We start from the raw sequence: 72,089 nt of genomic DNA, 5'->3' as shown, positions 1-72,089 counted from the left end.
TCTAAAAATTTTTACGCATTTGGATTCCGTGAGGGGTATGGTGAGTTCATGTGAGATTTTATTTTTTGACACAAGTTAGTGGAATATGAGACTTTGTAAGAAAAAAAAAAAATAATTCCGCTAACTTGGGCCAAAAAAATGTCTGAATGGAGCCTTATAGAGGGGTGATCAATGACAGGGGGGGTGATCAATGACAGGGGTGTGATCAATGACAGGGGGGTGATCAATGACAGGGGGGTGATCAATGACAGGGGGGTGATCAGGGAGTCTATATGGGGTGATAACCACAGTCATTGATCATGCCCCTGTAAGGCTTCATTCAGACGTCCGGATGCGTTTTGCGGATCCGATCCATCTATCAGTGCATCCGTAAAAATCATGCGGACATCTGAATGGAGCTTTACAGGGGGGTAATCAATGACAGGGGGGTGATCAGGGAGTCTATATGGGGTGATAACCACAGTCATTGATCACGCCCGTGTAAGGCTTCATTCAGACGTCCGGATGCGGTTTGCGGATCCGATCCATCTATCAGTGGATCCGTAAAAATCATGCGGACGTCTGAATGGAGCTTTACAGGGGGGTAATCAATGACAGGGGGGTAATCAGTGACAGGGGGGTGATCAGGGAGTCTATATGGGGTGATCACCACAGTCATTGATCACGCCCCTGTAAGGCCTCATTCAGACGTCCGGATGCGTTTTGCGGATCCGATCCATCTATCAGTGCATCCGTAAAAATCATGCGGACATCTGAATGGAGCTTTACAGGGGGTTGATCAATGACAGGGGTGTAATCAATGACAGGGGGGTGATCAGGGAGTCTATATGGGGTGATCACCACAGTCATTGATCACGCCCCTGTAAGGCTTTATTCAGACGTCCGGATGCGTTTTGCGGATCCGATACATCTATCAGTGCATCCGTAAAAATCATGCGGACATCTGAATGGAGCTTTACAGGGGGTTGATCAATGACAGGGGTGTAATCAATGACAGGGGGGTGATCAGGGAGTCTATATGGGGTGATAACCACAGTCATTGATCATGCCCCTGTAAGGCTTCATTCAGACGTCCGTATGCGTTTTGCGGATCCGATCCATCTATCAGTGCATCCGTAAAAATCATGCGGACATCTGAATGGAGCTTTACAGGGGGGTGATCAATGACAGGGGTGTAATCAATGACAGGGGGGTGATCAGGGAGTCTATATGGGGTGATCAGCACAGTCATTGATCACGCCCCTGTAAGGCTTCATTCAGACGTCCGGATGCGTTTTGCGGATCCGATCCATCTATCAGTGCATCCGTAAAAATCATGCGGACATCTGAATGGAGCTTTACAGGGGGTTGATCAATGACAGGGGTGTAATCAATGACAGGGGGGTGATCAGGGAGTCTATATGGGGTGATAACCACAGTCATTGATCATGCCCCTGTAAGGCTTCATTCAGACGTCCGTATGCGTTTTGCGGATCCGATCCATCTATCAGTGCATCCGTAAAAATCATGCGGACATCTGAATGGAGCTTTACAAGGGGGTGATCAATGACAGGGGTGTAATCAATGACAGGGGGGTGATCAGGGAGTCTATATGGGTTGATCACCACAGTCATTGATCACGCCCCTGTAAGGCTTCATTCAGACGTCCGGATGCGTTTTGCGGATCCGATCCATCTATCAGTGCATCCGTAAAAATCATGCGGACATCTGAATGGAGCTTTACAGGGGATTGATCAATGACAGGGGTGTAATCAATGACAGGGGGGTGATCAGGGAGTCTATATGGGGTGATAACGACAGTCATTGATCATGCCCCTGTAAGGCTTCATTCAGTCGTCCGTATGCGTTTTGCGGATCCGATCCATCTATCAGTGCATCCGTAAAAATCATGCGGACATCTGAATGGAGCTTTACAGGGGGGTGATCAATGACAGGGGTGTAATCAATGACAGGGGGGTGATCAGGGAGTCTATATGGGGTGATCACCACAGTCATTGATCATGCCCCTGTAAGGCTTCATTCAGACGTCCGGATGCGATTTTGCGGATCCGATCCATCTATCAGTGGATCCGTAAAAATCATGCGGACGTCTGAATGGAGCTTTACAGGGGGGTGATCAATGACAGGGGGGTAATCAATGACAGGGGGGTGATCAGGGAGTCTATATGGGGTGATCACCACAGTCATTGATCATGCCCCTGTAAGGCTTCATTCAGACGTCCGGATGCGTTTTGCGGATCCGATCCATCTATCAGTGCATCCGTAAAAATCATGCGGACATCTGAATGGAGCTTTACAGGGGGGTGATCAGGGAGTCTATATGGGGTGATCACCACAGTCATTGATCATGCCCCTGTAAGGCTTCATTCAGAAGTCCGGATGCGTTTTGCGGATCCGATCCATCTATCAGTGGATCCGTAAAAATCATGCGGACGTCTGAATTGAGCTTTACAGGGGGGTGATCAATGACAGGGGGGTAATCAATGACAGGGGGGTGATCAGGGAGTCTATATGGGGTGATCACCACAGTCATTGATCACGCCCCTGTAAGGCTTCATTCAGACGTCCGGATGCGTTTTGCGGATCCGATCCATCTATCAGTGGATCCGTAAAAATCATGCGGACGTCTGAATGGAGCTTTACAGGGGGGTGATCAATGACAGGGGGGTGATCAATGACAGGGGGGTAATCAATGACAGGGGGGTGATCAGGGAGTCTATATGGGGTGATCAGGGGCTAATAAGGGGTTAATAAGTGACCGGGGGGGGGTGTAGTGTAGTGGTGCTTGGTGCTACTTTACTGAGCTACCTGTGTCCTCTGGTGGTCGATCCAAACAAAGGGGACCACCAGAGGACCAGGTAGCAGGTATATTAGACGCTGTTATCAAAACAGCATCTAATATACCTGTTAGGGGTTAAAAAAAACACATCTCCAGCCTGCCAGCGAACGATCGCCGCTGGCAGGCTGGAGATCAACTCTCTTACCTTCCGTTCCTGTGAGCGCGCGCGCCTGTGTGCGCGCGTTCACAGGAAATCTCGCGTCTCGCGAGAGGACGCGCCGGCGCGTCCAGGAGGAATGAATCAACCACCTCCAGGACGCGTCTGTGCGTACAGCGGTCCGGAGGTGGTTAAAGGGGTTCTCCGGGAATTAAGAAAATGAAAATACTTAAATATTACTTTATTATAAATATATTCCCAAATACCTTTCATTAGTTATAATGGCTTGTTTTGTCTAGGGAGCAATCATTAGGAGAAATAAAATGACCGCTTTCCTATTAGTACACCAAAAACCTGTCCTAATCACACAGGAGGACGAGTTACTTCACAACACTGAGGTCAAGAGCTGCCTCATCCTCCTCTCTGCTCTGCCTGTCAGGGATTATGACCCTGAATACAGATGATAAGATCTTCATCTGAATGTCTGTAGGAATGGAGATCATGATGAAACATGAAGTAGAGAGAGAACGGACAGGACGGACTGTGGGTATGGAGACTGCATACAAGAGCTGCTGCTCATTACCCCCACCTTCTCTCTGTACTTCATGTCTTCTCATAAAATCCATCCCTACAGAGATTCAGCTGAAGAACTTATCATCTGTATTCAGGACCGTAATCCCTGACAAGCAGAGCAGAGAGGAGGATGAGGCAACTCTTTAGCTCAGTGTGGTGAAGTAACGTGTACCCCTGTGTAATTAGGACAGGTTTTGTGCATACTAATAGGACGGCGGCCATTTTATTTCCTCTGATGATTGCTCCCAAGACAAAATGAACCGTTATAACTAAAGAAAGGTATTTGGGAATATATTTATAATAAAGTAATATTTAAGCATTTTCATTTTCTTAATTCCCAGAGAACCCCTTTAAGTAGATAGTATAGACAGATCACATATGTAGATGTGGCCTAAAGTTAACCAATCAGTGTTGGCCCCAAAATTTTTTTTTGTAGTTTACAATACATGTTAACCCCTTAGATACTGGAAGTTTTTTTATTTTTGTTCCCAGTCTTCACAGAGCCATAACATAATTTTAATTTTTCCATTCACATAGCCGTATGAGGGCTTGTTTTTTACAGGACAAGTGGTACTTTCTAATGCCATCATTTAGTATGGCATACAGTGTAGTGGGAATCGGGGAAAAAATTCGAAATTCCAAAATTTTGCCACAGTGTTATGGGTTTTGTCCCATTCCCTGGGTCAGTACAATTAAAACAATACCACATATGTATAGGTATTTTTGTGTTTTAATACTGAAAAAAAATATATATTTTTTTTATTTCTACATCGCCATATTCTGACCCCCATAGCTTTTTTTTATAGTTATGTCTATGGAGCTGTATGGGGCTTATTTTTATCTGTAGTTTTTATTGATACCCTATTGGAGTATGTGTGACTTTTTACATTTTTTGGTAAAGCAATGAAAAAATTGTGAATCGCCCATTTTTCTTTTTTTTTTTCATTCTGTTTGATTTACATGTTTTGCTCATTCTTTTCTGTTCCCTAGCTGCTGCAGAACACCATAACACACAACTGTAGGCTGGCTTCATGCGCCCTTGCGTACTGGCTGCTCTTGACTTTCCCATGCATGCTGGTTGCTTGTGTGGTTCATGCTGGCTGCGGTCTTCTATAGCATGTGAACTGTGCCCTGTGAAATGAATATTCCTCTCCTACAAGTGTGGAATGGGAATACACATAAACTGACAATTTAGGCATCAGTGGCATGATGCAGGCCTCAGCATGCAGCCGTACAAAACTTAATGGTAGCCAGACAGAAATAGTGGCAATATGGGGCACTGCCAGTGAAACAAGGTATATTCAGAATCAGCCTAGGCGGTGAGAAATGTTGGTATTGATGCAGTAATCATGTATTTATGCTGCCTAAAGAAATTTAACCCTCTAAAAAAAAAAAAAAAATGTAACTGCGTGGAAAGTGAATACACGTAAACTGAGGATTTAGAGGCATTAATAGAAGGATACAGGCCGCAGCAGCCATACAGAACGTGATGGTAGGCAGACAGACAGAGAGAAGATGGTGCACTGCCAGTAAGGTGAGGTCTATTCATGAGAATCAGGAGTGCAAAAATCCTCCTGAATCCAAGCTTGGTCCATTTTGACAAAAGTGATGTTTTTGACACTGGCGGAGGACAACTTGGTCCGCTTGGGTGTCACCATGCCCCCCACAGCACTGAAAACCCTCTCCAAGATAACATTGGAGGCTGGGCAAGAAAGAAGATAGACAGCATGCTGGCACTTGGAAAAACTGCTCCATCATGTTGAGGAAATAGCTACTGCTGCTACAGCTGCTGAGGCTTCTGATGCTCGTGGCAGCAGGAAGGGGTGACTCTGCGGGGAGTGGAGAGGGGCCTCCCTTTAAGACATGCCGGCGGCAGGCGTCTGCTCACTGTAAACTGTGGCAAGCTGCGTAAACAGTGTTTCCTGATAATAATGTGATTTGTCTTCCCTTTCTGCGAGAAGAAAACATTCCCCCAATTTGCCCTGTTAGAGAGGGTCTAGAACAGTGATGGCGAACCTTTTAGAGACCGAGTACCCAAACTGCAACCCAAAACCCCCAATTTAACCTGAACACTACAGTCCAATGTAGTATATCTTTCATGTACTATAATAGCCTGCCTACATTCAATGCGCTGTGCCGTTCATAGCTGGGTGCCCAAAGAGAGGGCTCTGAGTGCCCCCTTGGGCACCCGTGCCATAGGTTCACCACCACTGGTCTAGAAGCATGGCTATCCAGTAATCATCAGACTGCTTTATGTCAGCGATACTCCTGTCACTGTGTAAAAAAGCAAGTCTGGAGCCAGTTCTTTCCACCTCCGCCCCCCACTGAGATGATTGGGTGTCATCTCCAATGTGACCATCATCATTATCATCCTCTTTTTCCTCCAACTCCGACACCTCTTCCTCCTCCTCAAGTGGAAGCACCTTGTCCTCCACCAAGGGAGTTTCTCATTGTGGGTCCCCAACAGCTACAGGGCCACCTGTTGCATGAATGTCAGTGTTTCTTCAAAAATACATATGAGGGGGATGAGGGATAACTGCAGTATGAATGGCATAAGCTGCCACTGCCCTACCTGGAAATAACACATGCTCCCTGCTGAGGAGATCTGGTGCATGACCAAATCTTTCAAGGCTTTCCGCTGCTAGTACAGACATTCAAGCATGTGCAATGTTGAATTCCAGCGAGTTAGAATGTTGCACATTAAGTGGTGTAGCTGCAGGCCATTCTGGCATTGCAAGTTCAGGAAAGTGTTCCTTACCACATGAGAAGAGGGACAGTTTCCTGGACATTGCCAGCACCTTGCGCATTTGTTTAAAAAGCCATACAGGAAGAATGTGTCCCTACTATTACTACTGCTGTCCAGATAGTTGGCGCTGCTACTACCACCATTCTGGCTCTGGGTCTTTCGTTTGGAAACCTTTGGCTTTAGACCTATGTTTGAGCCTCTCAGATGTTGTGCAATACCCTGTGTATCAGTGTAGTAAACACGTATCTATGCTGCTTAATTAAATGCAACTGTGTGGAGAAATAAATGAACATTAACTGGTAATTAAGATCCAGGCCTCACACTCAATTTCACATTATCACTCACAGGTAGATTGCTGCTATACCTTGCATTGCTGCAGTAATCATGTATATATGCAGCTTAATTAAATTGAACCCCTCCCCCCAAAAAAAATTATAAAAAAATTGAGCCCTTGTGGAAACTGAATATACATAAACGGACGATTGAGGCTTGACACTCTATTTCTCATTAATAAACACAGGTAGATTGCTGCTATACATTGTGTCTTGTAGTAACTACATATATTTGCTGGTTTAATTAAATTTAACAGTCCCCAAATTTTTTTTTTATTCCAACCGCGTGGAAACTGACTATACGTAAAACAGACGATTGAGGCTTGACACTAAATTTCATCTTCCTCCACCCTGGTAAATTGCTGCCACACCAGGGTTATTGTTTGCAGTAATCAGGTATATATGCAGCTTAATTAAATTGAACCAGCCCCAAAAAATTTTTTATTGCGACCGTGTGGAAACTGAATATACGTAAACGGGCGATTGGCGCTTGATGCTAGGTTCCACATCAATACACACTGTTAAATTGCTGCCACACCATGGGTATTGCTGCAGTAATCATGTATATATGCAGCTTAATTAAATTTAATCCAAATTGACATGTAAATTTTATTCCTTGATTCTATACAATTATGGCTATACCAAATGTATTGTACTGTATATAGTTTTTCTTTATGTTTTGCTACTTTTGCACAATAAAAATTAATTTGTTTTTGTAATATGTTTTAAGTGCCATAGCTTTTTTACTTTTACATTTATGGAGTTGCATGAGGGTTTTTTTTTTTGCAGGACCAAATTGGTACCATTTGGGGTACATATTTCATTTGATCACTTTTTTTGAGACGAATGAATAGCAACAATTCTGAAATTTTTTTTTTCTTAGCATTCACTGTGCAGTATAAATGACACATTAACTTTATAAAATTAGCATCACTGTAATTGTACTGAATAAAGTAATTATACATTTTCATACAGTGAACACTGTAAAAAAAAAAGAATAAAATGTCAGAATTGCTTTTTTGCTCATCTTGCCGCCAAAAAAAGGAATAAAAAATGATCTAATTGTCCCAAAATGGTATCAAAGAAAACTACTGCTCATTCTGCAAAAAACAAGCCCTCACACAGCTTTTTCAGCGGAAAAGTTTCAAAAGTTATGCTTCTCTGAATATAGTGATACAAAAGCAAATTGTTTTTTAAAGAAATTTATTGTGTAAAAAAAACTACAGAAAACTTTTACAGAATAGGAGTTTTTTTGGGTGTTTTACTGCCTTTTCAGAACAAAACACTTTGTCCTTTCATTCAAGGACCCATAACATTTACTGTATTTTTTGCTCCATAAGACACACTGTTTTTACCCCCAAAAGTGTGGGAGAAACAGCAGTGTGTCTTATGGAATGAATAGTAGTGAGTGCTCACTAGTACACAGTAGGACCAGCACTTCTGGTGCTGGCTGTACTCACCACTTCGTGGTCTTCTCCGGCAACGCACTGCACTGTCCAGACTGCATACAGTGTCAAGAAGTTTGATGGGAGTCTGATGAGGAATGGGGTTGTGATGGAGGTCTTATCTGAGGTATGATGAGAAATGGGGTCTGATTTGGGGGTCTGATGAAGATTGGGGGGTTTGATCTGAGGTCTGATGAAAAATATATATTTTTTTCTTATTTTCCTTTCCCAAATCCTAGGTGTATCTTATGGAATGTAAAATATGGTATATTTTGTCTGTAGACTAAGGTGTGTGAAGGCTTGTATTTTTTGTGGGATGAGGTATAGTTTTATTGGTGTAAGGCGACTCACTACTGTGGGAGCACAAAGTAGACACCATTCGGGACCTGATAAATTTCAGAATTGGAGCAGTGGAGGTGAGGTGAGTATTGATTTTTTATTATTTTTGTCACACATTTCCAAAAAATGTTGTCCTGCTAGACAACCTCTTAATGTTGTGCATTCTATCCTAGATATCGTACAGATGTCGTACTGCCCTAGAAGATTGTTTCATTTGAATCGTTTCATATATTGTGTATTGTTTTATCTTCAGAAATAAATGGAAATTGCAGACACATATTCTTGTCCTTTCCTTAAGTTCTTATTTTAAAGAATATTATCAGTAACAGAACATGGTAGAACAGACTGCTGTCCTGTGAAGAGCCCGCGTGCACATTGCACATCCAACGTCTGCCTTTAAGGCATAAAATGTCAGCTTGTAAATAATGATCTTTTAGTGACATGCATTTGATCATTTGTTAAATGCAGCTATATAAAATATGGAATTTTATGTGTAAAGCTACAAATCCCCAATCTGCCTGGAAAGGTCATTTAAAGCCTAAAAGAACTTGACATTTTATCTTTAAACATCTGACTCGTTGGCCCAGAATTAACAAAGGCTCAGTGTAAATGACCTTCACAGTTCACACAAAAGAAATTCCTGTAGAATACATAAAACACTGAGATATCAGTCCACAGAAGCGTACAAGAAAAATATTCTTTGTCAGTTTTTTTTAACTTGTTTTAAAATAAAAAAAAATTTGAAATCAGTTCACAATTTTATTATATTAATACACCTAGTAAGAAGCTTCACACATGGCATCAGATATCCTAATTATTAGCTGTCTTAAAGCGTACCTGAGTTTAAAAAAAAAGTTTTTGTAATGGCTGTACTTCTTTGTACAATCATAACTGTGAAAAAACAGTTATGTTTGGGCTTCCCTAATGTTTAGCCATATTATCTCCTTTTTCAGCTGCACAGCTAGATGTATTTCACTTAGAAGCAGGGGGCATCTCCCTTCTATTAGAGTCTCCCAGCACTTACTGCTGTGACGTCGTTTCCCTTTCTTCCAACTGCAAATTAGGTGGAAGTGAGACCCCTAGTGTCCATGGCTTTAAAACTTTTCTTTAGGTGGATGCAGTCAGACTTTTAAATGAAGTGATTCATAAATTTGATAGTTACACCATTCTCTATTAATCAAAATGAAATTGTGTTGAAGTACAATGACTCTTTAACCAGGGAAAATACATACATACAAACAGTGATGGCCAGTTCACATTGTTCGCCTGCGAAAAGATGCGTGCTGCCATCTTTTCTCACAAGTTCGGCGAGGCACAGGTAATCGGGGGCCTTCATCGGGCTGTTCTCGGAACTACCTGCTCCCGGTGACCGCATTTGTTTCAGACCGGCTCGCGGCGCAGGCACAGGTAAGGGCTTACCTATGCCTCGCCGGACTTGTGAGAAAAGATGGCAGCCCGCATGTGTTCGCGGGCGAACAATGTGAACTGGCCATCACTGCATGCAAATATGTTATAGAAAAGTATCCAAAGGGGATCCTAAGTACCACAAACTATATCCATTTGGCATCACTTTATAAATTAATGGGATCTTTTCCGTGCATTCAGAAAGTCTTCAGACCCTTCAGAGTTGTAATAATATAAAAAAGATCAACCTGCTATCCCATAATGAGAAACTGAAAACATAATCTTCGAAATGTTTGCTAATTTAATAAAAAGGAAAATCTAAAATCTTGCATTGACATAAGTATTTGGACCCTTTACTCAGGGCTTAGTTGAAACACCTTTGGTATAGATACAGCCTGCGGTCTTCATGGGTATGATGACACAAGGTTAGCACACCTTGATTTGGGGATTTTCTGCTTTTCTTCTCTGCAGATCCTCTCAAGATCTGTCAGGTTCAATGTTGACAGACAGCCATGTCTCTCCAGAGATATTCAATTGGGTTCATCTCAGGCTTTGGCTGGGCCATTCAAGTACATTTACAGAGTTGTCCCCAAGCCACTGTTATGTTGTCTTGGCTGTGTGCTTAGGGTCATTGTCTTGTGAGGTCCAGAACATTCTGGGTCAGATTTTCATTAAGAATATCTCTATACTTTGCTCCACTCGGCTTTCTCTCTACCTGAACCAGTCTCCTTGACCCAGCCACTGGAAAGCACCACCACAGCATAACACTTCCACCAGCATGCTTCACTGCAGGGATGGTAATGGGCAGGTGATAAGGAGTGCCTGGTTGCCTCCAGACATGGTGCTTAGAATTGAGACCAAAAAGTTCAATCTTGGCTTTATCTTGTTTCTCATAGTCTCAGTCTTTTGCAAACTCCAGCGCTTCTTTTGCAAACTCCAAGTGGGTTTTCATTTGTCTTTTACTGAGGAGAGACTTCTTTCTGGCCACTCTGCCATAAAGCTGAAATTGGTGGAGGCTATAGTGATGGTTGACCTTCTGGAAGATTCTTCCATCTTCGCACAGGATATTTGGAGCCCAGCTGGAGTGACCATTAGGACCTTAGTCCCCTTTCTTACCAAGACCCATTTCCACAAATTACTTAGTAGGGCAGCCAGCTCTAGGAAAAGTTGCGTTTGTTCCAAACTTCTTTCATTTAAGAAATATGGAGGCCACTGTGCTCTTGGGAACTTGCAGCAGAAATTTTTTGTACCCTTCTCCTAATCACGACAAAGAAAAAAGGGGTCAGTCAACACATCTCAATGCGCATTGCCATGGCTAGAAACACAAAGAAAAAAAAAACAATGCAACATGCCCACTCAGATTTTTATCAACTTAGACCTTATATCAACTGAATGTCCCACATGTAGACTCCAATCAAAGTGTAGAAATATCTCAAAGAGGATCATGAGAAGTAGGAGATTTCCAGATCTAAATTTCAAGAGACCTTACAAGGACTTTGGGACTATGGTCTGGTGAGGTGTGCACCCTCTAATCATTGGAACTAATGCTGCTATATGTTTCATCTGAAAGGGTCTGAAGACTTTCCAAATGCATTTTATCTATCTATCTATTGATCATCTATCTCTGTTTAGAGTTTTATGCATATGACTCTACTTACAAGTCATGTGCACCATTTTTCTAAGTGCAAACTAAATAACTTCATATTTAATATGTTTATAATTAAATGTGGTTCCTGGACCGCAGATAATAAATGAAGGAATAAATTAACATTTTAATGCTTGGTACATTGATTTCAATTAATGTCAGAATGCAAAAGGCAGGGATATTAAAAAATAATCTTTTCACCTTTATAACTTTGCATATTCTACCCATTTGTAGCTTTCATGGACAGGAAGTAATAAATTGGTCTATTCCCCAAGTAGATTCTTTGATTGTTTTGCTGTTATCTTAGGAACTAGTCTTAATCAAATGAACACTTTGCTCCTTGTACTAATTTCTGCAGAATGAAGTTCAAAGCTCTGCAATACGTGAGGATTCATATAAAATGAAGGCGTAGATGATCTTAGGAGAATATATTAAAGCAATTGTCCTGATCACATATAGGGGTATCCCACAAGAAATATTTAACATTTTTTTAAACCAGCAACTGGATCTGAAAACGTTTGCAGTTGCATGTAATTAGAAATTTTGTGTTAGCGTCACATGCTGTTTGTTATTTTCCTTATTTCTCTGTCCACCTGGCCGAAGTGGTCGCACATTCTTAGTTCCATTCTTCAACTGCCACCAGTCCTATCTACTGTTAGACTGTTAGACACTGTGTGGCAGCTATGGGGGACAGCTGCAACAGAAAGGACACAGCCCTGAGCTACAGCAGAAAGGACTCATCCCCTGAGAAAGAACACACCCCGTGAGTTGCAGAGGAAAGAACAAACCACCTGAATTTTTAGCTTCAAATAAATCTTGCAATGAATGGGCAGTTCTCTGGATCCATGTGAGGTACAGGGCTGGTTCTATGTTTTTTAAAAAGAGGTTGTCATGTACTATATGATGTCTGATTTTCATTGTATTACATTAATCATGGGATAACCCCTTAGGCCTCATGCACACGACCATTGTTGTGTTCCGTTCCGCAAAATGGGGTTCCGTTGTTCCGTGATCCGTTTCAGTTTTTGTTTCCGTGTGTCTTCCTTTATTTTTGGAGGATCACCAGACATGAAGGAAAGTAAAAAAAAGTCTAAGTCAAGTTTGCCATGCAAATGATAGGAAAAAAACGGACACGGACGCGGATGATAATCTTGTGTGCCTCCGCGTTTTTTCACGGTCCCATTGACTTGAATGGGTCCGCAAACCGTTTTCCGTGAAAAAAATAGGACAGGTTATATTTTTTTGATGGACTGGAACCACGGATCACGGACGCGGATGACAAACGGTGCATTAGCCGAGTTTTCAACTGACCCATTGAAAGTCAATGGGTCCGCAGAAAATCACGAAAAACGGAACAACGGACACGGAATAAAAAAACGGTCGTGTGCATGAGGCCTTAAGCTGATTTCAGATTGAGGTTCCCTGGAATAAAATTATTTTGTGGAGGTTGCTGGCCTCCTCTCAACCTCTTGGGGACATAAGACGTACCGGCACATCATGTGTAGTTCTGATCACCGCCGCCCGGCAGGCGGTGATCGGAACTGGGTGCCTGCTGAGATTAATCATTAGGCACCCTGGGACAATGCACGGGGTCCCGTGACCCCCCCGTATCGGCAATCGCCGCAAACCGCAGGTTAATTAAGACCTCTGGTTTGCGGCATTTAGGCCTCTTTCACACGGGCATTGCGGGAAAATGTGCGGGTGCGTTACGGGAACACCCGCAATTTTTTCGCGCGAGTGCAAAACATTGTAATGCGTTTTGCACTCGCGTGAGAAAAATCGCACATGTTTGGTACCCAAACCCGAACTTCTTCACAGAAGTTCGGGCTTGGGTTAGGTGTTCTGTAAATTGTATTATTTCCCCTTATAACATAGTTATAAGGGAAAATAATAGCATTCTGAATACAGACTGCATAGTAAAATAGCGCTGGAGGGGTTAAAAAAATAAAATAAAATAATTTAACTCACCTTAGTCCACTTGATCGCGATGCCCGGCATCTCCTTCTGTCTCCTTTACTGAACAGGACCTGTGGTGAGCATTCATTACAGGTCAAGGACCTGTGGTGACATCACTCCGGTCATCACATGATCCATCACCATGGTAAAATATCATGTGATGGATTATGTGATGACCGGAGTGACGTCACCACAGGCCCTTTAGGGCTGTTTCACATGAGCGAGTCCATTGCGGGAATCGCGCTCCGTCTGTGAGTGTGATCCTCTGCTCTGGACTTGCAGGAGCACGGCATTATCATGATTTATAATGCTATGTGTCTCTGCATGGCCTTTTATCCACAGAATCATAGAGACATAAAGCTGTCAGTATGATTCTGTAGAAATAAGGCCAAGCCGAGGCACATAGCATTATAAATCATGATGATGCCGTGCGCTCCTGCAAGTCCAGAGCAGAGGATCACACTCTCACACGGAGCATGATTCCCGCAATGGACTCGCTCGTGTGAAACAGCCCTTACCTGTAATTAATGCTCACCACAGGTCCTGTTCAGCAAAGGAGACAGAAGGAGATTCCGGCATCGCGAACAAGTGGACAGAGGTGAGTTAAATTTTTTTTATTATTTTTTTAACCCCTCCAGCGCTATTTTACTATGCATTCTGTATTCAGAATGCTATTATTTTCCCTTATAACCATGTTATAAGGGAAAATAATAATGATCGGGTCTCCATCCCGATCATCTCCTAGCAACCGTGCGCGAAAATCGCACCGCATCCGCACTTGCTTGCGGATGCTTGCGATTTTCACGCAACCCCATTCACTTCTATGGGGCCTGCGTTGCGTGAAAAACGCAGAATATAGAGCATGCTGCGATTTTCAGCGTGAAAATCACCGCTCATCTGAACAGTCCCATAGAAATGAATGGGTCAGTATTCAGTGCGGGTGCAATGCGTTCACCTCACGCATCGCATCCGCGCGGAATACTCGCCCGTGTGAAAGGGGCCTTACGGGTCATTGCTGCGGGGATCGGCGGTGCCATCGCGTCCCCATACTGCTGTCATGGGGACCCGATGGCATGGAAGGCATCCGGTGAAGAGCCTGTGAGATCCAGCCCCTTGGATCTCGAAGGCAGGAAGCTGTATCAGTAATACACATTTTATTACTCATACAGCCGATGCATTCCAATACAGAAGTATTGTAATGCATTGTAAAGGGGATCAGACCCCCCAAAGTTGAAGTCCCAAAGTGGGACAAAATATAAAGTGAAAAAAAAGTTGAAAAAATAAAGTCCCCCCCAAAAAAATTTAAAGTTTCAAGTAAAAAAAAAAAAGTCATTTTCCCCAAATAAAGTAATAAAAAATTGGTAAAAAATAGGGAAAAATAAAGTTTACATATTAGGTATCGCTGCGTCCATATCGACCGGCTCTATAAACATATCACATGACCTAACCCCTCAGATGAACACCGTAAAAAATAAAAACTATGTTAAATAAACCATTTTTTTGTCACCTTACATCATTAAAAGTACAATAGCAAGCGATCAAAAAGGTGTATGCCCACCAAAATAGTACCAATCTAACCGTCATCTCATCCCGCAAAAAATAAGCCCCTAACTAAGACAATCGCCGCCCAAAAAAAAATATGGATCAGAATATGGAGACACTAAAACATAATTTTTTTTGTCTTAAAAAAGCTGTTATTGTGTAAATCGTAAGTAAATTTTTTTGTTTTAAAAAAGCTGCCATTGATTAAATCGTAAGTAAATTTTAAAAAAGTATACATATTAGTGTCCGTAATAACCTGCTCTATAAATATATCACATGAACTAACCCCTCAGGTGAATACCGTAAAAAATTAAAACGGTGTAAAAAAAGCTATTTTTTGTCACATTACATCACAAAAAGTGTAATAACAAGCGATCAAAAAGTCATATGCACCCCAAAATAGTGCCAATCAAACCGTCATCTCATCTCGCAAAAAATGAGACCCTATCTAAGATAATTGCCCAAAAACTGAAAAAACTATGGCTCTCAGAATATGAGACACTAAAACATGATTTATTTATTTTTTTCAAAAAATAAGCTCCTCCTACTGGTAAGTGACATGACCTGTCACTTACCAGTAGGAGGAGCTCCCGGCCGGACCTGTCACTTACCAGTAGGAGGAGCTCCCGGCCGGACGCAGAGATCGCAGCTCGCAGGTAAGTATATTGGTTCTACAAATTGCTAAGTAACCATGGCAACCGGGACTGCAGTAGCGTCCTGGTTGCCATGGTTACCGATCGGAGCCCCAGCGATTAAACTGGGACTCCGATCGGTACACTCCGCTGCCACCAATGATAGGGGGGAGATTTTAATTAGGAGGGGGAGGGAGGGGAGAAGGCCCACTGGCCACCAACGAGTTAACTACAGGGGAGGGAGGGGGGGGGCCCACTGGCCACCAACGAGTTAACTACAGGGGAGGGAGGGGGGCCGGCCGCACTGGCCACCAATGAGTTAACTACAGGGGAGGGGGGGGCCCGACTGGCCACCAATGAGTTAACTACAGGGGAGGGGGGGGCGGCCGCACTGGCCACCAATGAGTTAACTACAGGGGGGGGCGGGGGGGGGGGGCACTGCCCCCTGCTGCCTGGCAGCACCTGCCAGGCAGCAGGGGGCAGTCATGTACACAGTTATTTTAGTATAGTCTAACCTGAAGCGTCCCCATCACCATGGGAACGCCTCTGTGTTAGAATATACTGTCGGATTTGAGTTTCATGATGTAACTCAAATCCGACGGTATATTATAACATAGAGGCGTTCCCATGGTGATGGGGACGCTTCAAGTTAAAATATACCATCGGATTGGAGAAAACTCTGATCCGATGGTATATTAACTCCTGACTTTACATTGAAAGTCAATGGGGGATGGATCCGTTTGAAATTGCACCATATTGTGTCAACGTCAAACGGATCCGTCCCCATTGACTTCCATTGTAATTCAGGACGGATCCGTTTGGCTCTGCACGGCCAGGCGGACACCAAAACGACTTTTTTTTCATGTCTGTGGATCCTCCAAAAATCAAGGAAGACCCACGGACGAAAAAACGGTCACGGATCACGGAAAAATGGGACCCGTTTTTGCGGACCGCAAAAAAATACGTTTGTGTGCAATAAGCCTTACATAAATAAAAAAAAGTATACATATTAGGTATCGCCACGTCCGTAATAGCATGCTCTATAAAAATATCACATGACATAACCCCTCAGGTGAATACCATGAAAGAAAACAAAAAAAAAGGTGTAGAAAAAGCAATTTTTTGTCACCTTACACCACAGAAAGTGTAATTCCAAGCGATCAAAAAGTCATACGCACCCCAGCATAGTGCTAATCAAACTCTCATCTCCTCCCGCAAAAATAATACCCTACTCAAGATAATCGGCCAAAAACTGAAAAAACTATGGCTCTCAGACTATGGAGACACTAAAACATGATTTTTTTTTTGTTTCAAAAACGAAATCATTGTGTAAACTTACATAAATAAAAAAATTGTATACATATATTAGGTATCTCCGCATCCGTGACAACCTGCTCTATAAAAATACCACATGATCTAACCTGTCAGATGAATGTTGTAAATAACAAAAAATTTAAACGGTGCCAAAACAGCTATTTCTTGTTACCTTGCCTCACAAAAAGTGTAATATAGAGCAACCAAAAATCATATGTACCCTAAAATAGTACCAACAAAACTGCCATTCTATCCCGTAGTTTCTAAAATGGGGTCACATTTTTGTAGTTTCTACTTTAGGAGTGCATCAGGGGGTCTTCAAATGGGACATGGTGTAAAAAAACAGTCCAGCAAAATCTGCCTTCCAAAAACCGTATGGCATTTGTTTCCTTTTGCGTCCTGCCATTTGCCCGTACAGCAGTTTATGACCACATATTGGGAGTTTCTGTAAACTACAGTCAGATCCATAAATATTGAGTTTTTTTTTGGGCTGTTAACCCTTGCTTTGTAACTGGAAAAAAATTATTAAAATTGAAAGTCTGCCAAAAAAGTTAAATTTTGACATTTTATCTCTATTTTCCATTAATTCTTGTGGAACACCTAAAGGGTTAACAAAGTTTGTAAAATCAGTTTTAAAAACCTTGAAGGGTGTAGTTTCTAAAATGGGGTCACCTTTTTGGAAATTCTACTCTAGGGGTGCATCAGGGGGGCTTCAAATGGGACATGTTGTCAAAAAACCAGTCCAGCAAAATCTGCCTTCCAAAAACCGTATCGCATTCCTTTCCTTCTGCCCCCTTCCTTGTACCCGTACAGCAGTTTGCGACTACATATTGGGTGTTTCTGTAAACTACAGAATCAGATCCATAAATATTGAGTTTTGTTTGGTTGTTAACCCTTGCTTTGTAACTGGAAAAAAATTATTAAAATGGAAAATCTGCCAAAAAAGTGAAATTTTGAAATTTTATCCAAATTTTCCATTAATTCTTGTGGAACAGCTAAAGGGTTAACAAAGTTTGTAAAATCCGTTTTGAATACCTTGAGGGGTGTAGTATCTAGAATGGGGTCATTTTTGGGTGGTTTCTATTATGTGGTTTCTCACAAAGTGACTTCAGACCTGAACCGGTCCTTAAAAAGTGGGTTTTTGAAAATCTCTTAAACATTTCAAGATTTGCTTCTAAACTTATAAACCTTGTAACATCCCCAAAAAATAAAATTACATTCCCAAAATGATCCAAACATGAAGTAGACATATGGGGAATGTAAAGTAATAACTATTTCTGTAGGTATTACTATGTATTATAGAAGTAGAGAAATTGAATCTTGGAAATTACCAGTGTCATTAATTACAATATGTGACGAAAAAACAATCTCAGAATGGCCTGGATAAGGGCTCATGCACACGACAGTATGGCTTTTTCAGTGTTTTGCGGTCCATTTTTTACGGATTGTTCCGTTTTTTGTTTCCGTTGTGTTTCCGTTTCCTTTCCGTTTTTTCCGTTCCGTTTTTCCGTATGCCATATACAGTATACAGTAATTACATAGAAAAAATTGGGCTGGGCATAACATTTTCAATAGATGGTTCAGCAAAAACGGAACGGATACGGAAGACATACGGATGCATTTCCGTATGTGTTCAGTTTTTTTTGCGGACCCATTGACTTGAATGGAGCCAAGCACCGTGATTTGCGGACAAGAATAGGACATGTTCTATCTTTTCACGGTATGGAAATACGGAAATACTGAAACGGAATGCACACGGAGACACTTCAGTATTTTTTGCTGAACCATTGAAATGAATGGTTCAGTATATGTTCCGCATACTGAACTAAAAAAACGTCCAGTATACTGAATGCAAAATACTGTCATGTGCATGAGCCCTAAGTCAAAGCGTTTAAAAGTTATCACCACATAAAGTGACACTGGTCAGATTTGCAAAAAATGGCCTGGTCCTTAAGGTGAAAATGAGCCCAGTCCCTAAGCGGTTAATCAAAGTTAATTGGAACCTTTTGAATTGAACTTGGTGTCTGATTTGCAGGCAAAATGTTATAGAGCCGGAGGAGATGAGGAGATCAATGAAATTATTCAGTATAAGGCCTCATGCACACTGCTGTGGAATCCCGGGCTGGCATCCTGCTGACAGCAGGAGCGCACGGCGTCATTGATTGCTATGCCGCCGTGCGCTTCATGCCGCCGCTGCACTACAGTAATGCACTCATATAGATCATACGAGTGTATTACTGTAGTGCAGCGCGGCATGAAGAGCACGGCGTCATAGCAACCAATGACGCCGTGTGCTCCTGCTGTCAGCAGGATGCCAGGCCGGGATACCACGGACTGCTCACGGCCGTGTTCCACGGCCGTGTGCATGAGGCCTAACATGTATTTTATTCATTTACATCCCTCCTCATTCTATGCTTAGGAGTCCAGTGGGTGTTCCTATTCAGTGACAGCCTCCCTTCTATGACATATGTGCATATACAAATTGCTGTCAGTCACTGAGCAGGACCATGCACTGAGCTCCTAAGCATAGGAAGGGATTTAATAACCTGCAAGTTAGGGCTCGGGCCGCATGGGGATCGTGGACCCATTCACTTGAATGGGTCCGCCATCCCTCCATTCCACAAAAAGATAGAGCATGTTCTATCTTTTTGTGGTGCGGAGGCACGGAATCGAACCCCAGGATGCACTCCGTAGAGCTTCTGTAGTGTTCCGTTCCGTGCTTCCGTTCCGCATCTCTGGATTTACGGACCCATTGAAGTGAATAGGTCCGCATCCATGATGCGGAATGCACACGGAACGGTGCCAGTGTATTGCGGATCCGCAAATACGGTCCGCAATACGGCAACGGGCAGCACCCGTTCGTGTGAATGAGCCCTTATACTGATTATTATTTTTTGATGCAAAACTATATATCAATCTGAACCACCAAAACTACTTCTCATAGAAATATAACCGACCCATATATGGCTAAATTGCAATACCAATAAAAATATATGGATACTCACTAGATCACCTAGAAATATATACCAAGACAGGATATAATCATGTAATAGAAATATTGATTAGAAACAAATGGGCGGCACTGTGCTTCCTTCAGGGTCCAGGTGCACGGTCAATAGGTTGAATCCCCAGGTACTTGTAATAGAAAGACCAGCACTCCGTAATTCCAATGGTGAAAGAAAATCTCTTTATTCGTCACCCATATGTGACGCGCGTTTCAACACCAGTCTGTGTCTTTGTCAAATTACAGGTGATAACAGCTCAATTCCACATATACAATGCACCATTTAAATACAATTCAAATAACCCGCCTCCTAGTCACGTAAGTAGTCACGTGACCGGGACCGGATTAATCCGCCCTCAGACACATGACCAGTCACGTGACTGCAGCATCATATTGCTACGTAACTAGCCCAAACAAGGTTGAATCTATCCAAAGACAGAGTATGGAAAAGTATGTATCTAGGTCCATAAACTACTAGGCATCTAAGTAATCCGTGATCAGTTGCAAGTCAAAGATGAACATTTTTATAGTACACCATTCAGATACACTTAAACTAAACCGCCTCCTAATCATGCAAGTGGTCACGTGACTCGGATCGGAACCCAGTCACATGGCCAGTCACGTGATCATGACATCATATTGCTACGCAACCCGTCCAAACAAAGTTAAATCTATCAGAAGACAGAATACGGCAGAGTATGTATCTAGATCTATACTTTGTTGGACATCTGAGTGATCCGTGATCAATTACAAAACCAAAAAGAAACATTTTTATAAAAAATATACTTAATTATTATGCGTTCCACATATTGATTCAGATAAAACTGCTCAATGAGTATTCCTTATTGAGGCCTTTGGGGGCAAGCGTCTCAAGCCGATGGATCCAATATGCTTCACGTTGGTGGAGCATCTGGATCCGATTTCCTCCACGTCGAGGTAGGGTCATTTCCTCTATAATTTGAAAACGCAGTTGTGAGATGCAGTGATTTTTTTCTTTAAAATGCTGAGGAATAGGTAACAAAGTGTTTTCCTTCCTGATCGTAGATTTGTGTTTCCCTACTCGGTCTTTTATGCACATTGTTGTCTCTCCAACATAACACAACCCACAGGGACATTTGAGTAAATAGATCACAAAGCTACTGTCACATGTAAAGTGACCCCGAATGGGAATTTGTTGTCCTGTATGTGGGTGTGAGATGTTGGAGCCTTTAAAGACATTTGAACAGTGGACGCAGTTCAGACAGGGAAATGTTCCCTTCTTGACTGAAGAGAGAGTGAGCTGTCGCAGGGACGTCCTGTCACTACCTATATCCGCCCGAATGATCATGTCTCTGATATTTTTGTTACGCTTGTAGCACATCATGGGTAATTCCCTGAACTCCTGAATTGTAGGGTATGATTTTTGTAAAATATTCCAGTGTTTATTAATGACCGCCTTTACGCGATCCATCCAGAGATGATATTTTACAATTAGTGGTATTCTCTGTCCTTTATCTCTCTTTTTTTGTAGTTCTATGGGACTTTCTATATTATCTCTCTGTTCATGTAACAATTGAGAGGGATAACCTCTATCCACAAATTTCTGGGTCATTTCCTGCATCCTATAAGGATATAATCATGTCATGCAAAATTTTATTATAATGATTGTTGGAAATAGTGATGGACGAACATCTGCCGGGACGGTGCGCGAACGCGATCAAATGTTCGCGAACCGCAAGTTCGCGGCGGGTCCAGTTCATTTTAATGGCAGGCGAACCTAAAAAACCTTCAGCTCATATTTGCAGCCAAGAAATAATTACTAGAAGTGCACAAATAGTCCCACAACATGGACAGTGACATACCAGATGTATTATTCGAATTTGCGATCTCCATTTATTATTTTTTTCAATGCAAAATATCGGCAATGTAATTTTCACGTACGCGCATACGCAAATGCACTATACAGTCCCCAAATGCACTATAAAGAAAGTATATTGGTATATAACACCCCGCTTCAATCAGTTTTTTTGGGGGGCGACTGGTATATCACACCAGTAGAAATGATTTGTTCCAAAAACGCTTGTCCCTCTATATAGCTGCAGTATCGCAGCAGAACCGCACACAACTACCGAAAATACAAATGCACTATAATATACTTTAAAACATAGTATATTATAACATTGTACAAGGAAGGCAATCCATTAGAATATACATGAAAATAAAACGTAACCTTTAATAATTTTACTATGAGGGTCCATTCACACGTCCGTAAGTGTTTTGCTTATCCGCAAAACACGGACACCGGCAATATGCATTCCGCAATTTGTGGACCGCACATCGCCGGCACTATAATAGAAAATGCCTAATCTTGTCTGCAATTGCGGACAAGAATAGAACATGTTCTATTTTTTTGCAGAAACGGAAGCACAGATGCGGAAGTGCGGATCCGCAAATGCTGATGCGGACAGCACATTCCGGCCCCATTGAACATGAATTTGTCTTCACCTGTTCCGCAAAATTGCGGGAACGGATGCGGACCCATTTTGCAGACGTGTGAATGGAAAAGATATCCCTCAAAATAAAAAAAAATGTAATTATGAAAGTTAAAGGGGTTCTGCACTTTGTTTTAACTGATGTATCCTCTGGATAGATCATCAGCATCTGATCGGCAGGGGTCCGACACCCGGGACCCCCGCCGACCAGCTGTTTTGAGAAGGCAGTGGCGCTCCAGCAGCGGCGCGGCCTTCTCGCTGTTTACCGCTGGCCGAGTGACGTCACGACTAGTATCAACTAGCGTGGGCAGGGCTAAGCTCCATTCAAGTTAATAGAGCTTAGCCCCGCCCACGCTAGTTGATACTAGTCGTGACGTCACTGGGCCAGCGGTAAACAGCGAGAAGGCCGCACCGCTGCTGGAGCGCCGCTGCCTTCTCAAACAGCTGGTCGGCGGGGGTCCCGGGTGTCGGACCCCTGCCGATCAGATGCTGATGATCTATCCAGAGGATACATCATCAGTTAAAACAAAGTGCAGAACCCCTTTAAGCAAAAAGCAGAGATGTGGTAGGCAATAACAAGTGCTCGTTGGCACCAAATCAGAAACCATATGTCCTACCACAATCCGGGGGGTTCCAGTGCACATCCATGAATCCCCGAGGGAAAGCAAACACCATCCATCCCTGGGCTAGATGATAATGTGGTATTGAAGGACAAGGTGGGCAAAGAACTGTCCCTGATATTGCCCTACAGGGGGTGCTATTCTGGCCCTGATAGCCTAACCACAGACCACCCGCCCTGATAAGAGCGACCCCGTCCGGAACCTTACCCTATATAAAAATGGCCCTAGTAAGACCCTAGCCCCTAGGCCCCTGACTTCCAGGTGATCACTATATAGATCTATGTGTTTTTGACTCATTATAAAAGTATAAGTATATCGCACCCCTCTGTGTATCACCTATCGATAGCACACCTATACTAGTGCTCAAAAGGACTTTTGTGGCCCTATTAGCTAGCGTTTGTTGTCCCTAACAGCCTGTCCCTGCTCCACACAGCAACCTCTCCCTACACTGGCAAAACACTGAATGTAAAATGGCGGCCAGATCGGGTTTATTTATAAGGTAGGGGGTATGTCCATGTGCTGAAATGTCTCAATTGGCTGTCCTGTACCGCCTGATGGATGTGTCATGGGTCAAAGTTCTTCATAATGTAAAAGAATATGGCGGGCGCAAATTTCTCCATATGTTCGCATGTTCGGCGAATTGCGAACACGCAAAGTTCACCGCGAAACGACCGCCGGGCGAACCGCAAGGCCATCTCTAGTAGGAAATACCAATGCAAATATACTGACCGCGGTCAATATATTTGCATTGGTATTTCATTTGTATATTCTGGTAGATTATTAAGTTGTACCGGTTTTGTATTTATTTAATGCTGAGCTTCTCTGCGCCTTGTATGTGTCGCAACAGTGACGCCGGTGATGTTTTGTATGATTTATCTTGGTTAACTTATATGGTAGTCGGCCACTATTGGACTCCAGCATTTGTTCATCTACCTCTTTAATTATTGCTGCTGACCACACATTTGCACTTTGCACTTTATTACCTTATTATATATTTTTGTCGTCCACTAATAATGCACCACCAGCTCCAGTGTTTTTAACTTTGTTTTAGGCCTCATGCACACGACCGTTGTTGTGGTCCGCCATGCACACTTCAATGGGGTCGCAAAAGATGCGGACAGCACTCCATGTGCTGTCCGCATCCGTTGCACCGTTCCGTGGCCCCGTAAAAAAAAATATAGCATGTCCTATTCTTGTCCGTTTTGCGGACAAGAATAGGCATTTCCACAATGGGTCGCCCGTTCCGTAAATTGCGGAAGGCACACAGGCGGCTTCAGTTTTTGCAGATCCGTGGTTTGCGGACCGCAAAAAACGTCACGGTCGTGTGCATGAGGCCTTAATTGTGTGTCTTGTCAATCATGTGTACTACAATCATTATAATAAAATTTTGCCTGACATGATTATATCCTGTCTTGGTATATATTTCTAGGTGATCTAGTGAGTATCCATATATTTTTATATATCAATCTGTCCAGCTACTTTTCCTCTCTAATATTATATCCACAGATAGGACTTCATGTACAATGGGACCGGTTCCCTTTAAGAAAACCCACTGAACTCTATTTCAAAAACCCATAATACTAAACTGAAAATACACATATATCCTCACAGAAACGGATAGTAATTTGTGTTCAGTTCAGAAGAATTTTATGAGGTCCATATGTCATGGTTTTAATAAGGATACTAAAATGCAACTGCACTAGGGCCATCTCAAGTGGACCTAAGACCAGGTTCAGACATGGCCCAGCATGGGAAGTAGCAGTTCAGTAGTTTGGGAAAACACCAAACCTAGATTATGCTGCAGATTGTAAAATCTCATAAAAAAAAAAATACAAATTTCACCTTTTTACATAAATCTGACAGGTGCCTTGCAGTAGTTCTGCCCTAATATATTTAAATATTCTATCATTTTCGAACCAGCACGTGGATCTGAATACTTTTTCAATTACATGTAAGTAAAAATGCATTATAGCTACTGAGTTATTCAATGAAATCTGTGTATATTGCACCACCTTCTGTTTGCTCTTCTCCTAATTTCTCTGTCCTGCCCACTGAGATGTAAGGACACGCTCAGTTCCATCCTTCAACTGCCACCAGCTGCAGCAGAAAGGACGCACTCCCTGAGAAAGAACATTCACCCTAAGCAGGTAACAAGTTTGAAATAAATCTAGCAGAGCAATTGGTGCAATGAATGGGGAGATCTCTGGATCCATGTGAGGTACAGGGCTGGTTGTAGTTTTGTTAAAAAGAAGTAGTCATTTTAATTGAGGTCTATAAGCATTGATGTACCTGGCTATATTACAGCTCTGTAGACAATAAAATAAAATACATATACATGGTATCATAATCCAAACCCACTGGAGGAGGATGCATACAAAGTGGTCATATTAAAAGTATAATAACAGATAAAGAAAGCAAGTGTTGACAGTGGCGTCGCCAGGGGGGGGGGGGAGAGGGGGCCACGGCCCCCCCTACATCATGCTGTGCCCCCCCAACTAAAATGACCCCCCCCCCCCCCCAAGTGAGCAGCCGCCGCCGCCGGGCACAGGGAGATGAGCGCTTCCATTGCGCTCATCTCCATTGTAAACTGCCTGTGCCAGCGGAGCGGAGGTGCAGGGGAGGGAGAGGCGTGTCCCTTCCCCTTCCTCTGATAGGCTGCAGGCAGGCCCGAAGTGGAGGAGAGGCCCCGTCCCCTAATTGCTCCTGTTTATCTTTCTAAAGCTAAAGGACCTTTGATGATGTCATCACAGGTCCTGTAAGGGAACTGCACAGTGTAAAGTGTAGTTCCTAGGTTAGAACAGTGCATCTGCCAGGACCTGTGATGACATCATCTTCAACATCACAGGTCCTGCAGAATCTAGCAAAGGAACTGCACCAAAAATGGTGTAGTTCCTAGGTTTCAAAGGTATATCTGCCAGGACCTGTGATGACATCATCACAGGTCCTTCAACCCCTAACAGCAAGTATTAGAAGTTCACAAGCAGCTCTGCATTGATCCATACAGACTGGAATGGAGAGGTAAGAGGAGGTCCTCCACTTCTCATCATTTACCCCCCCCCCCCCTCCATGCCCTGTTTTTACTCATTGTTCACTCATGTATAATACTTCAGACAGTTACAGTGACCACTACCTCATGTACCTCACACACAGTGACCATAGTGTATAACTGACCACATATTTCTATAAACACTGCATCTACAGTATTATACCTTGTATGCCTCACATCTATATATACACACACACACACACACACACACACACACTGCATATATTAAACAGTATTATAGATGCAATATGTACAGATATATAGTATATACCGCAGTGCACTGATATGTGAGGTATGAGGTATAATAGATGCTGTGGGTACAGATATCAGTACACTTCTGTATATACTATATATGTGAGGTACGAGGTATAATAGATGCAGTGTGTACAGATATATAGTATATACAGCAGTGTACTGATATCTGAGGTACGAGGTGTCAGTACACTGCTGTATTTACTATATACCTGTACACACTGCATCTATTATACCTCCTACCTCACATATTACACTACTGTATATACTGTATATACTGTATACACTGCATATATTATACCCCGTACCTCACATATCAGTACACTGCTGTATATACTATATACCTGTACACACTGCATCTATTATACCCTGTACCTCACATATCAGAACACTAGGGAATATACTATATACCTGTACACACTGCATCTATTATACCGCGTACCTCACATAACTGTACACTGCTGTATATAATATACATCTGCATCTATTATACCTCTTTTGTGTGCCAGGGCTGTTTTGTAATCCCAATCCGGCCCTGATGGCATAAATTATAAAACGCAGCAGCAAGAATAGTTCATAGAACAAAGGGAGGGGCTATAAAAGGGGAATGGGGGCCCAATTTAGATTCCTGCTATGGGGCCCAGTGATTTTTATGTACGCCCCTGGCTGCAGGCACTAGGCCGGCAGCCTATCAGAGGCCGGCGCAATGACGTCATCGTGCCGCCTGAGCCTTACATTACAGCGTGGGACACAGGAAGAGGCTGCATCGCATCGCTGACACTTAGGTAAGTATAAGTGTTTTTTTTTTTTGTTTTTTTTACAATAGTGGTACTGGCACATTGGGGGGGCTTATTACAATACTGGCACATGATGATGGGGGGGACTTAATACTGGTACATGATGATGAGGGGGGACTTAATACTGGTACATGATGATGAGGGGGGACTTAATACTGGCACATGATGATGGGGGGGACTTAATACTGGCACATGATGATGGGGGGGACTTAATACTGGCACATGATGATGGGGGGGACTTAATACTGACACATGATGATGGGGGGACTTAATACTGGCACATGATGATGGGGGGACTTAATACTGGAACATGGGGGGCTTAATACTGGCACGTGATGGGGGGCTTATTACTGGCACGTGATGGGGGGCTTATTACTAGCACGTGATGGGGGCTTATTACTGGCACGTGATGGGGGCTTATTACTGGCACGTGATGGGGGCTTATTACTGGCACGTGATGGGGGGCTTATTACTGGCACGTGATGGGGGCTTATTACTGGCACATGATGGGGGGCTTATTACTGGCACGTGATGGGGGCTTATTACTGGCACGTGATGGGGGGCTTATTACTGGCACGTGATTGGGGCTCTTGTTACTGGCACGTTATTGAGGGCACTTATTACTGGCACATTATTGGTGGGCACTATAGGGGCATCTACTGAGGCCACAAAGAAGGGGTGTTTTATATGGGAGGCTCTGTACAGTAGCATTTTATACTGGGACACATTATGGTTGGTACTATGGAGAAGGGGACTGAGGAGTACTATGGAGTCATCTACAGGGGCACTAAGAAGGGGTATTTTATACTTGCAAATTATGGGGGACACTGAGGGCATCTACTGGGGCACGATATATGGGACATTTTATACTGGTACATTATGGGGGGCACTAGCAGGAAGGGGGGAGAGGAGCACTATGGAGGCATTTACTGGTGCACTATATAGGGGTATTTTATACTGGCACATTATGGGGGACATTAGCTCAACTGGGGGCATAAGGGGGTATGTTTTGCACATTATAAGGAGAATTATTTCTACTGGGGGGCATTATGGTGGGTTTTATTACTCCCCCATGGTATGACCCCCTAGTAGCAGCACCAGCCTCTCCCTGCTCTGCTATCCCTCTGCCCCTTCTCCAAATCCTTATTATGAAATCTTTCTCATTAGGATAAATCACAACATCAGCTCCGCAGAGCCCCCGGCCAAAGTGTGGAAGTGGCGTCTGAGATCCCCAAGGGCCAAGCCAAGTAATTGTAAGTGTTCATGTGAAATATGTTTATTTTATATATGTACACTCCTGTGAGAGGCGGGGAGGGAGATCTGTGGATGACACTGTTATAGGGAGGGAGATCTGTGGATGACACTGTTATGGAGGGGGAAATGGGGATGACACTGTCATGGGGTGGATCTGTGGGTGACACATATAGCATAAGATGCTATATACGGTATGTGGCATCCACAGATCCCCCCATAGCAGTGTCATCCACAGATCCCCCTCTCTATAAAAGTGTCATCCACAGACAGCTGGACTTTTCTTCCCTGTTGCGGTTTTAGGTATTGGGTAAAGTATTGCAGCATTTCTAAGCGTACTTGTGTAAATGTATCGTTGTTATAGCTGCCCCCCCTACTTTTGTCCTGGCCCCCAGTGTGCCCCCCCAAAATTTGAAAGCTAGAGACGCCACTGAGTGTTGAAAAAAGTATAAAACAGGCCACAATAATGTACAGTGCTAAAAAAAAATAGTATACGGACCAAAATAATCACCTCCACAGGACACCCCAACAAGTGTTTTGCATGTCCCCTGAGGAAGCTGACGCGAAACACGTGTTGGGGTGTCCTGTGGAGGTGATTATTTTGGTCTGTATACTTTTTTAGCACTGTACATTATTGTGGCCTGTTTTATACTTTTTTCAACACTTGCTTTCTTTATCTGTTATTATACTTTTAAAATGACCACTTTGTATGCATCCTCCTCCAGTGGTTTTGGATTATGATACCATGTATATGTATTTTATTCTATTATCTATTCAATAAAGATCATTTCATATATTGTAGGCTACTTTCACACTCGCGTTTGGTGCGGATCCGTCATGATCTGCACAGACGGATCCTTTCAGATAATACAACCGTCTGCATACGTTCAGAACGGATCCGTTTGTATTATCTTTAACATAGCCAAGACGGATCCGTCTTGAACACCATTGAAAGTCAATTAAGGACGGATCAGATTGTGTCATAGAAAACGGATCCGTCCCCATTGACTTACATTGTGTGTCAGGACGGATCCGTTTGGCTGCTAGCAGTGTTTTGGTGTCCACCTCCAGAGCGGAATGGAGACTGATCGGAGGTAAACTGATGCATTCTGAGCGGATCCTTTTCTATTTAGAATGCATTAGGGAAAAACGGATCCGTTTTGGACCGCATGTGAGAGCCCTGAACGGATCTCACAAACAGAAAGCCAAAACGCCAGCGTGAAAGTAGCCTTATATTGATTGGGTGGAGCGGTGTGCTTTTTTGTTGGAGCTTTCAGCTCTGTGCATGAGGCCATATAGTTACAACCAAGGTTGGGATCAAGAAATCCTTTTCCTAAAGCGATCTATGGACCAGATCAATGTTGGTGGCCCCTCATATTTCCTGAATTTTGTTGAAAAAAAAATAAGTAAAAATTGGCAGCATTACTTTGTGAATTAATAAAATATTTTTTGGACAACATTCAATTTTCTAAATGAATTTTAAATGTGAAAATGTTGGCGTTCTGACCATTTTCAGTTTCCCTATAGATATTTATATAGTGCCATATCCGATTAGGTAGTGGTGAATTATTCTTCTAGTCATACCAGTACTCTTAGCAACCAGCGATGCTATTTGCAGACCAAAAGAATATATAACTCCGTCTGTACATTATAATTGGTGAATATTGTATAAATCCTTATCACCTGCATATTAAATAAGTGTAAATTGCAGAATCCTATTATGTACAGAATGGTAATTACATTTACGAGAGAATGGACACTGAAGTCACCTGGCAGACTCTGTACCTTTAAGCCTCTCTCAAAAAATATCAGCGCCTCGAAAGTAAAACATCTACCAATTAAAACAATGCGCACTTGCGATTATGTGCCTCTGCCGCCCATCATGAGTTTTGAACAACTAATGCATTTAACAGAAACATGCTGGGGCCGTGAAAGAAATAATTAGTTGCCATCTTTGGATAATAGAGTATTTTAAAATCAATTAACCTTAATGGGCAGACTTCTCTAATTTTCTCCTTATTTCACTGTTTGACACAATGTGTTGTTGAATTGAAGCCTCACTGACAAATAGTAGACCAGAATCGCGCACAAAATGCAATCTTCTCCGAAAGGATGAAAATAGCATTTTGTGAGGTTTTGTTTGTAATTATTTCTAGACACTGACTATAATGAACGGTATTAAAACTAAAACAACAAATCTTTATTAGCGTTTGAATTAAAAATGATAAATCCCTTTAAACGGATGTAGTGGGTGCATTGCGTGTAAATCCATAAAAGTGGGTAAAACTTTCACAAGTAGTGTCACTTCCCAACAATATGATATAAGAACATTGATCGACTGCAGAACAGCAGGAGTAATATATCTGATCACCTGCTCCTGCGGTCTGCAATATGTGGGGAAGACAATCCGCGAATTTAGACGCCGCATCGGGGAACATCTCGGTGGCATCCAAAATAAAAGACACCACCCTGGCGAGACATGTTGTAGAGTCGCATGGTGGTAACATAAACACGATCAGTTTCCAGTGTATTGATCAAATCAGGCAATCAGTGAGGGGGGGGGGGTGATCTGGATAATAAACTGTTACGTAAGGAACTTGAATGGATATTTCGCCTACGTACAGAAAAGTCGAATGGGTTAAATGAACGGAGCAGTTATACATGCTTTATATAGCCCCATATAAACTGTCCCACTAGGTCTTTCACTAAGGCCTCATGCACACGACCGTTGTTGTGTTCCGTGTTCGTTGTTCCGTTTTCCGTGATTTTCTGCGGACCCATTGACTTTCAATGGGTCTGTTGAAAACTCGGATAATGCACCGTTTGTCATCCGCGTCCGTGATCCGTGTTTCCAGTCCGTCAAAAAAATATGACCTGTCCTATTTTTTTCACGGACAACGGTTCGCGGACCCATTCAAGTCAATGGGTCCGTGAAAAAACACGGAGGCACACAAGATTGTCATCCGCGTCCGTGATCCGTGTCCGTTTTTTTCCTATCATTTTCAAGGCAAACTTGACTTAGATTTTTTTTTCACTTTTCATGTCGGGTGATCCTCCAAAAATCAAGGAAGACACACGGAAAAAAAAAACGGAAACGGATCACGGAACAACGGAACCCCGTTTTGCGGACTGTGAAGAAATACTGTCGTGTGCATGAGGCCTATCTGTGATAAAACCTATTGATATGTATATCCATTCATTCTGAGGTCCGTAGATCACCTATTTAAAAATATCCCGATTCATCTATATTTCTAAAATTAATTTCTCCACCCTCGGTCTTCATTGCCATATTATTGTAAGGTACACCACACTTGAGAGTATATATGAGTGCATGGGTTTATGCAGGTTATTCCCTGTCTGCAATGCCCCACTTGCTGAGTTTAATTGAATTTCCCCATCCCTATCCGGTGTTTGTGTACTATAAGTCGCCTAAATATCCCCCCATTTATCTTTCTCAATTGTCTGGGATGCAATATGGTACATTACGAGGCGGTATCTCGGCTTTCGGGATGCTTCATGGTGGTGAACTATGCCCCCTCTATGCTGATTGGCCGTCTCAGCCAAACCTCCCTCCTGACCCTTGTTCCTATTTAAACAGCAGAGAAGCGTGGGCGCGTACCGCCATACCAGTGCTGGTACCGCCGCACGCTCCACATGCAAACGCTTTCTCTGACTGCTTGGGTACAATGTTATTACTATAACTACACGTTAATACTTCTGATGAAAAGCCTGCAACAGGGTCTTTGAAATGCGTAGAGTTAGGGTAGCAGTTACCTGCCTGACTTGAGCTTAGCGGTAGTTAGGGTCCTAATTGATCAGTTACGGTAGTTAACAGATCATAGTGAAACAATAGAACAGGGACCCTATTGTTAATTTTCATCTGTGGTGTACTACAGTGGGGCAGAACCTAGACTGGTGATATCACTTCTGAAGTGGGAGAGGTTAGTGTACTATGATGAAGGTGCACACACAGCAATAGCGTTGATTACATACATACCATACGCACGCTGCATACCTACCCACCTCAGCATTGAGTTGGCCTGTCCGTATAAAGGGATTTATCATTTTTAATTCAAACGCTAATAAAGATTTGTTGTTTTAGTTTTAATACCGTCCATTATAGTCAGTGACTGCGTATCTAACTTAGACGGTAGACATCCCTATCAGTATTTTCCGTGATTTATTATTTCTAGAGACTTTTTTTAAAGAGCAGAAACTTAAGATCTTGTTAGTAGTTTAGTACTTGTTTTCTGTTTGTTTTCCACTTGGGTAATAATTATGAAAACGAAGAAGCAATGGCTGTACTGGTGCTTTAAAGTGGTCATGGGCCAAAATCAGGTCAACCTATTAGAATATTTATATTATCAACTATACTAGGCTTTGTTCTCACTGGAGTCATGGATTCCATCCATAACCAAGCCATGTGAGCCATGCTTAATTTTCAAACAGATACGATGAATTCAGATCACATATACTTTTATGTACATATTTAATTTAGGCACCAATGGAGGCCCTAAAAGCAAGTGTGAGCAGAGCATTACCGTGGATGAAGACCACTAGAGTGGAGGAATGCCACTGGAGGAAGACTGCCATAGAGCCCAGGAGAGGGAGGGAGGCAGCTGAACTTCTATTTTTTGGACTTGGATTAGATGAAGAGGCAGAATAACTGTCATAGAGTATGATATAACATATATAGTACTATTTATCTATAGTATAGATATAGCACCAGAGAGAGGATTAGACAGGATGCCGAATCTTCTTAAAGAGAAAAGGCCTGTATGAAGACTTACTGGAAGTACTCTATGGTATGGAGACTTATTGGCAGTGCTCCGTGGGAAATGAATATTCAAAGAGGTATCTCCCACGAAAGAGAACCATGTTGCTAGTGCCATCTCTTGGAAGTGGTTCTCTATGAGTTAAGATCCGACTTTCAAACAAGCCTTGGAATATGGCTAGGCCAGATATTCATCCGTTGACAGCTGGGTGGTTGCTAATTCTTTATTTGTTTATCAGACCCAGAACAACTCTGCAGTGAGGTTGGAGGTCTCTCTGGGGGCTGTATTTCCCCTGTAACTGGGGCTGATATGTCAGCCCCAGTTACTGGAGAAATCAGCAATAAAAAATTAAATGTCTCAAAAGGTCTTGGATGAGGGCACTAAGTGTAAGGGCTTGTTCACACGACTATGCTGTTTTTTTTGGCGGTCTGCAAATTGCGGATCCGCAAAAAACAGATGCCGCCCGTGTGCCTTCTGCAATTTGCGGAACGGAACAGGAGGCCCATTATAGAAATGCCTATTCTTGTCCGCAAAACGGACAAGAATAGGACAGGACTTATAATTTTTGCAGGGCCACGGAACAGAGCAACGGATGCGGACAGCACACAGAGTGCTGTCCGCATCTTTTGCGGACCCATTGAAATGAATGGTTCCGTATACGGACCGTATGCGGAACGGAGAAAACGGCCCGTATACGGAACGCAAAATACGTTCGTGTGAACGAGCCCTAATAGTGTAAAATTAAAAAATATTAAAAATAAAGACAAAAATAATGCCACCACACACCACAGATTCTAGCCTTGCCCCCAGTGAACATAACCCATATATCAAAACAATTGTTATGGAAAGAAGACATAATAAAATATTTTAGTTGCACGTTATACTATTTAAAAGAAATATTTTCAAAAGCATGAAAAAATTATAATTTTTTCCCCTTTTTTTTACATTTCCTTCTATAAAAATTAACCCCTTAAGGACATAGGACGTACCGGTACGCCCTATTTCCCGAGTCCTCAAGGACGTACCGGTACGTCCTGACTTAAAATCGGAATTCCGGCGCCGCGGGGGTTAATCGGAACGGGACGCCGGCTGAAATCATTCAGCCGGCATCCCGTAACAATGCAGGGGGGGGGTCATTTGACCCCCCCGTATCGGCGATCGCAGAAAACCGCAGGTCAATTCAGACCTGCGTTTTTTTTGCGTTTCCGGTCCATTCGGGTGTCCTGTGACCCAATGAATCGGAAAAAGACTGCGATCGGTGGCGTAATTATACACCACCTATCGCAGTCCGAGGATTTGGAGAGGCAGTGCTGGCCCTGGTGCTGAACGCCGCTGTCCAGGGTGCTGATTGGTGCAGGGGAGAGAGGCGCGAGATTCAAACTTCCTGCGCTCCTCTCTCCCCTCCTCTTCCTGTCCAGCACCCTGACCGTGCAGCACCGTCCAGCACCAGCTCCTGTGTCCCCCTAATCGGCATGCATCACCCTCCTGCACCCATCGCCACCCAGGTAGGTTAGGGTCAGTGAGGGAGAGGCACCGTTAGGCAGGGAAAGAAGGGAAAAGTAAGTTAGAAAAAAAAAAAGAAAAAGTACTTTTATTCCAAACTTCCATCTATCCATCTAACCCTAACCCAGACCCCCCCCTGCCACTTGCCCCCCCCCCCACCATGCTAGGGATCCTGTGGCCTACCCTAGTACGAGCCGCCCTGGGGTTCGTACTGGTTTCCCGGCCCACCAAATAAGTCCACCGGAGCCCCCTGCCGATGAACTTAGTTGGTGTCCCCCAGTGGACTTTGAGCCTGAGATTCCGGATTTTGCTGGCAATCCTGGAATCCAGATTCCCACAGTGGGGTTTACTGAAATAGACTATTTTAGTTTTTTTTTCAGTAACCCACTGGTAAATTTGATGGTGGAGCAGACAAATCTGTATGCCCAACAGTTCGTCGCTCAAAACCCAGGCTCAGTTTTGGCTAGACCCGGTGGCTGGACGCCGGTCAGTGCAGCCGAAATGAGTACATTTTGGGGCCTCGTGCTGCATATGGGTCTAGTCCAAAAACCCAGTGTCAGGCAATACTGGAGTGGGGACGTCCTATACCAGACCCCACTGTACAGTATGGTCATGACACGTACACGGTTTGAGGCCATCCGGAAATGTCTGCATTATTCCGATAATGCAGCATGTCCACCCCGAGGTGATCCTGCCTATGACCGGCTGTATAAGATACGGCCGGTCATCGATCACTTTGGGGCCAAATTCATGGAGGCCTACGTACCTGGAAGGGAGGTCGCGGTTGATGAGTCTCTCGTTGCGTTCAAGGGGAGACTCAGTTTCCGCCAATACATTCCCACAAAGCGGGCGAGGTATGGCGTGAAGCTATACAAAATTTGTGAGAGTACCTCAGGGTACACTTACAAATTTCGTGTGTACGAGGGGCGAGATTCCCGTATTCAACCCCCAGAATGTCCCCCCACTCTGGGTGTTAGCGGGAAACTCGTGTGGGACCTTATGTACCCACTGCTGGATAATGGTTACCACTTGTACGTGGATAACTTTTATACCAGCATTCCCTTGTTCAGGTCCCTTGCCGCCAGATCCACGTTCGCTTGTGGGACCGTGCGGAAAAATCAACGCGGCCTCCCTGCCTACCTCCTCCAGGTACCTATCCCCAGGGGTGAGACCCGTGCCCTTACCAGTGGAAACCTGTTGCTGGTCAGGTATAAGGACAAGAGGGATGTCCTTATGCTGTCCACAATCCACGGTAACGGCACCACCCCTGTCCCTGTGCGAGGTACCGCGGCAACGGTCCTCAAGCCCGATTGTATCGTCGACTACAATCGGTATATGGGAGGAGTTGATCTCTCTGATCAAGTCCTCACGCCATATAACGCCATGTGCAAAACCCGGGCATGGTACAAAAAAGTTGCGGTCTACTTGGTACAGGTTGCCATGTACAACTCATTTGTACTATCCCGAAGCGCTGGCAGCACAGGGACATTCCTCCAGTTCTATGAGGCAGTCCTCAAGGCCCTGATCTTTTTGGACCGGGAAAGAGCAGGCCGGAGTACCTCGGGAACTGGAGGCGCCCGGATCGTCCCTGGCCAACACTTTCCAGGTGTGGTCCCCCATACTGGAAAGAAGGGACGAACCCAAAAAAAGTGCAGAGTGTGTCACAAGAGGGGGATACGGAAGGACACCACTACTCAATGTGACACGTGCCCCGATCATCCGGGCCTCTGCATTATCAATTGCTTCAGGGAGTATCACACTTCCATGGAGTACTAAATTTTTATAATCCCCAACAGTCCACTAGAGAACATAAAACACTATGGCTCTCAGACTTTGGAGACACGGAAACAATTTTTCTTTGCCCAAAAAATATTAGTTTTAGTGCAGGCATCCTCAAACTGCGGCCCTCCAGATGTTGTAAAACTATAACTCCCAGCATGCCCAGACAACCTACAGCCATCAGCAGGACATGGTGGGAATTGTAGTTTTACAACATCTGGAGGGCCACAGTTTTAGGATGCCTGCTTAGTGTTTTCAAAGTCTGAGAGCCATACATATTGGGCATCGTCGCGTGCGTAAAAGTCGTCGCTATAAAAATAACTTTTGACCAAACGCCTCGGATGAACGGTGTTAAAAATATAAAATAAAAACTGTGCCAAAACACCCATTTTTGGGCAAAATTTCAATTTGAATCCATTTTGCTGGTAATAAAGCAAGGGTTAACAGCCAAACAAAACTAAATATTTATTGCCCCGATTCTGTAGTTTGCAGAAACACCCTATATGTGGTCGTAAATGGCTATATAGCCGCACGGCAGGGCATAGAACGAAGGGAACTCCATACGGTTTCTGGAAGGCAGATTTTGAAGGACAGTTTTTTTTTTTACACCATGTCCCATTAGAAGCCCCCCCTGATGTAGCCTAGACTAGAAACTCCAAAAAAGTGACCCTATCTAAGAAACTACAACCCTCAAGGTATTCAAAAGTCACTTTACAAACTATGTTAACCCTTTAGGTGTTCCACAAAACTAAATCGCGAATGTAGAAACAATTTTAGAATTTAATTTTTTTGTTACATTGCCTCAAAAAAGAGTAAAATAGAGCAACCAAAAATCAAATTTACCCCAAAAATAGTCCCAAAACAACAACCACCTTATCCCGTAGTTTCCTAGATGGGGTCACTTTTATGGAGTTTCTACTCTAGGAGTGCATCAGGGGGCTTGAAAGGGTACATGGTGTAAATAAACCAGTCCAGCAAAATCTGCCTTCCAAAAACCATATGGTGTTCCCCTTCTTCTATGTCCTGCCGTTTAGCCAAATAGTAGTTTACAACCACATATGGGGTGTTTCTGCAAACTACAGAATCAGGGCAACCCATTTTGAGTGTTGTTTGGCAGTTAACCCTTGTTTTACTCCTGGAAAAAATTGATTATATTGGAAAATTTTCCAAAAAATAGAAATTTCTAAATTGTTTCTCCATCTGCCATTAACTCTTGTGCAAAAAAATTAACTTTTTTGACCCAATTTTAGCAGTGACATGAAGTACAATATGTGACGAAAAAACAATCTCAGAACGGCCTGGGTAAGTCAAAGCGTTTTAAAGTTATGAGCACTTAAAGTGACACTGGTCAGATTTGCAAAAAATGGCCTGGTCCTTAAGGTGAAAATGAGCCCGGTCCTTAAGGGGTTAAAACATAAAATACTAAAAAAATTACATAAAAATAAAGCCATGTATAAACGAAAAAAGCAGCAAAAATTATTTATATAATCTAACCGAAAAAAAGGATATGGCTTTCAAAGATGCTTGTACTACAATAACAGAAAATGTGCCTGGTCAGAAAGGGGGGTAAATCGCCCAGTCTTGAACTGGTTAATAAATAACATGTGCAATTTACTACACTGACGAGAACTTTTTATTGCTTTACTGGCAACAACTTTTATTTTTGATAACAGCAAAACATCTGAAATGCAGAGATAGTGCTAGGCCTTGAAAAGTAAAAAATGCTTAGAACTGCAATGGAGATTCGCTGATCATCATGCATCAGGCATTCAGCACCCCTTGCAAACAGCTGATTTTTGCAGAGTAAATATCATTCATTCACCCCTACTTCTAAATTGATATAAATATATAGCTATATCTCTCTTTAGACAGTGGAGAAGGAAATTGGGTTAAGGTGTTACATACCATAGTGTTATTTATTAGTGGAATCACTAGGGCTGTGTGTGAGTAAAGGGTTAAAGAAAACTGACTGCAATGCACTCATGGGAGATGCAGGTGCTTGAAGGAAAAATTCCATTCGCACCGAATCCGAATTTCCTCACGCTTTGTGTAACTAATCGCATTTTTTCTTTTTTCTAAAATGGCTGCTGCAAGTGTGAGAACATGGAGCAAGGAACACTGGGAACGCGGGGTCACCCATAATGCCATGCATGCAGCCAATCAGCAGCCAGCCAGCCCTGTGATGTCGCAACTCTATAAATGGCCTCAACCATCTTGGATTCTGCCATTTTCCAGTGTACTTAGTGCAGGAAGGAACGTTAGCAGGCGCAAGGGACATTGGTAGAAAAGACTTCATTGTGCTAAAAAAAAAACGATTTACAAGTTCAGGGAAAGATTATTCAAGGTGTAGGGAAAGGATAGGAAGGAATCACACAGCATTTATATAGAACAGGGTTCAGTAGGGGAGGTTACATGAGCAATCCTATTACATCTTGCTGCACTGACTGGGGATCCAAATTGCCATTATACAGCTCTGTAATTCCAGCAACCGTTCTTATTATTGGGGTGCAAGTGCTGTTAGCCATTAACAGGGTTTATTACAAGGAAATGTTTCTATGTCTGATTTGCCCTTGTGCGGTGCAGTTTTCTGTTCTAAAGCATTTTTTGGCCTGTATTAATGGGGAAAAAAAGGGCTGATTATCCGTTATGTGGTGAAGTGTGAAAATTACAGTCCTTTTTGGCGTGTATTAGTGGCACAATTTTTTTTTTTATTTGCCGTACAGTGGTGCAGTTACCGTATTTTTCGCCCCATAAGATGCACCGGCCCATAAGATTAGGTTTTGTAGGAGGAAAACAAGAAAAATATATTTTTCATTACACCTCAGGTCAGACCACCAATCAGACCCCCAATATTAATCAGACTTCAGCTCAGAGCCCCAATCAGACCCCCAATGTTAATAAGACCCTCAATCAGACCTCAGATCAGACTCCAATGTTAATAAGACCCCAATCAGATCTCAGATCAGAGGCCAATATAAAGAAGACCCCCCCATTCAGACTTTAGATGAGACCCCATGCCTCATATCAGCCCCTGCTATATCTTATAACCCCCACCCATATTTCTTTGCCACTAGCCATGTTTGATCAGCCCCCAGCCATGTGTCAGATCACAAAAAAATACGCTGCTCACTGCCTGCGCTCTGTCTTCCTCCTCCGTCGGCTGGCACAGCGTGAGGTCACAGAGCACCCTCACGCTGTACGCAGCCCTGCACAGCTGACAGCCGAGGACCAGGAAGCGGTGAGCACAAAGGATTCACCGCTTCCTGGTCCTACGGTACTAATAAGCGCTTCCATAATACAAACGCTCATTAGTTTTCACCCCATAAGACACAGGGGCATTGTTGTGCGTCTTATGGGGCGAAAAATACAGTATATGTTCTAAAGCCCTTTTTGTCGTACATTAGTGGCAAAAGAAAAATATATCTACCGTTCAGCGGTGCAGTTATATGTTCTAAAGCCTTTTGTGAAGTGTATAAGTGGAAAAAAGAAAAATATATTTGCCGTTCAGCGGTGCAGTTATATATTCTAAAGCCTTTTGTGTCGTGTATAAGTGGAAAAATATAAGGGTCTATTTGCCGTTCAGCGGGGCAGTTAGATGTTCTAAAGCCCTTTTTGTCGTGTATTAGTGCAAAAGAAAAATATATTTGCTGTTCAGTGGTGCAGTTATATGTTCTAAAGCCTTTTGTGGAGTGTATAAGTGGAAAAAATAAGGGCCTATTTGCCGTTCAGCGGTGCCGTAATATGTTCTAAAGCGCTTTTTGTTGTGTATTAGTGCAAAAGAAAAATATATTTTGCATTCAGCGGTGCAGTAATGTGTTCTAAAGCCCTTTTTGTTGTGTATTAGTGGCAAAAGAAAAATATATTTGCCATTCAGCGGTGCAGTTATATGTTCTAAAGTCTTTTGTGGAGTGTATAAGAGGAAAAAAGAAACTATATTTCCATTTAGCGGTGCAGTTATATGTTCTAAAGCCTTTTGTGGAGTGTATAAGAAGTGATGAGCGGCAGGGGCAATATTCGAATTTGCAATATTTCACGAATATTTTGTAGAATATTAGTCATATATTCGCAAATTCAAGAATTTGCTATTATTTTCTTGATTGCGAAAATCGGTAATGTAATATTCGCGTCAAGCGCGCGCAATAAAGGCGTGGGTCACTTTTGCTACATTTTCCAAGCTGCTAGAAGTTTCTTGAGACTGGAGAAAATTGTTGGCACGGCATAACATTAAAAAGGGCTTTATATGCAGATAGAGTGCTCAATAAATTAGCGATTGCGCTAATCGGCAATTAATGATGCTCATATTTTGGCGCAATACTTGAAACTTCACATTTTAGCAGGTCTGACTACATATTACTGATTGGTGCACTATGTATCACACTACCTAACACACTGCACTGCAACAGCTACACTATATCAAGATATAACCTACACTGACTATATCCCACTATCTATATTAGCTTTTATATATATATATATATATATATATATATATATAAGCTATCTAACTAGCTAATGTAATGAGTGGAAAGCACAGAGCACAGCAATGACACTGCTGTCTCTCTCAGAACTTTAAAAAACTGTAGAAAATGGCAGCTGGGGAGGTTCTTAAATAGTAAGGGGTAGGCAACTTTCCTATTGGTTGCTAGGGATGTTGCTAAGCTCAGACAAAGACATTGCAGCCTTCTCATTGGCCCACAAGCAAGAAGCAGGGAGGGATCATGGGTTCAGATGAAAAAAAATCTAGAATATTCAAAAATACCAATATATATCACTATATTCTAAATATTCGCGAATTATCGAAGTGCTTATATTCGCAATGAATATTCGCTATTCGAATATTCGTGCCCAACACAATGTATAAGTGGAAAAAATAAAAATATATTTTCCGTTCAGTGGTGCAGTTATATGTTCTAAAGCCCTTTTTTGCGTGTATTAGTGGCACAAATAGCAAGTATTTGCCATTGTGTGGTGAAGTAAGAATATTACAGCCCTTTTTGGCGTGTATTAGTGAGGAAAAAAGGGCTTATTAGCTGTTGTGTGGTGAAGTGAAAAAATTATAGACTTTTTTGGGGTGTTTTAATTTCCATTTTATTTATTTATTTGATCTAACAGTATGTCAGACAGAGAAGTGCCAGGCCCTGCACAGGGGAGTGGCAGAGGCCTAAATGTTTCTAGCGCAGGCACAGGTCGCAGCAGAGTAAGGGGACGTGGCAGCAGGAGTCGCAGCGAGAGGCCTGAGCTCCCGGTGTCATCTAGCGGTCGTGTATTCACCAGCAACCCGGTTCTTGAATGATTGACTCAGTGACAAGTGACATCAGACACCCCCAATGGTTGTCCCAAGTGACATCAGACACCCCCAGCCAAGTTTCGGTGGGTTTGTCAGACACAACCCTTAGTTGGCAGGGTACGGAAGCAGGCCCTGTGCCCTCACCTATCCTCAACCTGCATCTGTCATTTTCTGTTCCCTCAGCCAGAGAAGTATTATATGCTGTGGGCTCAGCCCCACTATACAGCGAGGATGAGCTACTAGAGGACAGTCAGCAGCTACTGGCCAGCCAAGATGTGGAGGAGACATCCGCTGCTTCCTCCGCTAGGCGGGCAAGTAGTGATGAGGAGAGTGGCGTGGGAGCTGGTGCTGCGAGTGGTGAGGCTCCTGACGCCATCCGACTCCACCACATAGCACGATGACTACTGCCGTGATCAAGGTCTATTGTTGACCGAAACAGTGGCAAAAAAATAATTTTTGGGATGGATACAAATAAATCAATAAAAATAAGCATTTGACGTAACAGCAAAAAGAGAGTGCCGTGGTCTTTCCTTTAAGCTCCTGACACAGAGACCGTTGAGGAGGACATCAGTGAAGTGCAGACAGTACTCAATGATGAAGATGTAGCTGATCGCACTTGGGAGCCAGGTGAATTAGGGGCTTCATCATCGGGAGAAAAGGGTGGCAGCTTGCCCGTGAGGCAGTGGTGGAGCCAGCAAGTCGTTACCGTGGCTGGGAGTCAGCAGGGTGGCATCAGTGGGAGGTCGGTAGCTAAACGTGCCCAGGGTAGACCACCCACTTCGCAGGAGCCTACCTGCCCAGAAAGTAGTGGTGCACAGGTTCACGGAAGCAGCGGCGGTAGAAGTCAGTCAGTGCGTAGTGTTGGGGGTAAAATCACCTACTCGGCAGTGTGGCAGTTTTTTGTTAAGCCACTGTAGGAGGTGAACATGGCCATATGTAGAATCTGTGGGCAGAAGATGATGCGTGGCCAGGGTGCCAATTTTGGCACCACGGCCCTGCTAAAACATATGCTGCGTCACCATAAAGTGGCTGGGAGAACCGTGGCTCCGATGTGGTGGTCCAGCCTCCTCCACCACCTCACCCGAGTTGAGCTGTCTCTCCTTCCTATCATCTGCTGGTCCTGATGCTCCTGCTCCTCCACCTCCTACTCCTCGTCAGTCATTCCGTCAGCAAGCGATCACCGAAGCAATTGCCAAGAGACAGCAGTATGCGTGCATGCATCCAACGGTGCAGAAGCTGAACGTGCTCCTGTCCAAGTTGCTGGTGCTGCAGTCCCTCCCTTTCCAAATGGTGTACTCCGCACCTTTCAGAGAACTGATGGCTTGTGCCGAGCCAAGGTGGAGAGTCCCAAACCATAATTTATTTGCGAAAAAGGTAGTACCAGCCCTGCACAAATACAGTATGTATGACAGAAGGTGGGCCAGTCCTTGAGCCTGTCGTTGTCTGCCAAAGTGCACGGCAGCACCGACGTGTGGAGCTGTAACTACGGTCAGGGACAATACATGGCTTTTACGGCCCACTGGGTGAATGTGGTTCCTGCACAGCGAGACCAGCAACTTTGCCAGGTGACGCCGCTTTTGCCTCCTCGTTGTCACACCGTTTGTCCTGCGACAATGTCCGCCTCTGCCTCCTCATCCTCCACCGTGTCCTCAGCCTCAACTGCAGAGACAATTCACAGTGCCCTTCCAGCATACCACATGTGCAGGGCACGGCGGTGTCACGCTGTTCTGCACCTCGTTTTCCTGGGCGATCGGAGTCACCAAGGGGATGAACTGCTCCGTGTCCTTTATCAAGAAATCGAATCCTGGCTTTTTCTGCGACAACTCAAAATCTGAACCATGGTGACCGACAACTGGAAGAACATGGTGTCGGCACCGCGTCAATGAGGGCTGAGCCATGCACCCTGCATGGCACACATGCTCAATCTAGTTGTCAAGCGGTTCCTGAAGTCTTCCACCCATCTGCAAGACATCCTAAAAATGGGCAGGAAACGTTGCATGCACTTCAGCCACTCGTACACCGCAAAGCACACCTTCCTTGAGCTTCAGTGGCAGAAAGCCAACATAGGCTGATATGCAACGTTTCCACCCGTTGGAATTCCACCCTCCATATGTTGGACCGAATATACGAACAGAGAATGGCCATAAACGATTTCTTGATGATCCAAGCAGACAGGAGTACTCCTCTGTGTAACTTCTATGTCAGCCATAGTTATATGGAGGACAGTACTCTGCCACCCCACATTGAAGATCCGCTGGACTACTGTGCAGCCAAACTGGATTTGTGGCCAAAACTAGCAGAGTTTGCCCTGGAAAAGCTGTCATGCCCGGCCAGTAGTTTGGCATCAGAGCAGGTGTTTAGTGCGGCGGGGGCCATAGTTACCCCAAGAAGAACTCTCCTGTCCACCCAAAAAATGGAGAGACTGACATTTGTCAAGATGAATCAGACGTGGATCAGCCAGGATTTCCACCCAACAATGCCTGATGCATCAGACTAAGGCTACTTTCACACTTGCGTTCGGGGTTCCGCTTGTGAGTTCCGTTTGAAGGCTCTCACAAGCGGCCCCGAATGCATCCGTACAGCCCTAATGCATTCTGAGTGGATGCGGATCCACTCAGAATGCCTCAGTTTGGCTCCGCTTGGCCTCCGTTCCGCTCAGCAGGCGGACACCCGAACGCAGCTTGCAGCGTTCGGGTGTCCACCTGGCCGTGCGGAGCCAAACGGATCCATCCAGACTTACAATGTAAGTCAATGGGGACGGATCCGTTTGAAGATGACACAATATGGTGCAATTTCAAACGGATCCGTCCCCCATTGACTTTCAATGCAAAGTCTGGACGGATCCGTCTGACTAACTTTCACACTTAGTTTTTTTTTCTGAAATATAATGCAGACGGATTAGTTCTGAACGGATACCATCGTTTGCATTATAGGAGTGGATCCGTCTGTGCAGACACCAGATGGATCCGCTCCGAACGCAAGTGTGAAAGTAGCCTTAATCATCCATGGTGCCACACCAACACTTTGACAAAAGAGACCGGTTTCTTCTGGCTACCTGCCTCAACTACTATAAAGCCACCCGCCTGATGCCACACATCTGATGCCACACATCTGATGCCAAGTGCTCCTTCTTTCACCCACCATTTTCATCTGGTTCTCGTATTTCCACCGACCTCCCCACTCTGTCACTGGGTCACTCTGTGGCCTCCTGATGGTGCCGCCACCTCCACACTCTGTAATTGGGCCACTCTGTGGTCTCTTCATGCTGCTTCCACCTCACCACTATGTCATAAGGCCTCTCTGTGGACTTCTCATGCTGTTCCCACCCTCCCCACTTCATGACTGGGCTATTATTTTGCCTTTCAGCTTGGCTGACATCATTTATTTGACCCTTCTTCTGATCTGTCAGAAGGAAGGAAAAATGAGACGCACAACAGATCCTGTCTGTGTAGCAGCTGTAAGGCCTGTATGATCAGAATTGGCTTATGATTTGGTAGCCAAAAGCAGGAGTGGGTACAAAACACAGAAGACATGCAAATATTCCATTCATGTGTCATCTCTGTTTTGGATCCACTCCTGTTTTTTTTGGCATTAGCAATACTGATGGATTACTGACCAAATGCTGACCGAGTGAAGGCAGATGCTCAACAGACAGTATCCGTTTTTTGGGGGTTATTGTCCCTGTAATTTTTTTTGTTAATATCGGCACATTGAGAATTCGCGAATATTTAGAATATAGTGCTATATATTCAGGTGATCATCCCTTCTTCTAGCTTGTGGGCCAATGAGAAGGCTTTGTCACAGCTTAGCAACATCCCTAGCAACCAATAGAAAAGTTGCCTACCACACGCCGGTATTTTGCACGCATTACACGAATAACACATTGCCGGATTTCGCAATCAAGAATATAATCTCAAATTCACGAATATATGCAGAATATTCAACTAAATATTTGCGAAATTTCGCAAATTTGAATATTGCGAGTTGGTCTTACTGAGCCACTCTCTTTTCTGACTGATAGAGGTGGACCATCCCTTCTATGATATACAAATGCCTTATTAGGGCATATGGGCAAGGTTTATCTTAACGGGACATTGGTATGTCTGGACCAATGTTTTCCTCACTGTAGGGTACAAATAGTGACACCCTGTTGATAGAATAGATGGACAATAATTTTATGAAATTCTGAGAAAATCAATAAGGTAATAATAAAAAAATATAGAGAGAATATGATGGACATTCCGCAGTAGCCGATCACTACAATTAACCATGGATCTTGTGTATAATTCACATATCCCTTCCTTCCTTTTTGGTAAAACGTGGAAAAACGCATGTGTTGCATTTTACAGAATGAAAAAGTGGTTGCACTGTTGTGTTGGTCAAAGAATCGCACCAATTGTTTTGCCTCTCTGGGATTTATTAATATGTATTTCTTAGTTCCAGGGCTGTCTTTAACGCGGGGCAAAAGGGGCAGCTGCCCCGTGCCCAGTTGCTCCTGGGGGGCCCAAGACAGCTGCCTCTTTTTTGCCCATAAGACGCATTTTGCCCCTGCGTCTTATGAGGCAAATACTAATGAGTCGTTTCCATTATGGAAGCACTCATTAGTACCGGAGGACCGGGAAGCGGTGAAGGCTTTGTACTCACTGCTTCCTGGACCTCGGCTGTCGGCTGTGCATGGCTGCACACAGCGTAAGGCAGCCTTCACAGCACAGCCGACAGCAGGAGGATGCAGAACGCGCTGGAGGAGAGGATCGGTGGCGTCCAGGAGCAGGAGAGGTAAGTGTTTTTTTTATTTTATATTTATAATGCTAATGGACACTTCTGGGGGCTGGTGAGAGGCACTGGGGGCTGATGGAGAGGCTGCTGGGGACTGATGAGAAGCTACTGGGGGCTGATGAGAGGCTACTAGGGGCTGCAATAAGGCTAATGGGGACTGCTATGAGGCTACTAGGGGGTGGCATGAGGCTAATGGGGGCTGCCATAAGACTACTGTGGGCTGCCATAAGACTACTGTGGGCTGCCATAAGGCTACTGTGGGCTGCCATAAGGCTACTGGGGGCTGCCATAAGGCTACTGGGGGGCTGCTATGAGGCTACTGGGGGGCTGCTATGAGGCTACTGGGGGGCTGCTATGAGGCTACTGGGGGGCTGCTATGAGGCTACTGGGGGCTGCTATAAGGCTACTGGGGGCTGCTATGAGGCTACTGGTGGCTGCTATGAGGCTACTGGGGGCTGCTATGAGGCTGTGGTGGAGGGCGTGATTGCATGCTAGGGTGTGGGAAGGCAGGATCCAGGGGGCCCAAGTGTATTCTTGCCCAGGGTCCAATCAATATTAAAGATGGCCCTGCTTAGTACTCTGAGACCCCCACGTATGAAAAGAAGTTATTTTGCCATCCACACCTGACACCTCCAACTAGGACTCAAGTTTTCAAACCCCCATAGTATTTTACAAAGACATTGAATGTATGCTGTTTTGACCTTTACATTTCTATAATTTGATTACTTGACAGATGCTATTGTGCCCATAACTACCTCAGCAATAATTTTCAGAAAAATAGGCTCAAGCTGAGTCTTTTATATTCTCCCTCACTAAATTCTTTATCAGAAAGAGAAGGTCTCGCAAACAATGCTGTGTGAGAAAAAAAAAAGTTTAGAAGCTGATTGATCAAAATAACATATTTAAAAGGTTAACATATTGCATCACCAGCCAGGTATGGGCATTTAATGTGAGAAGACGTGGAAGAAAGTGTACATTTATAAACCTGTATAATTCTATAGTGAGATGTGAGGACAACTTGCATTTCTTTTACATATTTCAAATTTATTTTATTTTACAGTGAATAAACCAGTATGTTTTGCTATGTATTTACAGACTAAGATGTCCAGAGCACAACAGTTATCTTCACTTTGGGGGCCCACTGTATAGCCAATTTTACCTGACCCCCATTGGCAGGGGTGGGATTCCAATTTATAACAACAGGTTGCCTACTCAACAGCGGACACGCGGAATCACGACACATGTTTACATATACATACACCAGCAACACACATACACATCCCGTATTTTTCGCTTTATAAGACGCACTTTTCCCCCCCAAAAAGTAGGGGGGGAATGGCGTGCGTCTTATAAAGCGAATACTTCGCTGGCCGCTATGCTGCACAGCACGGCCAGCGAAGTATCAGTGACAGTGTGGAGGGAGGAGGCGGGGACACTCATGGCGGGGCCCGGTGCAGTGACTCTACTCTAATACACCGGGCCCCGCAACTGTTAAACATTCAATCTGATCTATATCTAATTGTATATGCTCTGTACGGTACTTACTGTAGTACCGTAAGTATGGCGCAGACCGGCATCTCCCTCGGTCATGCGCCGCTTGCCGCACCTCCTTCCTCATGCGCCGTCTGCTCCAGCTCCCTCTGTCATGCGCCGCCTGCCCCAGCTCCCTCTGTCATGCGCCTGACAGAGGGAGCAGGAGCAGACAGCACATGAGGAGGGAGCTGCGGCAGGCGGCGCATGACCGATGGAGATGCCGGTCTACGCCGTCTTAATGCTATACTTACGGTACTACAGTAAGTACCGTACAGAGCATATACAATTAGATATAGATCAGATTGAATGTTTAACTGTTGCGAGGCCCGGTGTATTAGAGTAGAGTCACTGCACCGGGCCCCGCCATGAGTGTCCCCGCCTCCTCCCTCCACACTGATGCATCTGATGGGGGATCTGTAGATGACACTTATGGGGATCTGTGGATGACATAAGTGTCATCCACAGAGCCCCATAAGTGTCATGCACAGATCCCCCCTCAGTGTCATGCACAGATCCCCCATCAGTGTCATCCACAGATCCCCCATCAGTGTCATCCACAGATCCCCCATCAGTGTCATCCACAGATCCCCCATCAGTGTCATCCACAGATCCCCCATAACAGTGCGTCATCCACAGATCCCCCCATAACAGTGCGTCATCCACAGATCCCCCCATAACAGTGCGTCATCCACAGATCCCCCCATAACAGTGCGTCATCCACAGATCCCCCCATAACAGTGCGTCATCCACAGATCCCCATAACAGTGCGTCATCCACAGATCCCCATAACAGTGCGTCATCCACAGATCCCCATAACAGTGCATCATCCACAGATCCCCATAACAGTGCGTCATCCACAGACCACCATTAGTTCAAAAGCTACCAAAAGCACACCTTTTGTTTCAAAATATTTTTTTCTTATTTTCCTCCTCAAAAACCTAGGTGCGTCTTATCATCAGGTGCGTCTTATAAAGCGAAAAATACGGATACACCATATACATGGTACACATAAATAAATACACCACATATACACTACACACACATACCACCAAACTAAGGAGCTAAACTATCAGCGGAGTACGAAGCAACGGAAGCGAACATCTCCAGCTGCCCTGCCGCCACCAGAGCAAAGGATCCAGACTCAGCCGGTAATGCGGTTTTCCGATCCAGTTGTAAATTTACCAACCAGATCTGGAGAACTGGAGGGAATTAGCTGAATCCCATGCCTGCCCATTGACAAATTCATGACCGCAACAGTCTCCATACACTGCGTGCAGAATTATTAGGCAAATGAGTATTTTGACCACATCATCCTCTTTATGCATGTTGTCTTACTCCAAGCTGTATAGGCTCGAAAGCCTACTACTAATTAAGCATATTAGGTGATGTGCATCTCTGTAATGAGAAGGGGTGTGGTCTAATGACATCAACACCCTATATCAGGTGTGCATAATTATTAGGCAACTTCCTTTCCTTTGGCAAAATGGGTCAAAAGAAGGACTTGACAGGCTCAGAAAAGTCAAAAATAGTGAGATATCTTGCAGAGGGATGCAGCACTCTTAAAATTGCAAAGCTTCTGAAGCGTGATCATCGAACAATCAAGCATTTCATTCAAAATAGTCAACAGGGTCGCAAGAAGCGTGTGGAAAAACCAAGGCGCAAAATAACTGCCCATGAACTGAGAAAAGTCAAGCGTGCAGCTGCCAAGATGCCACTTGCCACCAGTTTGGCCATATTTCAGAGCTGCAACATCACTGGAGTGCCCAAAAGCACAAGGTGTGCAATACTCAGAGACATGGCCAAGGTAAGAAAGGCTGAAAGACGACCACCACTGAACAAGACACACAAGCTGAAACGTCAAGACTGGGCCAAGAAATATCTCAAGACTGATTTTTCTAAGGTTTTATGGACTGATGAAATGAGAGTGAGTCTTGATGGGCCAGATGGATGGGCCCGTGGCTGGATTGGTAAAGGGCAGAGAGCTCCAGTCCGACTCAGACGCCAGCAAGGTGGAGGTGGAGTACTGGTTTGGGCTGGTATCATCAAAGATGAGCTTGTGGGGCCTTTTCGGGTTGAGGATGGAGTCAAGCTCAACTCCCAGTCCTACTGACAGTTTCTGGAAGACACCTTCTTCAAGCAGTGGTACAGGAAGAAGTCTGCATCCTTCAAGAAAAACATGATTTTCATGCAGGACAATGCTCCATCACACGCGTCCAAGTACTCCACAGTGTGGCTGGCAAGAAAGGGTATAAAAGAAGAAAATCTAATGACATGGCCTCCTTGTTCACCTGATCTGAACCCCATTGAGAACCTGTGGTCCATCATCAAATGTGAGATTTACAAGGAGGGAAAACAGTACACCTCTCTGAACAGTGTCTGGGAGGCTGTGGTTGCTGCTGCACGCAATGTTGATGGTGAACAGATCAAAACACTGACAGAATCCATGGATGGCAGGCTTTTGAGTGTCCTTGCAAAGAAAGGTGGCTATATTGGTCACTGATTTGTTTTTGTTTTGTTTTTGAATGTCAGAAATGTATATTTGGGAATGTTGAGATGTTATATTGGTTTCACTGGTAAAAATAAATAATTGAAATGGGTATATATTTGTTTTTTGTTAAGTTGCCTAATAATTATGCACAGTAATAGTCACCTGCACACACAGATATCCCCCTAAAATAGCTAAAACTAAAAACAAACTAAAAACTACTTCCAAAAATATTCAGCTTTGATATTAATGAGTTTTTTGGGTTCATTGAGAACATGGTTGTTGTTCAATAATAAAATTAATCCTCAAAAATACAACTTGCCTAATAATTCTGCACTCCCTGTACATTTCAGTCAAAAGGTGGCTGTGTTTGCATGTGACCACATCTCCATCGCAGTATATGGAAAATGCAGAGGTCGGGATTAGGTTTCCTGTTCACCTGGTAAGCAAGGATCCAAGAGGTGACATTAAAGGGGTGGTGCCAAGTTTAAAGGTTATCTCCTATCTGTAGGGCTTGTTGGAAATTTGACACTTTCCAAACATTTATGGCATAATAGCTCAGAGGAGTATAGAATGAGCTCAGGAGTTGGATGCCAACTGTGTTATACAGCTGACACCCACAGTTACTGGGGTCATAGATAACTCCAAGCATGATCATTTAACCCGTCATGCTGTGGTCAGTAGCAACACTGAATGGTTACTCAGTGAGTATTTGAGTGCTTACTCAAAGAAGGGAAGGCTCCCTCTGAGCACCGATCGTTACCCAAACTGCACTGCTGCAGATTTGTGGGGTGTTATGGCAGCCAATGAACTTGTGAAGGCTCCTGGGCCTGCCATTTTAAATTGCCTATCAAGCTTAATAGGGCTTAATAGGAAGACCACAGATTACTCATAGACTGCAATAGTAAACTATTGTGATATATGGCAATTGAATTATTGTATGTTCAAGTCCTCTAGAAGGGACAAAAAATTAAAATGTTGTTTATTAAAATATTTTAAAAAAAGGATAAAAAATTCCCAATTTTCCTTATAAAATAAACATACAATTAATATTACACATACAATAATTGGTAACGCCACATATGCAAATGTTCAAAGTATTGAAGTGCATAGTGAATGCCGTTATAGAAAAAAATGTAAATGACCAAATCACTGCTTTTTGGACACAATGCCCCCCCCCCCCAAAAGATAAAAAAAGATAAAAGTGATCAAAAATATGTAATGATACCAATAAAAAACACAGCTTGCACCACAAAAAAACAAGCTCAGTAGAAGTATTATAAAGTTATCGGTTTCAGAATATGACAACACAAAGCACAATTTTATTCCCAGAGTACAGCATAAGAGAAACTATATAAATTGGGAATCGCTGTTATTGTTCTTATCTGCAGTATAAAACTTGTCAGTTTCAATGCGCAGTGAACACCGTAAAAAACAAACCCCCTCCACAAAAAAAACTAGGGTCGAAACTAGGGTTTTTTATAATTTAGCCACACAAAGAATTTTTTCCCCACCATTTTTCTCATACATAATATGGTAATTTAAACTGTGCCATAAAAAATACAACTTCTCTTGCAAAACCAAGCTTTCATATGGCTATGTGAATGGAAGAGTGAAAAAGTTATGGCTCTTGGAAGGCGTAGAGGTTGCTGAAAGCAGCAAGAAGCTACCTGATGATTGATATGGGACCCAAGGAGGGAGCATACTGGCCAGCCTGCCAATGCATCAAGATGTCATTGTACACATCTGCAAATAATAAGCGGAATACCCTTTTTTTATATAGACTTCCCCATTGATTATATGGATGCACAGGGTGACTGAGAAGCTATATGCTGCCTACCTGTATAGATGACGTGATAATTACCTGGACAGACGCCACACTGTTGCCAAGTGCCTTTCGTTCACTTTTCTATCTCCAGATTAGGGGGGGAAAACAATAATCACCTCTGAATGAAGACATCCTTATGATTTCTAAAGAAAGTTGAATTAAATATTTTATTTATTTATTTATTTTATGCACTTATGCAGCACTACTATATTCCGCAGCGCTTTGCAGACATTAGCATTAAACTGTCACCAATGGGACTCACAATCTAAGTTCCCTATCATTAAGTCTTTGGAGTATGGGAGGAAATCGGAGAACCCCGAGGAAACCCACACAAACACAGGCAGAACATACAAACTCCATGCAGATGTTGTCCTTGGTCAGATTCGAACCTAGGTATGCAACGAATGTACATTAACATAGGATACATATATAAAATGAAATAACACATACAGACCATTATGACTGCTGTACATATAAGATTAGATGTTTCATCTCATATGCAAACCAGAAAGCACGTAAAATAAAGAAGATTTCTTTTCTATATCTACAGATATACGACATACAGTCAGGTCCATAAATATTGGGGCATCTACACAATTCTAACATTTTTGGCTCTATTCACCACCACAATGGATTTGAAAGATGTGCTTTAACTGCAGACTGTCAGCTTTAATTTGAGGGTATTTACATCCAAATCAGGTGAACGGTGTACGAATTACAACAGTTTGCATATGTGCCTTCCACTTGTTAAGGGGTCAAAAGTAATAGGACAATTGGCTTCTCAGCTGTTCCATGGCCAGGTGTGTGTTATTCCCTCATTATCCCAATTACAATGAGCAGATAAAAGGTCCAGAGTTCATTTCAAGTGTGCTATTTGCATTTGGAATCTGTTGCTGTCAACTCTCAAGATGAGATCCAAAGAGCTGTCACTATCAGTGAAGCAAGCCATCATTAGGCTGAAAAAACAAAACAAACCCATCAGAGAGATAGCAAAAACATTAGGCGTGACCAAAACAACTGTTTGGAACATTCTTAAAAAGAAGGAACGCACCGGTGAGCTCAGAAACACTGTCATGGTCTTACCTTCTTGCTGTTCTCCTTCGTTTGACATGTGCTGGCGGCCATCTTGGTTTCTGGGTTTCTTGTAGCCTCCCACCCTGCGGCTCCTCCTTCCCACTGGGAGGAGCTGGATGCCTAGCTCATATATATAGGAGGTCTGTGGCTTCAGTTCCTTGCTTGGTCCTCCTGTGTTCACATGCTTCTAGACTGCTGCTGCTTCTGGTTCCTGATCCTGGTTTCGTCCGACTACCCTGCTGGTTCCTGATCCTGGTTTCGTCCGACTACCCTGCTGGTTCCTGATCCTGGCTTCGTCTGACTACCCTGCTGGTTCCTGATCCTGGCTTCGTCTGACTAACCTTCTGGTTCCTGACCTCTGGCTTCGCAAAGACTCTGCTTCGGTTTCGCCATCCGTTTGGACTTTTGCTTTACAGCTTTATTTTCAATAAAGCCTTCTTATTTTCACTTATCCCTTGTTGTACGTCTGGTTCATGGTTCCGTGACAAACACCAAAAGACCCGGAAGACCACGGAAAACCACTGTGGTGGATGACCGAAGAATTCTTACCCTGGTGAAGAAAACACCCGTCACAACAGTTGGCCAGATCAAGAACACTCTCCAGGAGGTAGGTGTATGTGTGTCAAATTGAACAATCAAGAGAGAGTTAACACAGAGAGTGAACACAGAGGGTTCACCACAAGATGTAAATCATTAGTGAGCCTCAAAAACAAGAAGGCCAGATTAGAGTTTGCCAAACAACATCTAAAAAAGCCTTCACAGTTCTGGAACAACATCCTATGGACAGATGAGACCTAGATCAACTTGTACCTGAGTGATGGGAAGAGAAGAGTATGGAGAAGGAAAGAAACTGCTCATGATCCTAAGCATACCACCTCATCAGTGAAGCATGGTGGTGGTAGTGTCATGGCGTGGGCATGTATGGCTGCCAATGGAACTGGTTCTCTTGTATTTATTGATGATGTGACTGCTGACAAAAGCAGCAGGATGAATTCTGAAGTGTTTCGGACAATATTATCTGCTCATATTCAGCCAAATGCTTCAGAACTCATTGGACGGCGCTTCACAGTGCAGATGGACTATGACCCAAAGCATACTGCAAAAGCAACCAAAGAGTTTTTTAAGGGAAATAAGTGGAATGTTATGCAATGGCCAAGTCAATCACCTGACCTGAATCCGATTGAGCATGCATTTCACTTGCTGAAGACAAAACTGAAGGGAAAATGCCCCAAGAACAAGCAGGAACTGAAGACAGTTGCAGTAGAGGCCTGGCAGAGCTTCACCAGGGATGAAACCCAGCGTCTGGTGATGTCTATGCGTTCCAGACTTCAGGCTGTAATTGACTGCAAAGGATTTGCAACCAAGTATTAAAAAGTGAAAGTTTGATTTATGATTATTATTCTGTCCCATTACTTTTGGTCCCTTAACAAGTGGGAGGCACATATGCAAACTGTTGTAATTCCTACACCGTTCACCTGATTTGGATGTAAATACCCTCAAATTAAAGCTGACAGTCTGCAGTTAAAGCACATCTTGTTCGTTTCATTTCAAATCCATTGTGGTGGTGTATAGAGCCAAAAATGTTAGAATTGTGTCGATGTCCCAATATTTATGGACCTGACTGTATACAGTTCATGTTAATGCAGATCTTAGGCTACTTTCACACTCGCGTTTTAGGAGGATCTGCAAAAACGGATCCGTTACAATAATACAACCGCATGCATCTGTCATGACCGGATCCGCTTGTATTATCTGTAACATAGCCAAGATGGATCCGTCATGAACTCCATTGAAAGTCAATGGGAGACGGATTCATAACTGTAGGTGAAATGGCGTGATGTTGAGCTCAGCCATATATCCGAGAGACCTGCATGTGATTTGTACATACAAGAGGCAATACACAAAGAAGAAACGTGTACATGACATTCAATGTCAACATTACATTAACCGACATTCTCACCCCTTCATCCCTTGGCATTTACAGCTGTTATTTCACACAGGTAGCATTTGGCCACACCAAAGGAAACAAGGCAGAATTTGAATACGTTATTATCTTATGGAGAAGAACAAGCAGATGATTACATAGATAGAAAACAACCTCAATAAGATCCACTGGCTGAACCTATTACACAGCCTGTAAGAAGAAAAGCAATTCTACCTTAAGGAGCCTTACTCTCATGCATTTGCACTTGTTTTTAGTGCACCTGCATTATTTTCTGTGGTTTTATGTTTGTTTTTTTTGCAAACTGTCTTACCAATTGCATTTTTTATTCAATTTTTTGGTGATTACGCCTGAAAAAACATCAAGAGCTCCCACCTGCTGCGTATTTGACAAGAAGCCAGGAACAAAAAAAATGCCACCTAATGAACAAAAATGCTAGAAGCTAAAAACCACTTGTGTAACGTGCATTTCATATTTCTCATAGACCTTCAGCTAACTTCTGTAGCTGGTGTTTTTAACATAGAAAACAGTGCAAAAGTGCAGAAAAATGCCAGCAAAAACCTATGTGTGGAAGGGTTTTCCAGAGAAAAAAATAAAAAAAGGGCCAGAATCGAAATAAAAATAAATTTTACTTATTTCACTGATCGCCCACCGCTGCTGTTGCTCTCTACTTCCTGGGCCCTGGCTTGACACACAGGATATCGGTCACCGCTGTAGCCAGTGATTGGCTAAGAATTGCCAGCCATGGGTGAAGCCAAGTGGAGAGCAGCAGAAATTGCAGCATTGAGGGACCAGCAGGCAATACTTATTTTTTTAATTTTGTAACCTCTTCTATTTATTTATTTTATGCATTTATATAGCGCTACTATATTCTGCAGCGCTTTACAGACATTAGCGTCCAACTGTCCCCAATGTTCTAAGTTCCCTATCAGCATGTCTTTGGGAGGAAATCAGAGAACCCGGAGGAAATCCTTGGTCAGATTTGAACCTAGGACCCCAGCACTGCAAGGCAGCAGTGCTAATCACTGAGCCACCGTGCTGCTCTTCTGATTTTTTTTAAACCAATTTTCTCTCCTGGAGAATTTTTTATATATATAAAAAAAGGGGGAAAATGCTAGTAAATTTTCTTTTAAAAGTCCTTGTTGTCCCATTCCATAAGTTTGTTAGACATTGTATGCAGCTGTTTCCTAGATGGATGACAACCAATAGGGTCACGCTCACAGCTCCCACATCAGCAGCCACCCACTTTTCCCTTTTACCCTCAACTTGCAGGATAACAGGCTGAACTGGATGGACAAATGTCTTTTTTTCGGCCTTATGTACTATGTTACCCTGGATGTCAAATCAAAAAAAGGATCAGCAGTGGAAAATATTGGGGGTTCCTTCACTTGAGGACACAGAGAAGAAAATCATAAATGTAAAACAACTCCTTTTCATGTCATGTGGAGAACTCACTGCGTATACTGTACTATTGTGTGTACAGCATGCAAAATGTTACTGATTTGTTACTGGGCAGAAGAAAAATAGCATGGACTTTCTGCACCAAATTTGCCATGTGTGTCCATATTTTAATGATGAGTGGGCAGGAATACTTTAGAGCAGTGATGCCCAACCTACGGCCCGCGGGCCAAATGCGGCCCGCGAAGCCGTGTCATGCGGCCCGAGCAGTGACCGGACTTTATCAGCGCAGGGCGCGCTGCAAACGGCACAGGCAGCAAAGCAATGCTGCCTGTGCCAGCAATCTCCCCGCCCAGCGCCGCCTCCTAGCTAATTTATTCACTGCACTTGCCTGTGTGAAATTGAAGAGAAGCGCCTTAATCTCGCACAGGCGCACTGGCAGAGGCATCGAAGTGCGCACGCACCGTCTTCCTGGCCTCTGCCAGTGCGCCTGTGCGAGATTACGGCGCTTCTCTTCAATTTCACACAGGCAAGTGCAGTGAATAAATTAGCTAGGAAGCGGCTCTGAGTGGGGGGGATATCTGTGGAGGACACTGAAGGGGGGGGATCTGTGGAGGACACTGAAGGGGGGGGGATCTGTGGAGAACACTGAAGGGGGGGGATCTGTGGAGAACACTGAAGGGGGGATCTGTGGAGGACACTGAAGGGGGGGATCTGTGGAGGACACTGAAGGGGGGATCTGTGGAGGACACTGAAGGGGGGATCTGTGGACGACACTGAAGGGGGGATCTGTGGACGACACTGAAGAGGGGATCTGTGGACGACACTGAAGGGGGGGATATGTGGACGACACTGAAGGGGGGGATCTGTGGACGACAGTGAAGGGGGGGATCTGTGGACGACAGTGAAGGGGGGGATCTGTGGACGACAGTGAAGGGGGGGATCTGTGGACGACACTGAAGGGGGGGATCTGTGGACGACAGTGAAGGGGGGGGATATGTGGACGACACTGAAGGGGGGGGATCTGTGGACGACACTGAAGGGGGGATCTGTGGACGACACTGAAGGGGGGGATCTGTGGACGACACTGAAGGGGGGATCTGTGGACGACACTTGGGGGGATCTGTGGACGACACTGAAGTGGGGGAATCTGTGGACGACACTGAAGGGGGGATCTGTGGACGACACTTGGGGGGGATCTGTGGACGACACTTGGGGGGGATGTTGGGGTGGGAGGTCCTGGAGGGGTGTTTGGGTGGGAGCTCTGGAAGGGGTGGGAGGTCCAATAGGTATGTGGTGGTGGGAGATCCGGGAGGGGGGGCCCATAATTTCTAGCTACTCCCCTGATTGTTAAGATTGGGCGGGCACTGGAGCGATAGAGCGCCCTGCTGTAGGAGAAGCCGGTGGGAGATGAAAGGAGGAAGGGCCAGCTCCTGGTGGTGTCGGGCACACGGCGCAAGCATGGCGGTGGAGGATCTGACTGAAGCCTAAAGATCAGACATCAAGGTAGACCTGCAGAAGGTGACAGCGCAGTATGTGATGTATACATGTGTGTAATGTATGTAGTGCAGTGTGTGATAATCACATACTGCACTACATACATTACACACATGTATACATCACATGCCCCCTCACAGTAATAATGCCAAGATATGTGCCCTCTTCACAGACTTAATGCTCACACATGCCCCCTCACAGTAGTTATGCCCAGGTACGTGCCCCCTCACAGTAATAATGCCAAGATATGTGCCCTTTTCACAGATGTAATGCTCACACATGCCCCCTCACAGTAGTTATGCCCAGATATGTGCACCCTCACAGTAGTTATGCCCAGATATGTGCCCTCTCACAGTAGTTATGCCCGGATATGTGCCCTCTTCACAGTAGTTATGCCCTGATATGTGCCCTCTTCACAGTAGTTATGCCCTGATATGTGCCCTCCTCACAGTAGTTATGCCCTGATATGTGCCCTCCTCACAGTAGTTATGCCCTGATATGTGCCCCCTCACAGTAGTTATGCCCAGATATGTGTCCCCTCACAGTAGTTATGCCAGATATGTGCCCTCTTCACAGTAGTAATGCTCACACGTGCCCCCTCATAGCGTTTGCATTTCTTTCTGTCAAAGCTACCTGGTTCCGGCCCGCAAAATTTATACCAAGTCTAGTGCGGCCCTCAGACGAAAAATGGTTGGGCACCACTGCTTTAGAGAAACTATGTACACACATTTTACTGTTTTTAAGATTTTTTTAGAGTGTAAGTATCACTGCTTCCAAACTTATCATGTCCGTCCATTAATCACCGCAAGTACAATCCTACATGGGTCATAAATAGACAGTACAAAACACTATTACTGCCAAATTAGAATGGCCGTAATATGAAAGAAATCACATTAACCCAGTGGGGGACAAACAGAACACTTACATGGTGCCCTCCTGTTCATCTTTTTAGATGCATCAATTCTCCATCAATTATCAAACTCCTCTTTTGCCATTGAAGATGGCTGCACAGCCTTCGGGACTGCTTTTGGTGCATTTGGTAGCCCAAGACTGCTCCTGCTGCCCTTAGATTGACAATCACTGCTCATGTGCACAATGCTGGCCAACTCAAGAGCAGGGCTGCATAAGTAGAAAGTGGTTTGGGCTACCGCAGTATGCATCAGGTAGTCTGTGAGGTGGTGCGGCCATCTCGGATGGCAGAAGAAAAGACTGTCTGCAGCTAGAAAGATGAAAAGGAGGTCACTATGAGAGTGCTCTGTTGGTTCTCCAGTTCATGTGATTTTTTATTTTTTTTCTTGAACTGGAGTGTCACTTTATTATACCATTAAGGCTACTTTCACACTAGCGTTCGGGGCTCCGCTTGTGAGTTCCGTTTGAAGGCTCTCACAAGCGGCCCCGAACGGATCCGTCCAGCCCTAATGCATTCTGAGTGGATGCGGATCCGCTCAGAATGCATCAGTCTGGCACCGTTTGTCCTCCGCTCCGCTCAGCAGGCGGACCCCTGAACGCAGCTTGCAGCGTTCGGGTGTCCGCCTGGCCGTGCGGAGGCAAACGGATCCGTCCAGACTTACAATGTAAGTCAATTGGAACGGATCGTTTGAAGTTGACACAATATGGCTCAATTTTCAAACGGATCCGTCCCCCATTGACTTTCAATGTAAAGTCAAAACGGATCCGTTTGCATTATCATGAAAAAAAAAAAAAAAAAATTTTTTTTTTTTTTTTTTTTGTTCATGGTAATGCAAACGGATCCGTTCTGAACGGATCTAAGCGTTTGCATTATAGGTGCGGATCCGTCTGTGCAGATACCAGACGGATCCGCACCTAACGCAGGTGTGAAAGTAGCCTACAACCCACAGAAATACATGATAAAAAAAAACAGCATCAGGTACATACAGTGAACCTCAGAGTGTAGGTATATCACAATATTACAGTGCCGTGATTAATTGCTACAATAGCGCTTACCTTTTGCCTCACTGAGTTGGGCTGTGGTATCGCAGCAGGACCGCAACACTGCTGCTAACTTCACTAACTGGCATGCAATATATGTGATACCGCACACGAGGTTTGTACCTAGAATGAAGTATATTATATAGTGCAGTGAGAGACGGGTAAGGAAAAATGCAATTGCTGAAGTATATTATAGCTTGTCCTCCCCGCCGTACCACACGATCCTACAGCGTTCACTTTCCAAAACAGCGCCTCTGTGCTGGAGTTCGTGTCTTCTTGTTGCGAGTAAGTTTTTTAATAAGTAAGTTTTTTCAGGTTAACAGCATGCGGCCCGGCCGGTGACGCGATGCTGTGTAGAAAGGAGTAGGCTAGTTGCGCTTGATCAAAGCACTAGTGACGTCACTCCTGCAGCTAAGGAATGCTGCAGGTGCCAAAAAACCTCCAACGCGTTTCAGACAGACGCTGTCCTTCCTCAGGGAGTATTACAGGGCTCTTCTAGTGTTCCCTATTTATGCACTCCATAGGTACTCCTCTTTAACCCCTACAGCGATGCCTTACTCGAACGCAAAGAGCTCTATTTCAGCATTTAGGCCGTTTGGTACCAAGGAATCCATATTAAAAATCTATTTTGATTCGGTTCTAGACATTTCTTTTATGAAATCTCCGCCCCTTTTATTCTCCCTAACCAATTCCACTCCACAAAAATTAGAGCCAGAAAAATTCCCATTATGTTTCTCTCTGTAGTGACGTGACAGAGGATGTCCTTCATGTTTTCGCTGTATGTTATATATATGTTCCCCTATCTTTTTCTTCAGTTGTCTCTTTGTACGGCCAACATATATTTTGTTGCAAGGGCAGGTTATTATATATATTGTACCGCTACTGTTGCAGGTTATAAATTGCTTGATGTCCTCCCTATATGAATTTACTGTGCTTTCTACATGTGTTGTAATTTTGTTGTCCCGTACTTTCTTATAGCCCATGCATTTTTTACATGGGTAAAATCCACGTAATTGGCCTTCTTTTGTGTCCTGTTTTCCCTGGCCATTTTGTGTTCCTGTAAATTTACTCGTGGATGCAATTAAATTCCCTATGTTTCTAGCCTTGTGCAATACAAATTTCAGCTCTACTGGGATAAATTCCCCAATTACTTTATCCCCCTTAAGGGTGTTCCAATGCTTTTTGGATTATTCTTCTGAACTGTGGCGCTTGGCTATTTATTATAGGGTATAATTAGTGAGGGAATTGATACTTTTATTATCTCTTTCTCTTTCAGTAAATTTTGTCTGTTCAATTGGCCTATTTCTATCCTTTGTTGCATTAATTTTCCTTTCTCATAACCTTTATATTCAAATTTATTTTGCATAAATTCTGCCTCCCTCTTATATTCTTTTGTTTCTGTACAGTTTCTTTTAATCCTTAAAAATTGACTGCTCGGGACATTATCTAACCAGCTCGGTAAATGACACTCTCCCTAGCAATAAAACTATTTGCATCAGTGGACTTGTTAAACGTTTTTGTATAGATCCTACCTCCTTCGATATCTATTAATAAATCCAAAAAAGTAATTTCTTTATCACTAAAAGTTGGGGTAAACTCTAAATAAAATTCATTTTTATATAATATCTACACTGCGTGCAGAATTATTAGGCAAATGAGTATTTTGACCACATCATCCTCTTTATGCATATTGTCTTACTCCAAGCTGTATAGGCTCGAAAGCCTACTACCAATTAAGCATATTAGGTGATGTGCATCTCTGTAATGAGAAGGGGTGTGGTCTAATGACATCAACACCCTATATTAGGTGTGCATAATTATTAGGCAACTTCCTTTCCTTTGGCAAAATGGGTCAAAAGAAGGACTTGACAGGCTCAGAAAAGTCAAAAATAGTGAGATATCTTGCAGAGGGATGCAGCACTCTTAAAATTGCAAAGCTTCTGAAGCGTGATCATCGAACAATCAAGCATTTCATTCAAAATAGTCAACAGGGTCGCAAGAAGCGTGTGGAAAAACCAAGGCGCAAAAAACTGCCCATGAACTGACAAAAAGTCAAGCGTGCAGCTGCCAAGATGCCACTTGCCACCAGTTTGGCCATATTTCAGAGCTGCAACATCACTGGAGTGCCCAAAAGCACAAGGTGTGCAATACTCAGAGACATGGCCAAGGTAAGAAAGGCTGAAAGACGACCACCACTGAACAAAACACACAAGCTGAAACGTCAAGACTGGGCCAAAAAATATCTCAAGACTGATTTTTCTAAGGTTTTATGGACTGATGAAATGAGAGTGAGTCTTGATGGGCCAGATGGATGGGCCCGTGGCTGGATTGGTAAAGGGCAGAGAGCTCCAGTCCGACTCAGACGCCAGCAAGGTGGAGGTGGAGTACTGGTTTGGGCTGGTATTATCAAAGATGAGCTTGTGGGGCCTTTTCGGGTTGAGGATGGAGTCAAGCTCAACTCCCAGTCCTACTGCCAGTTTCTGGAAGACACCTTCTTCAAGCAGTGGTACAGGAAGAAGTCTGCATCCTTCAAGAAAAACATGATTTTCATGCAGGACAATGCTCCATCACACGCGTCCAAGTACTCCACAGCGTGGCTGGCAAGAAAGGGTATAAAAGAAGAAAATCTAATGACATGGCCTCCTTGTTCACCTGATCTGAACCCCATTGAGAACCTGTGGTCCATCATCAAATGTGAGATTTACAAGGAGGGAAAACAGAACACCTCTCTGAACAGTGTCTGGGAGGCTGTGGTTGCTGCTGCACGCATTGTTGATGGTGAACAGATCAAAACACTGACAGATTCCATGGATGGCAGGCTTTTGAGTGTCCTTGCAAAGAAAGGTGGCTATATTGGTCACTGATTTGTTTTTGTTTGTTTTTTGAATGTCAGAAATGTATATTTGTGAATGTTGAGATGTTATATTGGTTTCACTGGTAAAAATAAATAATTGAAATGGGTATATATTTGTTTTTTGTTAAGTTGCCTAATAATTATGCACAGTAATAGTCACTTGCACACACAGATATCCCCCTAAAATAGCTAAAACTAAAAACAAACTAAAAACTACTTCCAAAAATATTCAGCTTTGATATTAAGGAGTTTTTTGGGTTCATTGAGAACATGGTTGTTGTTCAATAATATAATTAATCCTCAAAAATACAACTTGCCTAATAATTCTGCACTCCCTGTATATAAACAAAATGTTGCCGGAGGACGAGGCCCGCCCAGAGCTCGCCCTTGGGATGGATGAATTGATGCTCCCACCATCCAACATATAGATTTGAGAACCTCGTCCCCATCGCGGTCCCCATCGCGGTCCCCCACGTCTGGAGGTAAAAATTTTCATTGTATTTAAAATATTTTTTTGTTAAAATAAACATTATACACTCCCCTATATAATTAATTTGTGTTTCTGGCATTTTCCCTTTTGCTTTTAAAAAATACTTGACTGCATAACACCCTTTTTTGTTTTCAATCACTGTATACAGTGATTTCACATCTAGAGAACCAATTATATAATTTTCTTTTCATTTAACCTCATTTAGAATTTGCAGCGTATGCTTAGTGCCTTTCAGGTATGTTGGGAGTGTTTGTGCATAAGGTTGTAGTTGTTGATCAACATATCTAGATAGGGAGCTGGTCAAGCAGTCTATGCCTGACACGATAGGTCTCCCTGGTGGGTTCTGTATATCTTTATGTATTTTGGGATTGTGGTAAAATACCGCAATCCTTGGATGCTCAATGTTCATAAATGCTGCTTCTTTTTTGTTCAGAATCCCTTTTTCTACCCTTTTGAACTAAACTCTTCAGTTCTTTTTTTAAGCCCTCTGTATGATTATTTCTTAATGTTCTATATGTCCTAGTGTCACCCAATATGTTCTCTGCCTCCCTATGATAGTTCTCCTTATTTATTATAACAATGTCTCCGCCTACGTATCTTTCTTATTTCATTAGTTACTTGATTCATGAAACTATTCAGGGCAGGAGAATATTCTTGCAATTGATGGCATCTAGATCTGGTTTTAAATATGTATGTTTGAAATTGTCATTAGTTTCTACATCCATTGTTTGTCCTTTTTTTATTTAATTTTGTCCTGATGGCTTTCTTCATGAAATATTTTTTCAGGGCCAACTTCCTCATGAATTTTCTAACTCCTATGAAGGCTTCAAATTTGTTAAAAAATGTGGTAGGGGCAAATTTCAATCCCTTTTTCAAAATTGCCTCTTCTCCTTTACTTAGTTTGTAATTGCTCAAGTTATATATTTTTTGCCCAAAAATGTCATCTGTATTTTCAGTTCCTATTGATTGCTTTTCCTTTTTGGTGAGTTTCCCGCCTCTACATCCCCTCTTATATTTCAGTTTTTTCGAACCTTGAAAGAAAGTATGTAAGAAAGTACGGGACAACAAAATTACAACACATATAGAAAGCACAGTAAATTCATATAGGCAGGACATCAAGCAATTTATAACCTGCAACAGTAGCGGTACAATATATAAAATAACCTGCCCTTGCAACAAAATATATGTTGGCCGTACAAAGAGACAACTGAAGAAAAGGATAGGGGAACATATATATAACATACAGCGAAAACATGAAGGACATCCTCTGTCACGTCACTACAGAGAGAAACAATCGTTAATTTCTAACGATAATTTGTTTTCCCTTAGTCCTAACAGCAGCACAGATGGGGTTAACTGCCCCTGTGGACTGGTAGGACCGGCGGAATTTTAATGAGCCCAAGAACCAATAAACGATCTTCAGCTCCCTGAAAGGGAGGAGATCACCCCCCAGCCCACCGTGTTTTTAACAAGCATAATGTATCTAGGGTGGGATATTTGTGTGCTGCTGTTAGGACTAAGGGAAAACAAATTATCGTTCGAAATTAACGATTCCCTTACGTCCTACCAGCAGCACAGATGGGGAGATAGCAAGAAGAATCCCCTAGGGAGGGTCCTCATGCCTGGCAGAACTAAGAACAGTCTGCCCAAAAGCCGAAAACTCTGCCATCCTAGCATCTATCCTATAATGGGAGATGAAGGTTGACTCAGAGCTCCAGGAGGCCGCCTTACAGATCAACTCTAAGGGGAGGAGTCTTCTCTCCGCAACCGAGGTGGAGACCGCCCTAGTAGAATGGGCTCTCACAAACTCAGGAGGATCTAAGGATTGGGAGACGAAAGCTTCCATAATGGCCTCCTTGATCCAGCGACTAATGGTGGCTTTAGACGCTTTACGGCCTTTAGACTTACCGGCAAACAGGATAAGGAGATTCTCATCTATCCTGAACTCTCTAGATCTATCCACATAGATCTGGAGGCATCTTGAAATATCCAGCGGGTCTCTAGCTGGAGTATCAGAGGAGGAGGCTGTAAACAAAACTGGTAAAGAGATTACCTGATTGATATTCTGGAAAGTAGGCACCTTAGGCCTGAAGTAGGGTAAAAACTTCAGGAGTACTCTATCCTGTAGGAAAATAATGTACGGGTAAATTGCAGAGAAAGCCTGCAATTCAGAAATTCTTTTGGCTGAAGCTATAGCCAGAAGAAAGACCATCTTTAGAGTCAAAAATTTGAAATTTACCTCCTCCAAGGGCTCGAAGGGGGGAGATGCTAGCCCCCTGAGCACTACTGAAAGATCCCACTGGGGGATAGGTTTCAGTATACTAGGCTTTAGTCTTTTAGCTCCCTTCAGGAAGCGTTTAATGAGTGGGTCCCGAGAATGTGGCCTGTTGAGACAGGCCGAGATGGCATAAACCTGTACCTTCAAGGTAGCTGGAGATAGGCCTCTATCTAATCCATCTTGAAGAAATTGAAGTATCGCAGGAAGGGGCGGATCTGCGGACGCCACCTGTCTGGAATCACACCATGCCACGAAGATTCTCATGATCCTGGAGTAGGCCTTCTTTGTAGACTCTGCTCGGGAATGCGACAAAGTTCTCAGGACCGACTCGGAAAGCCCTTCTATGTTGGGAAGGGACTGATCAACCTCCAGGCTGTCAGGTTGAACCTGTGCAGATCTGGGCAGAGGTGAGTGTCCCACGACACCAGAGTCTGCTCCGGGGGGAGTCTCCAGTATTGTCCCCGACTCATCTGAATGAGCTGGGTAAACCAGGATCTTCTGGGCCAAAACGGTATGATGGCTATTACCGAGGCCTGATCCTGACGGATTTTCATCAATACCCTCGGTATCATGGAAAACGGAGGGAAGATGTAAGCCAGCCTGAACCTCCACGGTATTGACAGAGCATCTATCGCCAGGGGGTTGTCTTCCCTGTAGAGGGAACAGAACCTCAGCACCTTGGCGTTGAACCTGGTTGCCATGAGATCCACTTCTGGCATACCCCATCTGTGAGTTAGCTGCCTGAAGATCTCCGGATGCAGAGACCACTCCATGGTCGGTAATCCTCGACTTAAGCGGTCCGCTATCATATTGAGGGAGCCTCGAATATGAACGGCAGATAGATGGGAAAGGTTCGTCTCTGCCCACCGAAGAATCACCCCGATCTCTGACAGAAGGGGCAATGATCTTGTGCCTCCCTGTTTGTTTATATAGAGAACTGCAGTCATATTGTCTGACTGGACTTTCACTGCTTTGCCCCGGATCAGAGGGGCAAAGTGAAGGAGGGCTAGCCGGATAGCTCGCATCTCGCGAAGATTGGAGGAAAGACGCCGCTCCAAAGGAGACCAAGATCCCTGAATTGGGGATCCGTCCAGGTGAGCGCCCCAGCCTACAAGGGACGCGTCTGTAGTCAATATGACCCAAGCTGGTTGGGTCATAGACTTCCCTGGTGGTAGCTGAAACCACCATCTGAGGGAATTCCGGGTTTGACCGGACAGGGAGCACAGGGAATCTAGCCCCGCAGGGCTGCCGTTCCATAGGTGTAAGACCTCCGACTGAAGAGGACGGAGGTGCCATAGCGCCCAAGGGACTGCATCCGCAGCCACTGACATGAGCCCCAGCATCTTCATGAGAGTCCGGATAGAGACTCGATGAGGGACATAAAGGACCTTTGCCAGGTCATGAATCCGCGCTCTCCTTTCTAGAGTCAACCGGAGGGACATCTCCACAGAGTCGACCACGAATCCTAAGTAATGGATTGAAGTCGATGGGCTCACATTCGACTTCTGCCAGTTGATAATCCAGCCTAGGCGGAAGAGAAAAGAGATTGCGACCTGAAGATGGTGGGTAAGGATCGGAACTGAAGAGGCTATGAAAAGCCAATCGTCCAGATAAGGAATAATAGTCAGTCCTTGAAGTCTCAAAGCTGCCACCACCGACACCACCACCTTGGTGAAGATAAGGGGGGCAGAAGAGATTCCGAAGGGAAGCGCGGCGAACTGAAAGTGCCTGCGAACCCCTGAAATCTGGACCGCGATCCTGAGGAGTTTTCGGGACGCGGAATGGATCGGAATGTGAAGATATGCATCCTTGAGGTCCAGAGTAGCCATGACGTCCCCAGGGTTGAGGATATGGCTGACTGACCTTATGGTTTCCATGCGAAACCTTGTTTTCCTTATAAATCGATTGAGAAATCTCAAGTCGATGATCATCCGGAGATCTCCCGTCTTTTTGGGAACCAGGAGCACTGGTGAATAAATCCCTAGGCCCCTCTCCCCTGCCGGTACCTCCTCTAGGGCTCCCTTGGAAATATAGTCCTGAATGTAAGATTCTAGGACCACTTGTTTGGCAGACCCGAAGTTTTGTGTGGGGATGAATCTCTCTGGGGGGAGAGAGATAAGATCTACCCAGTACCCGACGGAAACTATGTCTGCAATCAACCGGCTCCAAGAGTCTTAGAAATGGGTAAGACGACCCCCCACGGGAATCTGGGGGAGGGGTACGGGAAAATCTAGGGAGGATACTGCAGGGGCAGCAGGGCTTATCCAAGAGCCTCGAAGAGGCCCATAGTCAGGAGGGTTTTGCCTCCCTGGTGGGTTTGCGGGAGCGTCTCGAATATTTACGAGACGGTCCCCCCCCAATCTCTGCGCCTAGACTGCTGCCCTGGACGACCTCCGCCTTTCTTCTCCTGCCTGGGGCGTCCCCGAAAGGGCTGCTGGGGGAGGCTCTTCCCCTTTTTATCGGAGAGCCCCTCCATTATCTTGTCCAATTCGGACCCGAATAGCCTATCCGGTTCGAAGGGGAGCCCACAAAGGTTAAACTTGGATGCGTTATCCGCGATCCACGGTTTCAGCCAAAGTGGTCTGCGGGCAGCTGAAACTAGGGCCATAGTCTTGGCAGCCAGCTTCAGCTGCATCTGGGAGGAATCGACTAGAAAGTCCATAGCCAGATTGGCTGAATTGAAGGCTGCCAGGATGTCGTCTCTTGATACACTCTGATCCACATCCGTCTGGATTTGATTGAGCTTGGAGCGTAGGTAGGCGGCTACCTCTGTGGCCGCAATAGAAGTTGATGCGGAGGCAGCGGCCGCCGCGTAACTCCTCCTAAGGGTGCACTCTGCCCTCCGGTCTAGAGGGTCCTGCAGACTAGACCCATCGTCTGCAGGGACTAGAGTGCGCCGGGACAACTTGGCTATAGCCATGTCCACCTTGGGAACGGAACCCCACGATTCCACCAAGGGTTTAGCCATCGGGTACATGAGTCTGAATTTTCTGGTGAGCACTGGACCCTTCTCAGGCTTCTTCCACTCTGTGTGCATCACAGAGAGGAGGGTCTCATCCGCTCTAAAGACACGCTGTGTCCGACCGGCGGGATCGGAGGACTCCCCCATGTCAACATCCTGGTCCCCCGACCTGATGGACTTGAGTAACTTCTGCGTCTTTTCTGGAGGGAAAAAGCAAGAAGTAGATTCTTCTTCCTCAGAAAAAGAAGACCCCACAGAACAGGGGGTAGGTCTTTCGACCGGTGCGACCACCTCCATGGGAGTCTGAGAGGGACCTGGTAGCCTCTCATTAAGCAGCTGAACTACTCCCTTAATGGAATCATCCACATATGTCTTTGTCCACTGGAACATTTCCTGCATCGTGGGTTCCGTGGATGCCGTGCGACAACTCTCACATCTGGAGTAAGGACAGCTGTCATCTAAGGGTGTGTTACATTCGTAACATGCCAAATGCTTCCTCTTGGCCCCAGCCTTGCGCTGATCCAGTTCCTTAGGGGAAGCCATAGTCTGAAATGGAAAGAAACAAAACAGGTCATAACACCTACAATACCAGGAGGTGGAGAAAACCAGACCTTAAGGGGGCCCACCAGCACTAGAAGAAATAGAGCTGAAAGAAGAGGAACAACAAAACCCAAGCAAAGCAATACTGCAAGAATATCACAAAGCACAGGGAGCTCTGGAGCTAACTTGTGAAAGCGACGCAACCAGAGCACAGACTGATGGGCTCTGGGCGCTTAAAAGGAGGAAGCCCCGCCCACTGGGCGGGTCCTGAAACGTAATTAGCCCAAAGAAAAATCAGAGCCTATACTGGCTCTACTTATTCTAAAATGTCTCCCCAGATTAGTCCTGAGTCCAGGATGTCTTTATAGGGGGCTAGCTTAAAGAAATGGTAAGTTTTTAAACCTCACCGCATCGCTCCGGAAAACCGGAAGTGACGTAGCGCACCTAGAGCGCGTCACTTCCAAAAAATGGCCGCGCCCATAGCGCCGCACACATGCGGTAACGGCGGGACGGAGCACCGTATGCAGAGATGAAAGAAGAGGGGAGGGGACACCCCCCTCCCCGACGGTACCCCAGACAGAAATCGCCGTAATCAGGCGTAAAATAAAGGCACTGAGATCCATAGAAAAGGCGAGCTAAGCTTAAGGAGGAAAAGAGCCCCTAAGCACTCTTCAGCTCCCTGAGGGGGAGCGACACGCCAGTCCACCTGTCCAGAGGACAGAAAAAAACACGGTGGGCTGGGGGGTGATCTCCTCCCTTTCAGGGAGCTGAAGATCGTTTATTGGTTCTTGGGCTCATTAAAATTCCGCCGGTCCTACCAGTCCACAGGGGCAGTTAACCCCATCTGTGCTGCTGGTAGGACGTAAGGGAAAATGGGAATTTTTCTGGCTCAAATTTTTGTGGAGTGGAATTGGTTAGGAAGAATAAAAGAGGCTGAGATTTCATAAAAGAAATGTCTAGAGCTGAATCAAAATGGATTTGTAATATGGATTCCTTGGTACCAAACGGCCTAAATGCTGAAATAGAGCTCTTTGCGTTCGAGTAAGGCAGCACTGTAGGGGTTAAAGAGGAGTACCTATGGAGCGCATTAATAGGGAAAGTGTTAGAAAAGACAGTTTTTATGAATAGAAGTTCAGGGAAAGATCATTAGAAGTGTAGGGAAAGAATAGGGAGGAATTATTCCACACTATGAGGGCTCATGCACACGAACGTATTTTCTTTCCGTGTCCATTCCTTTATTTTTGCGGACTGTATACTGAACCATTCATTTCAATGAGTCAGCAAAAAAAAACTTGAGTTACTCCGTGTGCATTCCGTTTCTGTATGTCCATATTTCAGTTCCGCAAAAAAATAGAACATGTCCTATTATTGTTCACATTACGGACATGGATAGTGCTGTTCTATTAGGGGCTAGCTGTTCCGTTCTGCAAAATACGGAATGCACACGGATGTCATCCGTGTTTTTTGCGGATCCGTTTTTACGGACCGCAAAATACATACAGTCTTGTGCATGAGCCCTTAAAGGGCTTCTGTCACACCCAATTTTTTTTTTCAATTTTGGGCTTGTTAAAATCCTTATTGAACGACTATTCCCTATATAGGGCTCTTACCTTGGTCTTTGGCTTCGTTTCATGAAAAATCGATCTTTTAAAATATGCAAATGACTTCACTACCAGCAAGTAGGGCGTCTACTTGCTGGTAGCCGCCGCATCCTCCTTTTAAAAAACCGCCCCCTCCTCCTGTTGATTGACAGGGCCAGCGAGCGCTCTCCTTCTCCGGCTGTCCCTGTCAGCATTTCAAATCCTGCACCTGTCTTCATTCGGCGCAGGCGCTCTGAGAGAAGGACTCTCTCCTCCTCAGCACTCCCTCAGTGCACCTGTGCCGATGACATCACCGAAAGAGAAGACGTCATTGGCGCAGGCGCACTGAGGGAGTGCTGAGGAGGCAAGCGTCCTTCTCTCAGAGCACCTGCGCCGAATGAAGACAGGCGCGGGATTTGAAATGCTGACAGGGCCACCCAGAGGAGGAGAGCGCTCGCTGGCCCTGTCAATCAACAGGAGGGAGGGGGCGGTTTTTTGCGGTGGCTACCAGCAAGTAGACGCCCTGCTTGCTGGTAGTGAAGTCATTTGCATATTTTAAAAGATCGATTTTTAATGAAACGAAGCCACAGACCAAGGTAAGAGCCCTATATAGGGAATAGTCGTTCAATAAGGATTTTAACAAGCCCAAAATTGAAAAATGTGTTTTGGGGGTAACAGAAGCCCTTTAACCGCCTCCGGACCGCTTAACGCAGGATCGCGTTCCGGAGGCGGCAGCCCTGCGCACAGTCACGCATATATGCGTCATCTCGCGAGACGCGAGATTTCCTGTGAAGGCGCGCACGCTCACAGGAACGGAAGGTAAGAGAGTGGATCTCCAGCCTGCCAGTGGCGATCGTTCGCTGGCAGGCTGGAGATGTGATTTTTTTAACCCCTAACAGGTATATTAGATACTGTTTTGATAACAGCGTCTAATATACCTGCTACCTGGTCCTCTGGTGGTCCCCTTTGTTTGGATCGACCACCAGAGGACACAGGTAGCTCAGTAATATGTTGCACCAAGCACCACTACACTACACCCCCCCCCTGTCACTTATTAACCCCTTATTCACCCTTGATCACTCCGTATAGACTCCCTGATCACCCCCCTGTCATTGATTACCCCCCAGTCATTGATCACCCCCCTGTAAAGCTCCATTCAGATGTCCGCATGATTTTTACGGATCCACTGATAGATGGATCGGATCCGCAAAACGCATACGGACGTCTGAATGAAGCCTTACAGGGGCGTGATC

Source organism: Bufo bufo, chromosome 5 (genome assembly GCF_905171765.1).
Source record: "Bufo bufo chromosome 5, aBufBuf1.1, whole genome shotgun sequence".
In the NCBI taxonomy this organism is placed as follows: Eukaryota; Metazoa; Chordata; class Amphibia; order Anura; family Bufonidae; genus Bufo; species Bufo bufo.
The sequence above is the reverse complement of the archived record's forward strand: the minus strand, read 5'-3'. Positions refer to the sequence as shown.